Here is a 72,089-nt window from a genome sequence, read left to right on the forward strand (position 1 = left end):
GAAAGCGTCAGCCAGAACACTCCTGTGCACTCCAGGGAGGCATGGGAAGGAAGAGGTTGACCACAGGAGGAAGAAAGTACTGGCCCGGCAGCCTATGTTGAGTGAAAGGTGAGGAGGCTGTACAGTTCCATTTAGAGGAACTATCCATGAGAGATGGCTCAGTGCAGGCAGAACAAAGATTGGTGGTCAAGCGGGGCTGGAAGCAGCCTCCAGATTCCTCCGGGATGAGAATTTGGAACTGGAAAAGCTTACAGCACTGTGAGAGCAACAAGTGCCACTGAACTGTTCAATCTGAGTGAATCTGACTTCTATTGTTTTTTTTTTTAATCATCTGAATAAATCTGCACGGAGCGGCAGGGCCTTCAGGGTGGTGGGCATGTAGTCACCATGGCACTCTTCACACTGGGGCCACAAAGGGGAGCTGGGCGAGTGTGAACTTACACTCACCCGAATACTTCCTGTCTGGGCAATCTTATCTAAGGCACAGATGCCCGCTCTAACATGCATTCATAAGGCCCCCATCACACTCTGGAGGGATCAGCTGTACTGGCATAGTTGGTATGCCATTGTCATCCCACCGACAGTGGGATAATTGGGTCTCAAGAAACCACAGATCTGGCCAAAGTCATCTCCTCTGATTGCTTTCCATTTTCCTGCTTACCCCCTTATGCTAAAAACTCTCCTCCATGGCCTGGCATGGGGGTGCACACCTTTAATCCCAGCACTCAGGAGGCAGAAACAGGAGGATCTCTGTGAGTTCAAGGCTAACCTGGTCTACATAGTGAGGTTAGGGACAGACAGGGCTATGAGGAGCGTAACTCTTTTGGGGGTTGAATGCCCTTTTAACAGGGTTACCCGCCTAAGACCACTGGAAAACACAGATGATTCATACATTATAGTTCATAACAGAGGCAAAATTATAGTTATAAAGTAGCAACAAAAATCACTTTATGATTGGGAGTTACCACAACACAAGGAACTATATTAAAGGGTCACAGCACTAGGAAGGTTGAGAACCACTGATGGAGACTAGCCCTGTTTCAAAAATAATAATAAAAAAAAAAACTTCAACTATTAAAGGTACTGTTCGTATTATTTAAAATTGCATACATAATAGGGACTGGGTGTGGTGGCACATGCTTTTAATCCCAGCACTTGAGAGATAAGAGTTCTAGGCCAACCAGGACTACATAGTGAGACTGTCTCAAAATCGTATCAAACCGTATGCAGGAAACAAGCTGGGGGAGAGTGGAGTTTCTCATCTTCCCTGGGCTCTCAACCGTTGTTCTGACTAATCGCATAGTTCTCCACCCTTCTGGTTTTGATAGTGAGGAGGAAACTTCCGGAAGGCATTGCCAGGACTCGCATGAACGCTCACCATGGTTCCCCTGCAGATCCACAGGACGCGTTTGCCTTCCATCCGCAGAAGGCTGTGCCTGGGATTTGCTTTCTTCACTAGACAGGCTGGAGGCTAGCTGGGGAGGACGGCCTCATTCAGGCCTGTGATCTGACTCAAGAGCTTCAAGCATCAAACCACCGATTCGCTGATGCTGTGGATCTGACGTAGAGTTGATTTTTGTACCTTGTCCTTCCACTCTAACGCTGACTGTAGGACAGTAAGAGAAAATCCGCTCATGTCAAATGCCTGCTAGAGCCCTCCAGTGACCTCAGAACACAGCCCCACAGCCGGTGTCATATGAGGCCCTCGGCTTCCAGCTTCCTCTGTCTCCTTCTCCAGCCCCAAATCCTGGTCTCCATCACTGTAGCAAACTTACCTTTCCAACACCCCAGCCCTTTGCATGGCGCATCTCACACGTGCTGTTGACTCGTCTTCCTTTCGCATTAGACTAAAGGCAAAGACTGTCAGGAACAGAGGAGATGCTCCAGTGCTTTTCAAAGCAACACAATTATTAATTCTTTATTCTCTAAGAGATTTGTTGAACCTTTATTTTACGCCACCAGACCCTGTGCTTGGTGTCTCAGATTGAAGGTCCAGCAATCACTCTATAAGGTAAAGTCTCTGCCCTCTTGGAGCTTATAAAAGAGCAAGAAAAGGGAAAGGCAATGATCCTGTGTATGTGTGTGTGTTTTCAAGTGGTACTAAAGGATGCAAAGAAAATAAAAGCAAATTAATGAATGAATGAACTCAGCTCAAAATCAAGTAGCTCAGCCCACGCTGCCGGAGAGGCCCGCTGAGCTACAAAGTCACACACTTAAAAGTGTGTGAAAGCTGAGCCTGGGGACTCAGGTCCGTGATCCCAGATACTCAAAAGGCCGAAGCAGGAAAATTATGGGTTCAAGGCTTGCTAGGGCTAAAAAGTAAATGCAAGTTCCTCCTGGGAAACGTAGTAAGACTGGGTCTCAAAATTAAAAATAGGCCAAGGGTTGTGGGTGTAGTTCAGTGGTAGTGTGCTTGCTTAGTGTCCACCAAGTCCTGGATTCAGTCCTTGGCACACGCACACATACTGCACGAATTTACTTGTAACACATAATCCATATAAGGGTTTATAGACCCTTATCAAGTGCTTCTAGTGCCAGCTAGTATTGCATGTCTGGGACACAGCAAGGTCAGAAAAGGAAATCCATCCTTATGGAGTGTGCCTGCCAGTGTTAGCACGGGAATATATATATACTATGGACAATAGGCAGCCTGTGAGAAAATAAAACAAGAGAGGGGAGAGAAACTCTTGCATATATGTGAAAAGCAGGAAGTTAGTTATTCATGCTATAGCTACTCAGGAAGGAATTAGTAAATAAAAGGACCATTCTCCCACCTCCCTGGCCATTCCCAGAAGACGCTGATTTCCTCCACCAGCGCAACAAGATGAAGCTCCCTGAGAAGGTTGGTCTAGAAGACCATGTGGTCATCATATAAGATTTTAGGAGCTGATTTCAACTCATCTTTCAGGGGAGTGGAATGCTGAGCATCCTAGAGAACCGCTGTAGTGTTCTGGCCAAGGAACCGAAGTCAGCTCTGAAGGATGAGCAGGAACAAGCATTTCACGAATGGCCCCGCTCACATACATATCCTTGCATGCCCCAAGGCACCTGCCCTAAAAGATATCTTTCTCTTTAGCCAGGACTGGTTCAATCAATAAGTGAACAGGATTGGAAAGTAAGAAGCAAGTAAATACCTGAGCAGGGAGGTAAAAGAGGTGAAGGGGGAGATGAGTACACAGCAAACAGCCCTGAGGATGCAGGAGGAAGCTCCTGAGGCAGGCTGGACTTCTGATGCGGAAACCCACTCCCAGGATGCAGCAGCACATCTGATCAAAAACAGGGCTGTGCTATGCTGTGGCTGAGAGAACGGAGAAACAGGAATCCTAGTCCAGCCTGCTTGAGTTGAACAGTAGCTTTTTCCAGAACCAAGGCAGATAGCTTCTTAGTTCTCAAGTGCTATGCACTCTGCATTTTCTTTTAAAGTATATTTCTGGCTAGGCGTGGTGACACGGATCTGCAATCCCAGCACTCAGGAGGCAGAGGCCTGCAAAACTGTGAGTTCAAGGCCAACCTGGTCTACTGAGCTCTAGGTCAGCCAGAATTATGTAACGAGAGTCTGTCTGAAAATAAAGTGTATTTCTATTCATTCATCTCTCCCTGGTCCTAGAAGGATATGAGGGAGTAGTCCAGGACTATCAATTCCAGCACCCATGGGACAGCTCACAACTGTCTATACTTTCAGTTCCGGGGACTTGGTGCCCCCTCTGGCCTCTGAGGTTACAATCAGACACTCATGTGGTGCAGAGACATACACACAGGCAAAATACCCATACACATAAAATAAAGTTTAAGAGAAGAAACGAGCCTTTGAGTACCCGATGGCCAACATAAAGTCAAGATCTGCCATCACTGTCCATAACACAAAGTTCATCGGGTTGAAAGGAACCAGCTGCTCAAGACAAACCCAACTGCTGTGCACCCTGAGGATCAGAAGAGCATTTTCCCCTGAAAGCAAAGTGGCAGCCTGTAGCAGGATGAGCAATGCCAGCCATGTCTTCATCAGGTGAGATGGCGGAAGACCCTGGAGCCAAACTGCCTCCACACCTTACACAACCCGTCTGCCCTCAGTTTCTTCTTCCGTGCATGGGAAATGCGCAACCCTAGAGGGTTTTATGAGACAATGGAGGACCTTCCTCACGGCGTCTGGCCTGCAGGAGGACGCTGCACACACAGGTGCGGATGCTGTCGCTGGCCTGCTTCTCAGCATGCCAGGCACCTCCTGTCTCAGGGCTCTGTCTACCATCCCCTCTCCGCCTGATATGCTTTCTCCATAACCTGGCTGATCCCCTCTCCTTTCTCACAGCACCATGGTTTTCCTACAGGACATTTAAAACCCAAATGCTTTGGGGGTGGGATGATGGGTCAGTACTAGAGTCCTTATCTAGCATATACGAAGCTCTCAGTTCAATCCTTAGTACTAGCAAAAAGATCTAAGTACAGTTGCTTTTCCTACTTACCTGTCCAAACGGGCAGCCAACCTCCCCGCCCTGACTCACCTTTCTCTATAGCACTTCTCGTACACCAAGCACCAATTGCTCTATTTTCTTTGTAACAAGGCCAGACCTGAGTAGGCCCCCAGAACTTAGGGCAACCAAGACTCCATGATGCAAGTACCATTCAGGCCATAAAACTCAGCACACAGACAGCACCATGTGCCAAGAGAAAACAAAGACCTAGTCTATCAAAGTCCACAGTTAGGGGAAAATCTCTAAATGTACTAACCTTTCTTTTTTGGCTTCTATAGTTCCACTTCTGGCTAACTGTTCTTGTTAACTGAAGCATGTCAACCCATGGGGTAGGTTTTGTGCATAAAAGTTCACCCTGAGAAAGGCTCAGAGCTACACGGAGATCCTAAACACCCAATGTAGAAGCAGCCTAGCTAATAAAGACTTTCTATTGGCTTACACCCATGTCCGAGTGGCCTTCTCTGGTGACTACCCCACACTATATTTCTGTCTTACCTACTACTCTATTTCTCACAGCTAAAACACCAGGACAGAGCAGAAGCGTCACGGATGAGTGAATGAATGAGGTAGTCAATCAACAAACTTGCAACTCTAGCTGATTACAGGGTCCCTTCACATACTTACAGGAACCAGTCACTCAAAAGATGATCCAGCCAATTTCTAGACCTTTCCGTCCTGTAGGAACAACTCCAAGACTTTGGGGGACTCAGAGAATGTGCTGGTGACCAAAGAAATTATGTCAATATCTGGTGGCAAAGACCATTTTACCGTCTTCTGGCGAGCTGAAAATTAGTGATTAACTGTCACTTCCTGCAAGGGCACACGGCTAGAATTACTCGGAATGCAGATGAAACATTATCAGAATCAAACCACTGCTATCAATTATGCCAACTAATATTTTTAAATTTAAATTTTTGGCTGTGTTTGTACTTGTGTGTGTCTCTGGCTTTCTGGAACTCACTATATAGACCAGGCTGGCCTCCAACTCACAGAGATCCAGTTGTCTGAAACTTCTGAGTATTGGGGTTAAAGGTATATGCCACCATGTATCATTTTGGTTTTTAAATAAACACAGAAAAGCAAGAAGATTGTGTTTTCACGAAGAGCTGCCAATTCTCTAAGCAGCTGGTCTGAGTAGATCACAGCCTTGGTTTGCAGCTGTCACGACACCAGACAAAAGGCAGGGCAGCAGGTCCCCGGCACCGTATGTACTATGCACCTTGGAGACACTCAGAACGCCAGGTTCCCTAGTGTGAGATGCAGGCACTCGGAAAGGAGCGTGTTCCAGAGAGGTCTTCGGAGAGGTAGGGCTCCTGTTTATTAACCAGAGGTACATGCCCGCACAGGCCACTGCTGAGAGGTCGTCTTTTCAGCCAGCGAGAGGCAATCTAGCAGAACAGAAAACAGGTTCCAGAAAGGGCATCAAAGGCAGCAGAGTGAGTCAGACTGCAGGTGGAGCTGAGAAACTCACCCAGTCAGTCCCAAGGCCAACCTGTGGGATGAAACGTGCACCTCTCGGATGGGGCAGCCATTTGTGCCACCCCTCCCTCGCCAAAGAGCAGAGTCTGAGGAGCTGTGCACTTTCCCACATGCAAGTATTCAAGCCTGGAATATTTCCCCAAGAAATACAATAAACACAATTTCCAAGATGTTCAGGAGAAAATGTAATTATGAAGCTGCATTCAACTAAATAGTCTATCACTGTCACCTCTGTGAACTGTGGCCAGAACCCAGGGGTCACTGCGGTTTTTGTGTACTATGCATCGCTGGCTGAGATTCTGCAGGGATCTTTGAACTCTGCTGCTGCAGAGCCCACAAGGCCTGCACACCCTTTTAGCTCCCACTGACTCAACCCTTCCCCACAGAAGCCGCCATTCTAGTCTTCTAGCTCCTAATTAAATTCAAGTTCACCCTGCTCTGCTCTTTTAAAAATTGTGATTTCCCTCTCAGAGCTAGGCTAAGGGTTTTGGTTCTACTGTTTGTTTGTGGGGAGCTAGTATCCACAGAAATGGACACCAGTGTCTTTAATCAGCTCAACAACTCAAGAGCTCTGAGATGGGCATGATGGCATGGCATACATTCCAGCACACAGGAATCTGAGGCAGGAGGATTACCAGTTAGAAGCTAGTGTGCACTCCACAGTAAGACCCTTTGTCAGTCTAGATCCCACCATCCCTCATGTGTGTCTGCCTCCCTTCTCTCTCTGTTCCTCTCCCTCAAGTCTATCCAAGCTTCGGCTCCATACAACTATAAACTCTACCCCCATCTGAGCTTTGGAAACTGCCCAGCATCTCCCCACCGGATTAGAAATAACCATAGCTTTATGATCCCCCTTCACCCTTGGTCTATCCACCCTGGGCACTTACTCCAGATCCAGCCTGTACCCCAGTACCCAAGCTAACATTAGGTAGGTACGCAAGGCCACTGCTGGGCTCATCACAGTTCCAAGCCATCAGGGAGAGCTAGACATACTATGTCGTGTTGAGTGTCAGCAGCGGGCGCTGGAGCTCTCTGCTGGAGCCCAGCAACAGCACCTGGCAGACAAGGACGGATGAAGGGTCCAGCTCAGCTCACTATCACCTGAGGTGACATTCTGTTTGATCAGGGACAGTGAGATGCACTGGAAATAGAAAAGTGGAGAGGGCTGTAAGTCCCTAAAGGTCAGACTTCAGGCACACTAGTGTCTTCACAGGTGGCCCTTGAAATGCTTGTTGAAAAAGTGACCTCTGAGGGAAGGTAAATGAATAAGCTCATTATTCTAGAATGGAAAGCTTGCAAACATGGGGACAGGTGGACAGGGTACACGGGGACTGAGGAGAGAGTTCAGCCCATAAAGCACTTGCCACTCAAGCACAAGCACCTGCGTTCCATCCACAGAACCAAAAATTTAAAAAGCCAGGCATGGGGACACTTGCTTGTAATCCCAGTGCTAGATATAGGCAGACAGAGCCCCGGGGCTTGCTGGCCGGCCAGTTTAGCCTACTTGGCAGGCTCCTGGTCAATGAGAGACCCTGTCTCAAAAAACAAGATGGTACCTGAGAAAAGACACTAAAAGCTGTCCCCTCCCCGACCACACACACACTCAGATGAGAAAAGCAGCTTTTACTCTTGGTAAGCATACATATCGTTTGAGCACATAGTCATGCATGCTTTAGATGCTTGTGGGTTGTTTGATCAGCAATATGGACAAAAGCTATGACACACAGACAACATAGAGTAATTTATTCTATTGAGAACCTACAGAAAAAACGTGATAGTTGAGCTGGGACTTGAAACAGGCAATATTTCAAACTGACCTCATTACCAGGACTGAGGGCCAGCCCTAGATTCAGCAAGAGAGCCTAGATTCAGCTCAGTATGATACAATTGCTCACCACAGTCTTCTATCAAAAAAGGTCCAAGATCCTCCAGAGAAAAGCCCCAGCAGAAGCCAAGGGAAGGTGATGGGGAGCAAGTAGCCCAGGGTCCACAGATGACACATAGCTCAGCCGAAATTTACCCCCTTATTCTCAGGGCTCTTCTGGGGATTTCCACACTGTTGAGTGAACCCGGGGGACCTAGTCTGGCTTTGTGATTTAGAATCCTGAGGAGTCTGGAACCTCAGGGACGGCCCAGAATTCCCTGAGGCTCTTGAGTGACAAGAGTCTCCTGCAGCATTTCCCAGTTCTTTAGGTGACCAGAGAACAAAGGTTCTATGGATACCCAGGCTGGTCTGCACACACGGGTGGTAGACATAAACCAGGGGATTGATTCTCTGACCTGCAGAGAATCTAAGCAATCTACAAACTAACATACTGAGACAATGTCCATATGAGAATCCACGCATGACCAGGAAGATGTTATGGGGACACCAGAAAGTCAGAAGAAGGCCAACTTGTAAAAAAAAGGTATCCACTTCCTTAAACAGTGTATTAGTTATGCAAAGCTGAAGAGGAAGGAGCTAGGTGCATTGCAAGTTTGGGGCAGCCAGGGCTATACAGTAAGACAATGTGAGAGGGGAGAGGGAAAAGAGGACGAGGAAGAGAGGAGGGCAAAAGGCCATGCTTGTCAGCGTGTCCACCAGTCCCCAGCTATTCTAAGCACTCATACTCTATGCCGAGACAGCACGTGCCACCTTTCCACCAGGTGCTTCAGCTGGAGCTCTGCTTTGTTCAAACCCCACCTACTCTCCACTAGTCCACCTACAATAGGAAAGAATAGTAGAGACTATTCTTTAGTCCAACTTTGAAAATGCGGGTAAGCCCCCATGTTGATGGGTAGTACAGCCAAAGAAAAATAAAAACCCAGCAAATAGCTTAACAAAACTTGGCAGCATTCATCAAATAAAAATGTTCTATTAGGAAACAAATTTAGCTAGGGGAGAATTCTCTAGACTTTTAAATATAGCAGCTCCCAGATGTACCAAAGCATCCTTGCAATAAGCTGCTGCTTTTTCACACCTTAATTACTACCCCGAAAAAAAATCAAATAAACTACATCAGCATAACTTCCAAAAGAAGCACCAACAGTTTAGTTAGATCATCTCATCTGCATTATCACCGTGAAGGAGACAGCTACAAATGTAAGCTAAGAAACACGACCATGCTCTATCAGCCACTCAAATGCCAGCAGCAGTGCTGACGGCAGTGAGCAATTTTGGGTAAAGATCCAAGCAAACTAAAAGTCTTTACTTGATTTACATAATCATTGTATTCCTAAGATACTCAGTGTCTATATAAAATCTCAATTACTCCATATTTAAATGTAAACAGACTTAGACAGCAATCTTAATTATATACTGCCTCAAGACTTGTCGAGATGAGCTAAAATCCAATGGGGTGGGGTGGGGAACAACAGTTGTTTTTATGAGCCTCTTATGGGGATTATATGCCACCCAGCATCTACCTGTGGTTTCCAGGCCAAACACTGTGACAACTCCCATAAAAATGCTCCTCAGGGAGCAGCGCTAGTCCCAGCTACTGCTTAGGGCTTCAGAGTGCCTTTAATATGATAATGTAGGCTGAACAGAGGCAAAGACAAAACTACCTTTTCTTTCTTTAAGCCCAATTCAAATCAGCTTCTTGGAGGACTACTGCTTCACTGGCCACACTTGGAAAATGTGAGGATAATTTTTGAAAGTGCAGTCAACAATGAATTATACAGAGTACCAACTGCAGGCAAGCAGCAACCAGAAGAATCTGGAGATTTATTTCCCATGAGTGCCTGTCTCAGTGCACTGGTAATAAAGAAGACAAACTAGTTAGGAGGGTGTGGGAGTTGGTGGGAAACCTTTCTAGGGCAATCACACAGACAGCCAGGCTCCAAGGCATTTTGACTATTATTTGGCATCCAGGAGGTTGAAGGTTATGATCCTTGAACATTTTTCATAATGAACTTATCTTTTCAAGACACGTCTTTATGATCCTTTCCCATGATGAAAGGGGCCTTATAGGTCAGTCTAGTAAATAAGGTAAGCAATACTGATCATCATCAATTCAACATATGAAATTAAGTAATAAAAGGTGTATTTCTAATTTTTCTGTGAACCTGTAGGATTTATGCACATTCAAACACAAAGTTAAATGGGAAAACCTACACATTAAATTTATTCTTCCAAGCCTAGCTTTAAATCATAACCCATAAGTCACCAAGAAAAAAAAAACAATCTAAGCCGGGTGGTGGTGGCGCACGCCTTTAATCCCAGCACTCGGGAGGCAGAGACAGGCGGATCTCTGTGAGTTCGAGACCAGCCTGGTCTACAAGAGCTAGTTCCAGGACAGGCTCCAAAGCCACAGAGAAACCCTGTCTCGAAAAACCAAAAAAAAAAAAAAAAAAAAATCTAAAACGCCTCACCGTTCAAAGCTCAGCCTAGAGAACTGAATATGTCCTGATCCCCACCTCAGAGAGACACCAGTGAGTGCTGTTACCACAGCAAAGTCTCCACCCAACCTCCTGAGCCTCAGCTGGTGTTTCATGAAGACTGGGCTCAGGCCTTTCAGTATTAGTCAGGCATTAGTGCCACCTGGTGGACATTTGAACTAACCCTACAACTACTGCCTAATCACTTAAAACATCACTTAAAAACAAAAGGTAGGAAAACATTTCCATTGTTTGGGAACATACTTTATTATCGTAGCTTCAGACACTTAGTTTCAGAAGACCAAAACCCATGCCAATTGCTCACTCAAACGCTATCCCTCATTTTAAGCCAGACTGTAAATGGTCCAAATTACATTCATACACCACTGGGCAGTGGCATGGAAAATTCAGAAAAGACAGGGCATGTTCAGGGTGGTATGTCTGCACATGAAAATCAAACGGCAAATTAATTGACCACTGCAAATCATTCAACAAGTTTTTTATTATTCATATTTGTATGATCAGAGTTCTTTCCAACATGTGGGTCCCAGGAATCGAATTCAGGACATTAAGCCTTACTCACTGAGATATCACACTGAGACAGGGTCTTAGTATGCAGCCCTAACTGGCCTGAACTAGCTATAGACTGTAGACTATCGTGGGACTCATGGAGACTTGCCTGCCTCTGCCTCCCAGGGTGGAATTAAAGCATGCACCACATTGCACCTTGCTTCTCAATAACTTTTACTTTTTATATGTATGGGTGTTTAGCCTGCACATACTTTTGTGTGCCTCATGTGTGTCTGGTGCCTTCAGTGGCCAGAAGAGGGCAGAAGACGCCCTGTAAATGACTTTACAGGGTTGTGAACTGGAAATATAGTCAATTCTAATCACAGAACCATCTTTCCAGCCACAGTCTCAACTTTAATACAAATTTCAGATGTCAGTTGTCATGCCTAATATAAGAGACAAATCTTAAAACAAAATGAATGTCTGACTGTAACTACATCATAGTGAAACTTGTTTGGCAAAGGACAGCAAAACTCACAAACATCAGGGCATTTTCAAAGTCCAAAACCATCAAGAGCCACTTTTGTAAGAAATGTCTTCAAATCAACAAGACAGAAAAATAGATAGGAATAATCAGAAATGGAATTTCAAGTACCTAATTAAGTAATATGAAAGGCTATTCAACGTGTAATCAATTAAATGTAATTAAAATGAATACCACGATTATCACCTACCAGGGTGAGAGGAGAAAGTCTAGTATTACACCACATGTGTGGGAAAGTCAGGGAAGAGAAAATGGTAAAAAAGACCTCTGTGGACCTCAAGGGTACATGTAAGTACCTATTGCTACCCAGCAGATGATGCACACACACACATAGATCTAATGATTAAAAACACTTGACTGTGGGTCAGATGCCCAGACATGTCTTGCTTGAGTGCCTTCAAGTCTAAAGACTGCGCTGATGGCCGGCTGAGGTTGCAATCTTATGAAGAGTCAAGTGCTATGCAGAGTCTCAGCAATCAAGTTAGCCAGATATAACCCTTTTATATCAGGATGTAAATAGACTAAGACTGAACAGTATGTCTAGGTGTGACTGTTAAGGGTTGGAGCAATCTGTCCCATTGTTTAGAACGGAGTGTGTAATACAATGCAGATAGGGGGCCCTAGGTTGCTAACAGGATGTGAGGTGAATTGTGTGTGTGTGTTTGTGTGTGTGTGTGTGTGTGTGTGTGTGTGTGTGTGTGTAGTATATACAGATAACAGTCTTAGGATGGCAGGTGTGTTATTACAAGAGAGGTGTGTGCACAGTCCAAGCCAAGTGGATTCTTGTAGTAAGTATACCTATTGCCTAGATGATGGTTTACTGAACTATTTTCCAATCAGTAGAAAAAGATCTGTGAAAAATGGCCAACTCAAGAGAGGAAAATACACAAGCTGAGCATAGGCATTTTGTAATTCCAAAATGGAAAAAAAATGCTCAGTACAAATATCATAATAAGATAAAACAGTAAAAGATACAATACAAAGCATACAATAAATACCCATGAATCTACACTGAATTAAGTGACTGAAGAGTAAAACACAGGACAAATTTCCCATGCAGATTAATTTTAAATAGTTTCTGTACCTCACCCTCAGGGTTGAGTAGAAAAATTCACTACCACTTAACTATGGGCTGTACACATGATTTTCTTCTGGAGGAACGGGGGGGGGGGGAAGAGTCACTTTACAGGACAAATAATAAGAAATTCATCTAGCATGCTTGAGGACCTAGGTTCTACACTCCAGCAAAACACACACACACACACACACACACACACACACACACACAGGAACCAGATACAAAGTATATGGTACTAAGTCGAAGGTAAAGTGATAACAAACTGTTTTTCTTTTTTTTTTTTTCTTATGGTAGTGGGTACTGAACCAGGGCCTCACCACTGAACCTACCCCCATGCCCCAAATATGCCATTATTTCTCTACCTGCATCACCAGGTCTGCTTAGAATTGTTTATTTGGCACTTCATGAACTAGTGCTAATGCATGTTATCTCAAAATCCTTCACAAGAATGCTATGAAGTAGGTTATAAGTACCAACTTACATGAAATTGACAGAGGCAATGTCTGAGAATTGTAACTACAGTGCTAATCCCTGCGGATCAAATTAAAGCAGCATTGCCAAAGGAAGATGTGGTTAGCTAAACCACTCCTGAGAATAGGCATCAAGAATGAAGACTGTCCTCCAAGAAATAGGCAGTTCATTCAAAGAAAATGTCATTGTAAGAATTCAAAGAATTAAAGCTGAGTTATTTCATCATATTCCTCTGGAGTAAGAAGAGATACCTAGACAAATCTCTTGCCTTCAAGGCCTACCTTCTTGGAACTGGTCAAGTTATTTGGACATGTGACAGCAGGCATCACAGTAAACACCTTTAATCCCAGCACTTGGGAGGTTTGCACATGTGGACTAGAATTTGAGGCCAGCCTGGTCTATGTAATAAGCACTAGTTCATTCCATGTTATACAGCTAAGATCCTGACACAAACATACAGAAAACTCAATGTGACACAATGAGCAGCTGCGAAGGATCAACCCTTACATAGTTTTATGAAAAGTCCTTCATGATTCCTTAGAACCGCAGGCCCAAGGGAGAGCTGTCCTCTCTAACAGCACAGCCTCAGGAGGCAGACTAAGGCAATGACATAATGCAGAGCCTGATCAAAGGAAATCCAAGAGTACCCCACTCTGAACAACAATTTATGTAGCAAAAAGGTATGTCAAAGACAGAATCTGAAGAGACATCCATCAGCTGTTGGGTTCTGGTATCTCAGTATTAACTATAAAAATTAACTGCTCACAAATAAGAGCAACAAACCTGCTATGGGCTGAATATATGTTCCCCAAATTTACATGATAAAATCTAATCCTAATGTTAATGATTACGTGAGGCCTTAGGGAAGTAATTAGATAGTGATAGTAGCAGCCTTACCAAGGGATTAGTGAAGGAGGTGACCCAGAGAGGGTTGCTCTGTACCTGTGAGGACTCAGGGTTTTTGCAAAACTAAAAGGACTTCCCCAGAGCCTGACCATAATGGAACCCTAAATTTGACTTTCTAGCCTCCAGAAGCATCAAAGTTATAGAGTTGATGTAGCCCAGTCTATAATATTCTTCATAGTACTTTTCACTAAGGTAAGAAAACAGTTTTTAAAAAAAGACAAAAGGAACTACAGGCAACTGAGTAAAACTGGGAGCCGGAGACATAGTATTCCCCAGGGAAAACACACCAAGCCACCCTAAAAACACACATAGAAGTAACATTATATGGACAGAGCCGGCTGTACTTAGGAATATATGTGTATATAAATACACATATATGTATACAATAACAATTAGCAAAAAACGAAGTTATGTATTTGAAGGAGAAGGGAGAGTATATGAGAAGGTTTGAAGAGAGGAAAGGCAAGGGAGAAATGTTCTATCTCAAAAAAAGAAAGAAGAAAAGAAAGGCTGCAAAGATTTGAAATAGCCATTTAATCCAGGAAGACACACAAATTAACTAGCACATGAAAAGATACTATAAAAATGCCTATAAAAATCACAAAAAGAGGGCTGGAGATACAGCTCAATGCTGGACTACTTGCCTAAAGTACACAGGCCTGAATCAGATATACATTAAAAAAAAAGAGTCACAAAAGATACCACCATCACCTGCCATGTTAAAAACACTGACAAGAGCCGGGCGGTGGTGGCGCACGCCTTTAATCCCAGCACTCGGGAGGCAGAGGCAGGCGGATCTCTGAGTTCGAGGCCAGCCTGGTCTACAAGAGCTAGTTCCAGGACAGGCTCTAGGAACTACAGGGAAACCCTGTCTCGAAAAACCAAAAAAAAAAAAAAAAAAAAAAATAAAAACACTGACAAGGACCAGGGTAATGAAGTTCTCATCCACTGCTGGTCTGAGAACTCAATGGTGCAGCCACTTTGGTAAAGCTTGGCAGACTTTTATAAAATTAAACACACACTCACTATACACTGTAACAATCCCATTCTTATTTGCTATTGTTTTTGTTTTTGTCCTAGTGCTGGGAATCAAAGCCAGGTCCTCACACATGCTAAGCAAGTATTCTACCACTGAACGATAACCAAATTCCCCTTACTCCCAATTCCTAGTTCTTTATTAAGGCAAAATGAAAAAATCAACAACAACAACAACAACAAACCCTGAAATGTTCACAGCATTTAAACTTAAGAATCTAAAGCTAAAACCAAATGTGCCTCGACAAAGGAATAGATAAAGATACATCCATACAGTGCAATAGTAGAAATAAAAGGAAACTCTGGACATAAATAACTTGAGAAACTAAAATAAATATATATACATACAGACACACACACACTGTGTGATGTCACCCATTTACTTTAACAGAAGCAAACTAAGTTCAGAGTTCAGATTAGATTATCGAGGGAATACAGGTACGGTTTAAAAACAGAGTGAGGGGATTTTTAGAGCGTGTGTGTGTGTGTGTGTGTATGCATGTATATGCCGACCTGTACTTTGACTGTGATTACATAATATACACATACCCTGGGACTCACAGAAATAGTGGACTTAGAAAGCTATTTGACTCTGCAAGCTCTTGGATACCTTTATTCAAGGAAGACTAAGATTAGAGGGAAACTAAATTTTTTAAGTGGGAAAATCACATTAAGCATATAACAACTTCACTTTAGAAAAGGGCATGAATACTGCCTTAAAATCTTGATAAACCAACCAGTGGTAAAACAAATGAGAACTTGCTATGGTCATGCTCAAACTGCCGTCCCCATCAGTGTGCCACCAGGACAGACATGCTTTTTAGATGAATACACATACAGAAATGAAGGACTGGAGGATGTTTGGGCCTTTACTCCTAACTTCAAAAGCCAGGGTGTCGGGTCTTAAAAAACAGTGTGGCACTGAGCACATGGTTTCATCTGCATTCTTAATGGTAAGTAAAGAACATTCAGTAAGGTGCATTTACCAAATCTTGCTTATAGGAACAAGGTTATAAAAATTCATTTTCGAAATGCTTAAACCCGAGCCAACACTCTTCTTTCGGAATATGGAAGGCATTACTTTTGGTTTAATATAACATTTTCCTATTCCATCATCTACAACCATTCTTGCTGACGGTGGTGCATTATGTTCAATGGCAGAAGTGGACAGAAAAAATAGTCTTTATTCTCAACTTGAAACCCCAAATTTAAAAATTATATCCTTGATACAAGGGGCAGACATTTTTATAATAAAAGCAAGCTATCACCCTAAGCTGCTGTCCAAAGTAGAATACAAATCAAATTGTTATTTAACCTGTAAAACTAATCGGTGCTCCCTACAAACCTACACACATTTAAATACATTTCAGTCTACTGAAATAAAAATTAAAATAACCCTCAGTTAAGTTTTTTTTTTTTTTATAGAGCTAAAGTTATAGCTTAATGACTGGACAGCAACTTTGCAAGTACAAGCCTTGAGTTTAAACCGAGGAAGGGAGAAAAGGGGTAAGGATACTAATTCTATGTAGAAATAAAACGATTAACTTCCCAGTTGTCCTGTGATAAACTGAATTTTCATTTCCCTGCCCCAAAGATATGAAAGTGATTTAAAGTGGGCCAAAGCAGTTAACATAGAACAATGTAAGAGGTTGGCTTGTATTCTAATACTTGGTTAATATCCAAAGGATCCTAACTTGGTCTTTGACTCCAGCACTGAAGTAGTAAAACTGCTACGGCTCCTCTGAAAGACAAACTGCATAAGATGCCTCCGTGTCAGTAACAACTACATTCCATCTCAGCACTTTTTCTAACCATCAAACTACGAAACCTTTCAATACTGTAAGTGAACAATAAAAATAATCATATATTCAACTTTAAAACCAAATTCTCCTCCCAAAATACAAAGGAATGCATGTACTATATAATGATGTTCATCTTGCTGACTTCTGAGGTCACAGACACACAAACAGCATATACCATGGCTCATCATGACATCATTGATGCACCTTCTTCACCAGTGGCATCTTGGGAAATATGAAGGTCTTCAATCATCTCAGCCAGACTAATTCGTGGGGCTCCTTCATCGTCCGTGTCACTCTCCACGGGGATGGTGGAGTCTAAGGAAGGAGGGGATATTTCACATGTACAGGTATGGATACGCACAAACCACTATCCCTACCATCATCAGCACTAACTAAGGCTCTCATCTTATCTACAGCAGGCTTTCAAATACTAAATAAATGAGGAAACTAAATATGCAAGAGCTAGCAACTTAAGGAATCAGGCTCAGATAACAATTGCTTCATTATGTATACAACAAACAATATTTAGGAAATTATACTGTTCCTTAATTATCTGTAGGTAAAAGCCCGACTACAGCAGTTTATAAGACAAATAAAAGTCACTTATAAAAAGTAAGTTTAAAACATCCTCAACAAGCCGGGCGGTGGTGGCGCATGCCTTTAATCCCAGCACTCGGGAGGCAGAGGCAGGCGGATCTCTGAGTTCGAGGCCAGCCTGGTCTACAAGAGCTAGTTCCAGGACAGGCTCTAGAAACTACAGGGAAACCCTGTCTCGAAAAACCAAAAAAAAAAAAAAAAATCCTCACAGATCTATCTACAACATGACTTCAATACACCTAAAACACTAACCTCTGTAAATGTTGACATTTTTTCTAATTGCCTCATCTTCTTCAAGATCTTCAAGGAAATCTTGATATTGCCTGCAAGAAAAAGAAACTCTGAGCACTGTCTCAAAATTATAGTATTTGCAAAGTTGAAATACGGCTGCTAATTAAGTAGGTAGGCTGGGAAACAAATTTCCTTACAATATTATATAACTGCTGAATATTAAAGTGATGTTAAGTTTAAGACAATGAAAAGATACCTCTCACCTCCATTCTACCACACAAATCAATTCCCAGGGACAAGTGACTACAGTTAATTTGAGGTGTTCTGTTTTGTGATTTAATGATTTATTTTTATTTATGCGTGCATGTGCATGTATGTGTGTGTATGCCAGAAGTGTGAGGGTCCCCGTAGAGCACTGGATGCTATGGAGCCACAGCCACCCCAGTGGGTGCTGGGCACTGCACCTGAGCTGACAGAGCAGGACGCACTCTTCCCACTGCAGTCGTCTTTCCTGCCCTTCAGTTTCTATGTTGGCTCCAGGGGCTTGAGTCTTTAGCTGCTGAGTCATATCACCAGGCTAAGACCACAGCTGAAACAGTCAAGTGTGTACTACTAAACAGTATAACATGCTAAACATGTATTTTTAAATTACATAATGAAATGTTATTGATTCCCAGTAATATAAATTCTTCTTTTTTTTTTCAATGTTTTTATCATCATCAAGAATTAAGGTCACAGGTTAGAGAGACAGCTCAGCAGTTAAGGGCACTGACTGTTCCTCCAGGGGACCCAGGTTCACAACCATCTATAACTCTATAGTCCTAAGGGATCTGACATCTTCTGGCCTCCAGGGGGACTATATGCACATGAAACAGATATAAATTCAGGCAAACACTAATCCACATAAAGATAAATAAAAATATCAAAAAAAGAAAAAAGAATTAAGGTCACATTTTAATGTATTCAATAAACATTTTTAGAAAACATTATTTTCATGTCTGTTTACGTTATCTGAGTAATATCTAATGTCAATGAACTATTATGTTAAGCTTAAGATATAAGCAACCATCTATTTCTGATATCCACGTGGTAATTATTCATTACACTGTGTGTGTGTGTGTGTGTGTGTGTGTGTGTGTGTGTGTGTGTGTTTGAGACAGGCTTTCTCTGTGTAGCTTTGATGCCTGTCCTGGAACTAGCTCTTCTAGACCAGGTTGGCCTCAAACTCACAGAGATCCACCTGCCTCTGCCTCTTGATTGCTGTAATTAAAGGTGTGCGCCACCACCGCCAGGCTTATACTTGAACTTTTTAAACTAAATTATTTTCATTAACACTGCAATATAAAAGACAATGACCCAGGAAATGATTATTGAGGTTGTATAATGTCATTTTATTCCTTTATAGATTCTCCTAAGTAGATTCCATTCATAACTTTCTCTTCCTAAGTTAATTTGAGTACGAAAATCTATTGGCCTAAAACTGAAAATCTTCTGTAAAGCAAAGGACATGGTCAACAAGACAAAATGACAGCCTACAGAATAGGAAAAGATCTTCACTAACCCCACATCAGACAGAGGTCTGATCTCCAAAATATACAAAGAACTCAAGAAACTGGACACCAAAAGAACACATAATCCAATAAAAAGATGACGTACAGACCTAAACAGAGAACTTTCAACAGGAATCTAAAATGCCCCTCAACCAAAGAATGGATAAGGAAAATGTGGTACATTTACAGAATGGAGTACTGCATAGCAGAAAAAAATAATGACATCTTGAATTTTGCAGGAAAATGGAACTAGAAAACATTATTTTGAGTGAGGTAACCCAGACACAGAAAGACAATTATCACATGTACTCACTCATAGGTGGATTTTAAACATAAAGCAAAGAAAACCAGCCTACAAATCACAATCCCAGAGACCTTAGACAACAATGCGAACACTAAGAGAGACTTACATAGATCTAATCTACATGGGAAGTAGAAAAAGACAAGATCTCCTGAGTAAATTGGGAGCATGGGGACCTTGGGGGAGGGTTGAAGGGGAGTAAGGAGAGGCAGGGAGGGGAGCAAAGAAAAATGTAGAGCTCAATAAATATCAATAAAAAAAGAAAAAGGAAAGAAAAATCTATTGGGTAATAGCAATTTCTTTACAACATAAGCCTACCTCCTAAGGGTTTCCCTTGAAACAACTCCAAGCGTAAGGAAAGCAGTACCTTTCATCATCTGTGTCCATGTCTTCTCTGTCTCTCGCAAGCTCTTTCAGCTTCCAGTTTCTACGGCGCTGGCGTTTGGTACGGTCATAGCTCTTCTTAATTAACACCTGGAACAGAAATATCTGCAGTTACAGCAAAGAGACACAGCAGGAACATTCAAAACTTAGGGATGCCAGGGAGTCCAACTGTGGGCCGTTGTTTCACTTCAGGAGAAAGGTGTCAAGAGGATGTCTAAAACTTTTACTATGTATTCATGAGGATGCATTTGAGCATTATTTATCTAACTGTGAAAATTTCAAATGACTAAATGCTAAATTTTTAATGCCAAAAACTTGCATTGCTATTATTATATTTTTTCAGTCACCATTCATATAGCACATTTTGAAACATTACACTCCATTTTTTCACAGTAATAAGCACTTAAAAAATTTACATGAATTTTATAACATTTAATAATTACATAGTGAAAATTTTAGAAAACAGAAAAATTTTGAGATGACTAGTGATCTCCTCGTGAGCCCATTTAATAAATACCCATCCTGCAGCTGGAGAGATGGCTGAGTAGTTAAGAGCACTGGCGGCACTTGAGGAAGACCTGGATTCAGTTCCCAGCATCCACATGGTGGCTCACAACCATGTGTAACTCCAGTTCCAGGGCATCTGACACCCTCACTGACATCCACCTGCACTGTTCACACATGGTGGACACACACATGCCAACAAGACACTCATACACGTCACACCAAATAATAAATCTAAACAATGAATACCCACTTGACCCATACCCAATTCTTTTCTGTCACCAACTGAAGAAGAGCCAGATGAGATAGGAACCTCCTATCACCAGGACTCCATTTTTGCTCAGAGTTAAAGAAATTCATTTTTATTCTGAAAAGACTAACCAAGTGGAGCAGGGTCCTATCCTTCATCTACTGCTGTTTATGAACTTTAAACTCACCACTACACAACTCTACAGACTTTTCCAAAGTAAAAGTCTGTCTCCAAAAGTTGACACTATTAAGATTATTTTCATTTTTAATTTGTATTTAATAGTTAATAATGGACTTAATTCTAAATGTCCTGTGAAGCTGAGAAAATACACAAAATACGCTGAAGCTAACATAATAGTGAGCCTGAATAAAATTGAGAGGTCTCCATTTCCAGGTGCAAACTCACGTTCCCTCTATCAGCAGTACTGGTGGACTAAAGCCAGGACATTCTGCATGACAGGCAAGCACTTTGTCACCGAGTAATGTCCCCAGTTCATTTCTGTTCTATTGAGACAGGGTCTCATTACGTTTCCCAATCCAATCTTAAATTCACTCAGACTCACTCTCTAGCCCAGACAGGTCTTGAACTTGTGATCCTCTCAGATCAGCCTCCTGCACACCTGAGATTGTAAGCCTGTACCACCAGGTCAGGCAGGATCAAGTGTTTTGCTAAGAAAATGAAAATCTGATTATTGGAGGTAGGGGTACCCTGAATAAATCCTCAGAAGTATAACAATCCTCTTTAACACAGGAAAAACAACAACAACAAAAAAAAAAAAAAAAAAAAAAAAAAAAAGGAAAAGAAGGAAAAAGAACAAAAAACCAAACAACAACAACAAAAAACCCCACAAAACCCTAAAGCCTTACCACATCTGGAACTCTATCTGACTTCATTTTGTTGACATGCTCATCGTTTAAGTTACAGTTGGCCAAATCAAATCTGAAATGTAAACAGTGAAGAGTTTAATAAGTATCCTTGTGGATAATTCTGTTTTATATACATCATCTCTCTATATGGACACACACACACACCCCAATCTTTCTAAGTAGAAGATTCTGAATGCTCCTCATTTTAAGTTTTGAAATTTGGGGCTGGAGTGATGGCTCAGTGGTTAAGAGCACTGGCTGCTCTTTCAGAAGACTTAGGTTCAATTCGCAGCACCACATGGCAGCTTACACCCATTTTAACTCCAGTTCCAGGGGATCCAACATCCTCTCCCAACCTGTAGGCACCAGGCACCTACACTCATACAAGAAAAAGATACACATAAAATTTAAAATTATTAAATAATCAATAACAGTTCTGAAATATGCCATGTGGTGAACATGCTTCTCTGCAAACAGGTACACTAAGTCTGTCACTGTCCCTTGTGTCCTCCTTCCATATTCTTGTGAAGGACAAGACGGAGTGACACAGCAGCCTTAATTTCAGGATGCAACTGAGTCTGCAAGTTTATAAAACAAGCAACAACCTCTCACTTTCTTGTAAACGGAGCTCAAACTGCTGGAACAAAGCCCATGTCTAGAGGACACTGATGAACTCAGATGCAAACACAGCTACTTACTTTTATGGTGCTGTCTGACATAAAGGACTGCTGTTTTATTAATTTATTTATTATGTGTATGTGCCTGCATGCATTTATGTACGCTATATACATGCAAGTGCCTAGAAGTCAGAAGCATCAGCTCCCTTAAAATTGGAGCTACTAATAGTTGTGACAGGAGGACTGTGAATTGAACCTGGGTCCTCTGTAAGAGCAGTACACACAACTCTGAGCCATCTCTTCAGCCCTGGTTATTTCCAAAAAGTGAAGCATTTTCACAGTCAGCCCTGGTTATTTCCAAAAAGTGAAGCATTTTCACAGTCACCTAAACAACCCACTACCATTAAAAAGCTATAAATATTCTAACTATATAAATCCAGTATTTAATTACCAAAATATTTGAATAACTGACTCAGATGATGGCCCAAATGGAACTACTATTGGCTTTTGTCCAATACATGGTTTTATAGTTATCAATAATAAAATAAGCTAGAAGGCTCTTAAGACCTCTTCAATCTTTTTTGAAATTAACAAGTTTAGTATTTTATTATCTTATGAAGAACACTTGCAGTGCTACCTGGCAAGTTAAAACACGACAAAATAAAACAAACCCCAGCACCAGGTCTCCAGGATTTAAAAGATGTCCCAAGTGAGTCCGACAAAAATACTGTTTATCTGTGTCCATTTCAGATGTTTTCTGGATCCAGACCTCCCCAAGGGTGTGCTTAGCAGAAAAGAAAAGAGAGTCAGTAACAGAACAATTCAAGACTCATTTCATGAAAAAATTAAAAATTGACTTTTTTCTCATTCAATATGCACTTAGAACTGCCTTCTAACTTTCCAGAATTCTAAAACCCTGTATTATAAAATGTCTTCAAAGGAAACCATAAAAACAACCCAGAACTTGTATACAACATTAACACTAATACTGAGCCCCCCTCCCGCCCCCCAGACACACACTGGGCTGGAGAGATAGTTCAGTGACAACAATGATCGCCATCAAGTCTAATGATAATGAGTCTGATCCTCAGATGCAGCTCCTTCAAGTTGTCCTGACTTCTACAGGTATACATGTGCACATGAACAGCCTCCCTCCTCCCCAAATACAATCTAAAAGTACACTCATCTCTGAAACAGTCCCATAAAAACATGTTTGTCAAAACGCAGGTGCTCTTCTAATTTAGAGAAAGACAATAAAATCAAGTTATATTGGCGCTATAATCAAACAGGAATAGAGACCCAGAAGGTAGTATATTCTACAAGGTATATGCTCTTTCTGTTGGTATCATAGTAAGACAGGAAGCCTTATCGCTGAAGAAAAGATTTAAGAATTACAATATTCACGTAGTTTAATGTGTGCTCCCCACCTAGATGCTAGTCTGAGCAAACTTCTGAGACAGAGGAAGGAATCTGAATGTGGACCAAATGTCCTTCTCATAGTGATAAACTGATTGCCTCAAAGAAGTTCTATGTTGTATAAAAAAGTTTGAATGATTTCATATTGAGTATCGATTCAGAAATTTAATTGTCCACTTGGTTCTCTCCCACCAAAATAAATGTGAATAATGATTTTTTTAAAAAATAAAAACAGAAAAAAAGCCTTTTTCCCAATACAAAAAGAAGAAAATTGACTTAGACTATAGTTCAGCAACCTTCACAATGAATTCAATTTCATTTTTTGTGAGACAGTGTGTCAGCATGTGTCTCAGTATGTAGCCCTGGTAACTGACATACAAACCAGGCTGGCTCAAACTCAGAGATCCGAATTCTTCCGCCTTCTGAGTGCTGGGATTAAAGGGATGCTCTACCAGACCCAGTGATGACAACTCCGTTTTAAGTAATTGTATTTCTTATTTGTGTGTCTGTGTGTATAAGACAGGGTGCTGGCATATGCCACAGCACCTGGAGATCAGAGGAAAACTCTGTAAAGTGGATTCCAGGGACCCGACTCGGGTCATGAGACTTCACTTTTACCTGCTGAGTGATGCCTCTGGCCCTCAGGGTGTATTTCTTTATCTGGATTTCACATTTTATAATCACTAACAATCGAAAACCAAAAACGTTTAAGAATAAGAATGGGCAGATGCTGCTTACTTTTTTTGATAAGACTCCAGCCCCGGCACTTCGTTTCAGATCTCGGACTATGCTGCATTCCATCACAATAAACTCTTCGAGCTGTTTAGGGTGGCATAAACTATTGAAAGGGTGATTCCAGAATGTGTTTCCATCAATATCGGCAACTAAGAACAAGCATAAAAACAAGATTACTGACAAATATCTAAGTCATCAAACATGTTAACCAGAAGGATGTTTATAACAACAGGAAGAACCAGGCCAATAGGAACAGAAGTCAAACCGCTATAAGTCACTGCTCACTTCCATATATGAGCTCCAAACCTCCCACGGCACAAGCGAAATATCAGCTGTCAAAAGATATTTATATCATATGCCTGTTCTAATGGGAGCTCACCAAAGCCAGTTGGACCGGGACTGAATGAGCATGTGATAAACTGGACTCTCTGAATGTGGCTGACAATGGGGGCTAACAGAGAAGCCATTGATAATGGCACTGGGACTTGTTTCCACTGCGCGTACTGGCTTTTTGGGAGCCTAGTCTATTTGGATGCATTGCTTCCTAGGCCTGAATGTAGGGGGAGGGCCTTGGACTTCCCACAGGGCAGGGTTCCCTTAAGTAGGGAGGGGGAGGGAGGAGGGTGAGTGGGGAAACGGGAGGGAAATGGAAGGAGGGGAGGAAGTGTAAATTTTTGAATGGAAAAAATTTTTAAAAAAAGATATTTACATCTTAGTTATGTAAGCAGAATGCCACACAACAAATTCAATCAGTTTTATGGTGACTTCATGTGCTGACATTTCATTATAGAAACCTACTGGTCATCATAGCTGTTCAAGTTATAAGCCATAAAGCCTACTTTTATGTGACAGGGAAGAATGCCCACCCTACCCTATTACTGCAAACAGACCTTAGCTGATAATATAATCAATGAGTTTCTGAAAAGTATCAAAATACAGAAAGCTTATAAGAAACTTAAGAACAAGATTGAGGAGACAAATATCAAGACTATCACTATGCAGTCTTCCTTTCTTTAAAAAATGATTTCTATAAAGATTAACTAAAAATGACCCATAATAATGGCAAAAAGTTAAAATTCCTACTTAAACTAGGTACCTCAGTGGATCACAGCCCAAATATCCCAAAATTTAAAATACTTGTTCAAAAACTAAAACTTGCAGGCTAGACATATAGTTTAGCAGCAGAAGCTCTGCCTAACAGGCACAAATGTGTGAGCATACACACATGTGGCAAAAAAGACTTAGTCACCAAAATTATATGAGTCAGAAAATTTTCAGAAAATAAAACGGAACTATCTACAAGTTCACAGTAAAGTTTCTTTAAAACAGAAAGAGAATAACAAAAAGCTTTATAATTCCTGTATTGTTTTGTTTTATTTTTGTGAGACAAGGTTTCTCTGTGTAGCTTTGGAGCCTGTCCTGGCACTCACTCTGTAGACCAGGCTGGACTCAAACTCACAGAGATCAACTTGCCTCTGACCCCCCCCCCCAGAGTGCTGAGATTAAAAGTGTGCACTCCATCACCCAGCTAACTGCAGTATTTAAAAGTACTAAACTATTAGCCTTCCAAAATAATATTATCAAGAGTAACATTTGGGACTGGGAATGTAGCTCACTTAGCAGATGCTTGGCTGGCATTCACCAGGCCTCGGGCTCAACTCCAGTAGCACGCAACCTGGTTTCAGGGCACACCCTGTGATCCTAGTGCTGGGGAGGTGGAGGGAGGAGGCTCAGGCACTGAAGGCCATCTTTGAAAACATGTAGCGTTTAAGGCCAGTCTAGGCTACATGAGACCTTGTCTCAAAAAAAAAAAAAAAAAAAAAAATGAGTATGGGGGAATAATCAATATAAAGGCCGTGAGTGATTACTGTTACCACAGAGGACAAAGCTAGTTCCAAAGCTTACCTTGTAGGGTGTTCGGGTCTATGAGATGGATGGCACTAGTTACTCGAATACAAATACATATCTGGCTCATATTTCCAAGACTCTGCGCCAGTTTTGGTGATAGGCAGACAACATTATCCTAGACAAAAAGAAGTAACATCTAAAACAAGGCAATTCTAAGTTAGCTGCCTTTGATAAACACTTATTAATAAACCTGACAAAACTGTCTGTCTGAATCTGTGGATGGGCCAGTCAAGAATTATCGAGTCTGATTCTGCCTAGAGGACACTACCACGCCTGGCTCCACAACATTATTTTTCATCTTGGGCCAATAAAGGACCTGCAGATAAAAGTTACACCTTACAGAAATAGAAACACTCTGTACATTCTGAAAATGAGCCCACTTGTCACTATGTAGACTAGCCACCTTAAATTCATAGAGATCTGCTTGCCTTTGCCTCCAAATACAGAGATTAAAGGCAAGCGCCACCATACCAAGCTATTTGTTGGATTTTACTCATTTATTTTTTTAAAAGTGTTTTATCTTAGTACATTTAAATGAAATGATAATGTATGTTTTAAATGTTTTATTGAAATGTTCACAAGACGATTCTATGATCTCATTTCCATTAATACTGTAGTCAAAATACTGTTGGCCAGGCTAGAAAGACAGCAGAAGCCGAATACAGATTCTCAGCACTCAGGTAAAAAAAAAAGTTGCAAGTCGAGAAGTGGAGAAGTAGAGACACGCAGATGCCAGGGGCTCATTAGCCAGCTAATCCAGATTAATTAGTCGGCTCCAGGTACACTGAGGAATTATCTCAAGAAATTTATGGAGACACCTAAAACTGACTTCTGGCCTCCATATGTACACATCTATGTATACAAACACTAACATGTATATACAAAACTCTTACCCACATATATTCCAAAGTGGCTCACTGATCTTTTTAACTACCGTTTCTTATAGATGAAAGTTTCATGAAATTATTGTATGTCCACTGAGATTCCCTTTTTATTTTTTTGAAATAGTATTTCTCTGTGTAGCTTTGGAGCCTGTCCTGGAACTAGCTCTTGTAGAACAGGCTGGCCTCGAACTCACAGAGATCCGCCTGTCTCTGCCTCCCAAGTGCCGGGATTAAAGGAGTGCACCACCACTGCCCAGCCCAAGATTCCAACTTTTAATAAAACTGGATTATAAAATTTTATAATCAATTTGCTAAAATGTTGTTATTTATGTGTATGTGTGTGTGTGTGTGTGTGTGTGTGTATGTATGCGTGCACGCACACACACATATTCAACTATACGTGCTGACATCAGAGGACAACTATGTGGAACTGGTTCTCTTTACTTGGGCTCCAGGGATCCAACTCAAGTCATCAAGTTTGCACGGCAAGCACTTTAAAAAGGATGAGCCATCTCCCCAGACCAATCTTTTCACCATAATACACCAAAATGAAGAGCATTCCAACCCATAGTTATAAAGACAGTTTTTGGATTTTTTTTAAACAAAGCTGAGCATGTCAAAAATCATTGAAGGATGCTATTCTTAATTTTTAGCCAGTAGGAAACCAGGGGCAATAAATTATATATAACCAATTAATTACTATTCTCTTACAGACATGAATTAATTACATAAAAAGAGGTACCTTGCATATTGGAACAATTTCAACAGAAAAAGTGCTCTTGTAATTGTACGTATTACTATGGATATCTTGGGAGATCAATCTTTGTGATGCTTTGTATCTATTAAGAAAAAAATAGTATTAATAGAAAGGGACAGATCCATCCTTGTATGGAGTCAGGAACATCAATTTTTATCAAATCAAAGTCCAATGCCTTCACACGGCTTTCTAATGGTGTGGATGGCTTTAACTGTCAACCTAATATAACCTAGAATCAAGTACAGAGAAGGACTGGGCTGGTCTATGAACATGCCTGTGGGGAACTATCTTTATTGAGTAAATTGATATGAGAAGACCCGGCCCCACAGTAGCACATTCCCTAGACCAGCAGGTCTCAGTCTGTGGGTCCTGCATATCAGATATTTACATTATAATTCATAACAACAACAAAATTACAGTTAAAAAGTAACAGTGAAGTAACTTTATGGTTGGGGTCACCACAGCATGAGGGACTATATTAAAGTCACAGCACTGGGAATATTGAGAACCACTGTCTAAGGCAGAAGGTCCTGAACTGTTTGAGCACAGAGAAATCTAGCTGAGAAGAAATAATCAAGCAAGTGGACAGGCATGTTCACATCCATTTCTCTGCTCTTGGATGAGATATGATTCACTGATTTGATTTATCCATGATATGAACTGTAACAACTGGAAGCTTAATAAACCCTTTCTCCTAAGCTGCTTTCTGTCAGGGAGTTTATCACAGCCACAGACATGAAACTAGAGCACAGGGCAAAGCCTAATTTTATCCACTACATCTCAAACTTTCATCAGAATGACTACACTCTAAGCCACACTAATGTTCCTGCTAATCTCATTTTTTCAATATAAATTCAGCTTGTGAAAATTCCCCTCATCTTGAAGTTATAGCTCTTCTCTCTGTCTTCTATAGCCCAGCCTTACAGTGCTCATTATTATGGAGTTAGGTTTAGCCACCAAATGATTCTTCACTCTTTGGCTAATATAAAATGGATAACTCAATGTTTCATGACTGTTTAAATAGTCATGCAAAATTTTAATTTTAACAAAGTAAGTTATCTAAGCCTGAGGAAAAGATTGACTTATATATGTCCTATTCCCTGATCCAGGGACATTTAAGTTCACAACATACCTGCAGGGAACCGCACCCTGAAGAAACTCCACCATCTTCTGAGCATGTTGTTTTGAAGAATAGTAGAAATCCAGACCATCTAAAAATATAATAAAAATGGTTCTGCAAAACAAGGTCTTCCTCTAACATGACCACATCACAAATTAAACCCATAAGTAAAATATACTATTAGAAAATTGTATAGCCAAAACATGTTGAGAATATTAAGAAGAACTATTTGACAAAAAGGCAGACAAAAATCAGATAAGCAGCTAAAAAATGAAAACAAGATTCACATTAATTCACAAGAACAAAATTCAAGACCAAGAGACAAAAAGAAAAGAATATTTTACGTAATGGAACAGTCTACCAATATGATGACAAGCGTCCTAGCTAACACATGAGAAAAGTGAACAAAGTAGCCCCAGACAGCATTATCTACGCCAGCAAAGTGTCACTGTACACTACCAACAAAGGGACCGCCAAAAGGAAGTCTACTGCTAAGGAATATTTATGAGATACTGAAATAAGAATTAAATTTACCCATAATACCCAAGACAAAATTGAGGGAAAAGAGCAAATTCACAGGACTTATATGAAATTAAGACAGCATGGGGCTATTATAAAATGAAAAGTCCATGCAAACTTGAGATTGCAGAAAAAGGTTATTTAATCAAAAGACCTTAAAAGAGGATCAATGGCATTTAACTGATAAATGATGAATTTAGACACTTTGCATCAATTAAAGAGTTAAGACCCAACTATGAATTAAAATTATAAAGCATAAACTGGGTGGTGGTGGTGCACGCCTTTAATCCCAACATTACGGAAGCAGAGGCAGGCGGATCTCTGTGAGTTCGAGATCAGCCTGGTCTATGAAGCGAGTTCCAGAACAGCCGGAGCTGTTACACAGAGAAGCCCTGTCTCGAAAACCCTCTTCCCTGCAAAAGCATATAAAAAAATGGGATATTTTTGTGACCTTAATTAAACTGACTAACAGTCCTCAAGTATAAAAAACACGTGACTGAGAAATGAAAGAATTTGATTAGATGGTGTTGCATATAGTTTCCCAAGATTGAAACATTCCATCCTGCAGGGTTGCGTAGTAAGCAGGAAGGTAAACAACTCAAAATAGCTTCACCCCTAAAACTAGCCACGTTCACTAGCACCCTGTCTGCCACAGTAGGCAGAGCTAAGCTACAAATAAGACTCTGAGATCAGACCAGCTGCCTGGAAGAGGCTTAGACCAAATGAGTAACTTAAGAAGGATACTCTCCAAGCAGCTGAGCTGCCCGCAGGCTGTGCGTAGCATGTTCCTGGCTCCCAGCTTTGCGAGCTGTTGCCCAAACAGGCTGAGGTAGGCTTTGGTGACACAGCTTTGAGCCATTCCTGTTCCTGTTAAGTAACCTCTCACCCATATTCCTGTAAAATAACCCCATTCATCAAGTTGGATTTTGGTGGTGTCCTTACGTATGGTCTGTAGTGGGATTCCTATCAGGGGTGAGTAGACACGTGCTGCAACCCACCCACCCCTAAACCCAAGGAAAACTTCCACCACCCAATATCTGGACTTCACCAAACTTTAAAAGTTGGAATTGAAGAGATGTCTAAGCAATTCAGAGGTCCTTTTAGAGGACTTGGGTTCAGTTCTAGCACCAACATGGCAGCTCACAACCCTCTGCAACTCCAGTTCTGGGAGGGGGGTGTCTAATGTCTTCTTTTGGTCTCTGTGGGTACTGCACACATATGGTGTACTTATATACATGCAGGCAAGACATTCATACATATAAAATAAATTTTTTTTGACGCAGGGCTTCTCTGTGTAGCTTTGAAGCCTGTCCTAGAACTCACCCTTTCGATCAGGCTGGCCTCAAACTTAAAGATCTGCCTGCCTCTGCCTCTAGGGTGTTGGGATTAAAGGCATGTGCCACCACCACCCAGCTAAAATAAATAAATTTTTAAAAGTTAAAAAAAATCAATGTTGCCGGGCGGTGGTGATGCAAGCCTTTGATTCCAGCACTCGAGAGGCAGAGGCAGGTGGATCTCTGTGAGTTAGAGACCAACCTGGTCTACAGAACAAGTTCCAGGAATGGCTCCATAGCTACTGAGAAACCCTGTCTTGAAGAACCAATAATAATAATAATAATAATAATAATAATAATGATGATGATAATGATGTTTGCAATAGAAAGAACAACATTAAGAAAAGGAAGACAGACTATATATAGCCCAGGAAAAAACACTGCAAATCATACAGGCAATGAGAGACTTATACGTAGAACACGCCTCCTACCATTTGCCTTTAGTAAAATGGAAAGTAATGCCACAGTAAGACACCACTATAGACTTCCCTCTACAAAGATGGCCAGCAACTAACGTAAAGAATCCGGAACCTTTCAACACTTCTGTCAGAAAGGTAAAGACCACAGCCTGTTTATGTTTCTCAAACATAAACCCAACATAAATTCCCCATGAAACTCGGCACTTCTGTATAAGTACAGACTTGGAGACAGAGCTCAAGAGATGGCTAAAGATGATAAATGCTCCCTAACTTCCACACGTGGCATACCATATGCCCCAGCAAGACTACATACATAATGTAATGAAAATGGTTCACGAGGAGAACTAGCTGAAGGACATCAATGTCTTAAAGGGAAATGAAATTAGCTATGCCAGGAGATACCTCACTAAATGGCTTAATGGACAAGTTCTTCAAAAGCCCAGAGTTAATAAACACTGAAGACACCGAGGGCAAACTTTGTAGCTTTCTCCAGTGCTAATACAAACTCCTGGCCTCCAGCTGCTCTTCCCTGCTAGCGATCTTTACTTTCCTTCTGATTTGAGCTACTGAAAGCTGTGTCAAAGTTGTTTACCAGCTCTGCTTCTGGAGCACGTGTTGCCTTGCCTTGAGGATCAGAGGATAAGGTTTTCACCTGTTGGCCCACTTGACTGTTGGGTATATAAGCCTCCATGGTGCTAATTAATAAAGGGCTTCTTACCAGTGACTAGAGGTCCGTGTCTGTCTTTATGTCTGTGTGTGTTTGTGTGTTTCAACCTCCAGCCCCTTGCCCGAAGCTCGGGAACTGAATGGTAGCACATAGAGCACAGACAGGCATTGTGCGCTGCACACATTCATGTATTTATGTTCATACACACCCAGCACATGTATCCATTAGGAACCTTAACAACTGCTTACACACAAAACAAGGTACTAAAGAGACTGAGGCACTGCGAGTCCAAGGACAGCGTGGGCTACAGAGACCCTGCTGTTCAACACAAACTGCTCTCCATATTTTTTATGTGTTTAGAAGGGGATGGAGCTAGTGTTTTGTTTTGTGAGAGAGAAAAAACATGAAGTTGGAAGGCAGCATCTGAAAGGAGTTGGGGGAGGGAAGAATACAAATAAAATGTAATGTATGAAAATGTTTTAAAATTTTTAAAAATATGAGAAAAGGAAAAAAAGAAAATTGACTTCAACAAATATTATTCTTAGTGCCGGAAGATAACCAACACCCTAAAAACACATACAAAACGACGAAACAGATACATGAGTGAAGGTAACTAACAACAGGTGACTCACATTAGAAACAAAATGATTAAATGCCTAAGAAAACTTTTGCATCCCTTATTACTAATCAAGAAGTACAGATTAAAACAATGTGCCATTACGTGTGCAAAATTTAGAAAGGCCAACCCAGTTCTAACCATTACCAGCAAGTGTTAGAAAAATGAAACGCTCACTGGTGCCGGTAAAGTAGTACACTAGCACTGTTATGGGACATCAAAGTTTATATTTGGATTCTCCTGTCCAGCAATTCCAATTCTTAAATCAATTCCCAAGAAAAAACCACTACATATACACAAAGATGAACAAAAGAATAGTTATTCAGTGCTATTTTCAGCAGCAAAAAGTAAAATATAAGTCTACTAATAAATCAATTTATATATCCACTAACTAAGGACTATCAGAGAACAATTAAAAATAAATTAAATGGAAGTAAATGCACTGTTCCTGAAAGTCTTCCAAACAGTTAAAAGCATCAGTCACAGAGTACTTCACGAGAGCAACTACCGACAAGTTACACAGTACACTGCTTTAAAACTATACTATCTCTAGAGATGAGACAAATAAAGGTAAAGTGAGAGAGGGGTTCTTAATTTCTATACGATTTGAATGTTTAGAATTACTTTTAAATACACACTTTGTTTCTATTAATATGTGTATGTCTGTGTACACACGTGTGCAAGGTGCCTATATGATGAAGAGGCATTAAATTGCCTAGAGTTAGAATTGAAGGTGGATTTTGAACCAGTGAAAATGGGTGCTTGGACCAAACTCCAGTCCTCTAAAAGAACAACTAGCACTCTTCCCTGAGGAGACATCTTTCCAACTCCAACGTGGTTTAAGTTACTAATAAACAAGTTAAGGAAAACACTCATTTAAGTCAAAAATTAGTAATGAAAAAAGACTTTAGCAAGAAGGGTTGTTAAACCCGCAGCACTGGGGCTTTGGCAGTAATTTTAAAAATGAATTTAGTCTTTTGCCAATGAAGCATTCTGTGAGAATAATTTCTACTATGGTCCTTAGCTCGAATATGAATGAACTGAAGGCAAACAAGCAATCCAACAGACTCTCATGTTGCCCAGGCAGGCTTATACAGGGGACAACCTTCAAACGCTCACTCCTCCTGCCTCCAACTCCCAAGGACCGAGACAACAGACATGCAACACCACACCCAGCTTTGAGTTTCTTCATCAGGCATTACTCAGCACACTTTTCCCTAGGGATTAGCCAATCAATAAAGGAATCGTGTATACAAGTGTGGTGGTTTGGATGGAAATGGTCCCCACAGGCTCATAGGGAATGGCACTTTTAGGAGGTGTACCCTTGATGGAAAAAGTGTGTTACTGGGGGAGGTCTTTAAGATTTCAGATGCCCAAGCCAGGCCAAATGTCTCTTCCTCCTGCTGCCTGCCAATCCAAATATAGAAATCCCAGGTACCCCTCCAGTACCATGTCTGCCTGCACGCCAGTTTCCCACCATTAACAACCTCTGGACTATAAACTAGCCCCAGTTAAAGGCTTTTTAAGAGTTGCTGTGGCCATACAGTCTCTTCATAGCAACAGAAACCCCTAACTAAGACAAGGTATCAGGAAATTGTTTCACGATGCAGACAACCCTAAGCCTACCAGCAATACTCTCCACGTAGAGGCGCAGGTTATGTTTTCACATAGCTGATACTGCTTTCTCATTTAAGGACTTTGGTCATTTCTTCAAGAACAGTCACCATCAAAAATCCTGCATTTTAAAAAGTGACTTAGAAAAACAACCCTTGTCTAACAATAACACCAATCAAACCTATTAGTAGTAGGAGTCTTGCGTTTGCTTCAAAATATTTAAATTTTAAATTATTAATTTCAGAACTACGGCATCGCCATCAAATATATATATAAAAGTGTACTGCATCTACAGTGAACACTATAAGCCTACAGTGTCACTCAGGGGCAGTCACATGAAACCCAGATGGCAATCCCTGCCACCATCAAAGAAACCATGCCAAACAAAACCCAGCATATTCTGAGGCAGAACTTAGAAACTACCATGAAATTTTATGTTTCAGAACTCCATTCAGATAGTTCACTATGTATCCATCCCTCTTTATTTACTGAGTTTATACTGAATTCTATCACACAATACCTCTCAGCACATAAGATACAGAGGAAAAGTAGAAAAGAACTTAAGAGATCTTCACCAGAGCCATCTTTCCCATGTGAAACAAGTTCTTGATGAGCCTCTCATTTCTTTACCCTGCATTAATGGAGTCACTGGCTTGTTCTTCAAGATGAACAACACACAGAGGGCAAGAACTAACACAGCATTATATTCCAAGGACAAAGAATGGCATTTATCATAAACTAAATGCTTAATAAATGAACTGGGACAGAGGGACATCACCACAGACAAAAACAGTTCTAGATATATGTTACCCACAATAGCCACTAACGTGTGTTTAGTATCAGCTAACAGAAGAAAAATCAAAACTCGATTCCTAAATTAAGCAACATGCACAATGTAGATACTAAACTAAGAATTTCTTTTTACACGTGTACATATATACACATGATTTTTTTTAAAAAGAATTTACAATTACTTCAAAAGCTGAGAAAGACAACGTTATTTGGGATAACTGAAAGAAAATTTAGATAGTTTCCAATTCTTTTCAATTTGGACTCACCATGAATCTCTTTAATACGCAGTGTATTCTGATGCATTCCGTATTTCAAAATCAACTGTTCCAGATAGTAGAACGTTTTCTTGTGAAGAGTCTAAACATCCATGCATTAGACAATCAGTACATTATATGCCAAAAAACATTAATAAGTATAGTACACATATATCATCTGCAGATATAGCACATTGATTTTTCAAACAAAAACATCCTTTAAAAATTAACTAAGGGCCGGGCGGTGGTGGCGCACGCCTTTAATCCCAGCACTCGGGAGGCAGAGGCAGGCGGATCTCTGTGAGTTCGAGGCCAGCCTGGTCTACAAGAGCTAGCTCCAGGACAGGCTCTAAAGCTGCAGAGAAACCCTGTCTCGAAAAAAAAATAAATAAATAGATAAATAAAAATTAACATAAACATAAAATAGTGATGTATTTCCAAAGTTGAATGTTCCAGAAACCTAGATTCTGGTCATACATCAAGAGAACAGAGAAGGTTTTATCAACTATTTATAATGGGCAATGCTAAGCTCATGATGTAGAATTCACTCATTAACTGTTTTCAGTACCTTCTGCCTGACTTGAATCACGGCCTTCCAGAAATCCTTAGCTTCTACTCTATGGCAGTCTCCACACATCTGGGACTGAACAACATAGTCCACCACAAACACTTGCTGAAGGATGGCACCATTCATCACCTGGAAAAGAAAGCAAGTGCACTCCTTCACTCCTACAGCTCTGTCCAATAGGGACCGCTTTCTTTATTAAAGAAGAAAAATAAGTAATTTGAAACCTTTTTCTCTCAATGCATTAAGGACACCAGTAAGCTAAAGTTAAAATTATAAAATTAAGTTATACTACCTATTTTGGGAGAAGAGAGGAAACATACAAGGATTGAACATGGGGCCTTGATGCACGCTGACCAAACACTCTACCACTGAGCTACTTCCCTGATTTGGGATTCCCCTACATATGCTGGGAATGCCATTGGTTAATAAAGAAACTGTCTTGGCTTGTGATAGGGCAAAAGAGTAGAGCTAGGTGGAGAAAACTAAACTGAATGCTGAAAGAAGACGAAATCAGGGAGAAGCCATGTAGCCTCACTGGAGACAGACACCAGAACTGATAAGCCACAGTCTTCTGGGAATACAGATTAATGGAGATGGGTTAATTTAAGATATGAGTTATCCAGAAATATGCATAAGCTAATAGGCCAAGCAGTGTTGTAAATAATATTTTATAAATAGAAATTTTAAAAATATAAATATTTTATACATAATACATATAATGTGTGATTATTTCGGGTCTGGGCAGTCAGGAACAAACACACAGCCTTCCTACAACACTTACCCCAGTGGTAAGTTATACTGTTTTAAGAAAGGTACACATGAATTCCAAGTACTAGATTACCATTTTAAGTTTACCTCTAGAAAAAGTAGTTGTGAACATATTTTTTAAAAAACTTGGGGGTAGGGATGTGGTTTGATTGGGAGAGTGCTTGTCTGTCACACTTGATGCCTTGGGTTTGATTCCCACTGCCATATAAACCAGGCATGCTGGCACACACCTAAAATTTCAGCATTTGGGAAGAAGAAGCAGGATTTGTGGCTATATACTGAGTTTGCAAACTAAACCTAATTTTTTTTGTAAAAGTTATAAATATGTGGACATGCTGTGTATATATGCATGTGTGCCTATGTGTGTGACACACAAAGAATTTACTTTTAGAAGAACAGTAAGAAGGAAATTCTCCACAAACAATGAAAAGTTGCCTGGGAAGCTTTCTAAGTACAGTCTAGGAGTACACAAAGCTAAATGGTAGCGAGCTCACCTGGCACACTTGAGACCTTAGGTTTGATCTTTAGTACTTCGGGAAAATAATAATAAACAAACAAATCCAGAGATTCTGACTCTGCTACTGTGATATATGATAATAAGTCAAACTTGAGAATCAGTCTTAGCTAATGTTTTAACTTCAATCTTTTTAAAATTAATTATTTTTGCTTTTTAAAAAGTTTTAACTGTTAACTGTGTATAGATGTGCACATGAATGCAGGTAGCCATGGAGGCCGGAAATAAGTGCTGGATCCCTTGGAACTGGAATTACAGGTGGCTGAAAGGTACCCAATGTTGGTCCTCACAACCCTGGGATTATAGGCTCCCACAACATACGGCTGCTAAAAATAACTGAGGGTTGGGCATGGTGGTGCACACTGCCTTTAATGCCAGCACTCAGAGGCAAAGGCAGGAGGATTTCTACTTAGCAAGCGCTAGACCAGCAAGGGCTACCTAGTGAGAGCCTATCTTAAAACAAAAACAAAACCTTTAATGAGACTACTGAATCCACTAATTGAGCAATGGTAGCTATTAGTGACCCAATTATAAGTCAGATGATTAAAAGATAACAAAAGACTAAGATTTAAATTATACTCTTCCTTTTAAAGCATTTAGTCCATAAAATAATTTAACATTAGTCCCTCATTCTCACGACTTCTATTTTAACCATATTAAAGGAAAAATGAATAGCTTACCTCTTTCTGAATTGTCAATTTAACTTTAAGCCTCTTGGAATGGGGTTCAGTCCAAACAAAGCATGCATCGACAAGGCGAACCTTCATAAAATATTGAAGAAAAGAAAGGAAAGAGAGACGGAAAGATGAATGAATACCTCATAAACAACTCAGATCTTTGAAGGAACATGGGGTTAACATCATTACAACACTCACTACAAACAAATAAAAGGTCTATCACTAAAGCCATGGCAACAAAAGCAGCACGTGAAAGGGCAACCCAACGGCTGCACAGTGTGCCAAGAAAGAACTATTAAAAAAAAGCTACTGACCTTAAAATATACAAATATAAAATTTTTTAAATAACAAACTGATGACTTCATTATGCAAAAAAACCCACAATTATTCTGTAAATAAAAGCGTCTATTCAAGTTAATATCTTTCTATGTTGGACTATAGATTTCCCTCCTTCCCCTTTTAATGGGCATTTGCTGGAGAGATAGTGGTTGAGAGCACTGGCTACTCTTCCAGAGGACCCAGGTTCAATTCCCAGCACCCATATGGCAGCTCACGCCTGTCTATAACCCCAGTTCTGGGGCTTTGACACCCTCACACATATATACATGTAGGCAAAACACCAAGGTACATAAAATAAGTTAAGAAAGAAAGAATGGACATTCATTTGAGAAGTATTCATGTACTGACTCTGTAACTATAACACTCACTGACAGATAAGGAACTAAAAATAGTTTGCTAATCTTGATGAACTGAATATAAAACAGGCTAGAATGAGAACTTTGAACAAAAAGACTGAGAGAACAAGATGGAGCCTTTGTAATAATCTGAGTAGAAACCTGAACTAAGAGGAACCAGAAATAAGAGAAGCAAGAGCAGCTACTTAGGAGATAAGTCTATAGATTTAGTATCTATAGATTAGAAAGAAGAGAACATACACTAGCACAAAGTCCAAGTATCCAGCTTAGGCAGCTAGATAATACAATTTTTTGACACAAATAAGCAACAGGTTTAATAGAGAAAGATCGCTTCATAGCATCTATGACACACAAGTGGACAGTATGATACCGGTCTGGAGGTACAGGGAGAAATCTGTTAAACAACAGACTGAAAAGCGTGAGCAAGCAGATTAAAACTGTTATCAAATATTGACTGGTGAGAACAAGACTAGCCACAGCAGATGCAGTACTAAAGCGGAAAACCCACCCAGTATGATTGAGGAGGCTACAGCAAATCCCAGTAGTCAAGAAACCAAGTCAGACAGAAGATGAGCATCTTCCCAACCAACGCCCCCCCATCTCATAGTCCTTCCACCGCAGCCACCCCCATCTCTCTGCGGAAGTTAAGAGGAGGAAATGTACACAGCACTAAATAGTCTGTGTCCTCTGTCTAAAGGCTCTAACCTCCATCTGCAGAATGGGGAGACCCTGACATCCACTTCAGAATTCAGAAGGCTCACCACACTTCTCCTTAGACAGGCAATTGCCAATGGTATCGAGTCCTTTGTTCTTTACCCTAACTGTCTCAGTCACCTTTCCATTTCCTTCAATTAATTTCCATATGGTTCTTCAGTCTCTTCTGCCCCCATCTAACCAACCCTAAAATCATTTTTACTATGTTCTCTATTCACAACAAAACCAAAAAAAAAAAAAAATTCAATGGCGGATCTCTTTCCTTTCCCTTCTAGTTGTCATAACTACATTGTTTCCCTCCAGACAATTAAAAAAAAACCCTAGACAAATAAATCAAGAGCTTAAAAGATTCCAGACCTTGTAAGTATTATTGCTAGAGCTGGAGCAATGGCTCAGTGGTTAAGAGTACTCGGTGCTTTCCAGAGGACCTGAGTTCAATTCCCAGCTCCCACAAATCAGCTCACAAACATCTGGAACTCCAGTTCCAGAGGATCCCAACAATGTCTTCTGGCTTCCAAAAGCACTGCACACACACAATGCACAGACATACATGCGGGCAAAACACCCATATACATAAAATAAAAACAAATAAGTCCCCAAATTTTTCTAATAAATAAAACTATTACTGCTGAATAAAGGGCAATATAAAAATTAAGTTTGTGTGATCAAAACATGTGTAATGGGACTAGCAAAATGACTCAGTGGTAGAGTACCTGGCAAATATGGGCAAAGTCCTTGGTTTAATCTCCAGTACCAAAAATCAGATGAAAGGAAAAGAAAAATAGGAGCAAAACAAGAACAGCAAACCAAAACAAAGCCAATTCCACACAGAAGGATTTTCTGAAAATGAGTGTTTTGACCATCCCACCTACCTTACTTAGAGGTGCTTTAATTTTTTTCAAGCACAAAGCAAGAAGCTCCCTGGATTCTAAAGCACACTGTATCCACGATGCTGGCGGCTGAAAATATCTGAAAGAAGATAACACACTAAGTCTGCCATTCATTTCCATAGGCCCTGCATAACTTATATGATTATTAACCAGAAACAATACTCAAAGCTACTCTGAAACCTTAATCCAAAAAGATTAAAAACCTCATGAGACCACTGTCTTTAGCTCAAAACTAAAATTCTGAGAAAGCCAATATGAGATATCTACTATATGTTTTATCACCTCAATTCGTAAAATCCCAGTTAAGAGGCACTGAAGATAGCTCAGGGATCAAAGCACATGCTGCCAGGCCTGACAATCTGAGTTCACACAGTGGAAGAAGAGAACCAAGTCCAAGCTGTCCTCTGACCTCCATATGCACAGCATGGCAAAGTGCACATACATACAAAACAAATCCACAAATGTTAAAGAAAATTAAAACAAAACAGAATTTCAGTGAGGAGAGCTGGAGAGATGGCTCCGTAGTTAAGAAGACTCATGTTGGGTTTCTAGCACTCACTACTGGCCGCTCACAAATGCCTGGAAGTCTAGCTCTAAGGGGATTCAACGCCCCTGGCCTTCAGGGCATTGCACTCATACGCACATGCCCACACATACACCAATAAAATAAAAATAAAATTTTTACAAGTTCCAATAAGGATGGCAAAATGCCCAAAATTTCCTAGAAGCTATACTGACAAACACATAAAAATCATCACAAAACTATACTAAAATTGTTTATTTTTTACTTCTAAAATGTTTAAGAAATGTTAATTTCTCACAGACAAAAAAATGGAAATAGTACAACATAGCACTGTGTATCAACAACAGTTCAACACCAAATTCTATTTCAATTTTTAAGCTGAAAAACAAATTTTCATAATAAGCCTTAGTTAGACAAGCTTGGGGGCACACATTTCAAGGTCCAATAAAAACCATGTTTATAATACTTTCAAATATTCCCTATCATCTACTAAAATCCCTTCATTCTCATGAGAAAGTTCAGACTCAGAGAAACTATATCTAAGCCGTATAGAAAACTAGTTGGTAAGAAATCTGAGATAAACTAGGTGTCCCAATTCTTTGTCTAATACTAAACATTTATAAGAGATCAACAGCCTCATACCAGGCTTAAACACTGTAAACTGCCTGAAATATTACACTGAGTACATGGACTTATATATGTGCACACAGAGATCCTATTCTGGGGAGACACATTTTGAATTCTTGGGAAGGTCCAGACAATCTCCATATAAACAAAGCCAAGTGCTATTTGGGAAAATAACAAGCATATAATTTTCATATTCAACAACAAGTTTTGTGTCTCTCAATGGACCACCAGATGTAAATAGCTTATGCCAACAACTAAGAGAATGAAACTAAAGACGAATGAAATATCAACTCTCAGAAGTCATCTTCTACTGTCAAATTCAAAATACTATTTATACAGATACTTTTATCATCTTTACCAGTTGAGTAGGACTGTAGAACACACACTATAAAATTACAAATTATTAAATCCTTAGTACCATCAACCTAAGTAAAAGTTAAATCCCAACTGCACTTGCTTCCCTCTGTGTTCTTTGGTGTATTCTCAGCACACCACAGGGGCTTGCTCTCTGCATGAATAACAACTTAAGAAAGCTAAACAACTAATGTACTGTACTGTACCTTTGGCACTGTTTGCAGAAGGAAATGGAGACCTGCTTCGGAACACCTTGGCTGATGTCGACTTTACTTCGTAAGCAGGCCACACAAACATTGGCAGGATTTGGACTAATTGGAACGCCACACTCACAGCACAAGCTTGAGAAAATAAAGCAAAAAAGTTTCCAATTAGATCTTATAAATTCACCAGTAAAATAAAATTATATATATATACACATATATATGTATATGTATGTATGTATGTATGTATAAAATCCTACCAAACCAGAGACCCAAGATTGATTTCTAGCACCCAAGTGGTAGTTCACAACCATCTGTAACTCCAGCTCCAGGAGATTCAACCCCTCTTCTGATATCTGTGGGCTCCTGCATGCACGTGCTACACACACATATACACACTCATGCACACACACATTAACGCAACTTAAAAAACAAACAAACAAAAAAAGACAAGCTGAGCATGGTGGGAACCCCCTTTAATCTTAACAATCAAGAAGCAGGGAACACTGATCTGTGAGTCTCAGGCCAGTCAGAACTCTATACTGAGGCGCTGTTTCAAATGGGGGTGGGGCATGGAGGGCTGGCACCCTAAGGCAGAAATAAAGCAACCTTAAAGACAGAGTGAAGAAGAAGAGCTCTGGACAGAGGAGAGCTACAATTCTGAGAATGCTGAAAGCACGGCACTGCGTCATAGAACGTCATGCAGTGATAGAAATGCTGTTCTTCATCATCCCTTCTTTAAAACCGGAAAAGAATAAAAAAGATTAACAATGCAAATAGCATAACATCAGCGACAAACACTGAAGCACATTCCATGTGAACAATGTAAGACAGCCCAGTGTGGTGGCGCACACCTTAGTCCCAGCACCTAGAAGGCAGAAACAGGCAGATCTCAGAGTTCCAGGACAGCCAGGACTTAACGTGGTGACAGTCTCAACAGCAAACAAACAAGACAGAGCACAGAAGAGCAGTTTCTCTTTAATCTTGTAAACACTGACCAGTTTAGGACACATCTGACTACACAGATGTTTTTATTCTGAGCACGATCTCCACATTAGGAACAGTTTAGTTACTGGGACTCACAGTAAAGGAAAATGTACATATAACATGAAAACAGAAAGGAGATTATTACAGGAACGGAGGGGATGGGGGGGTGAAGTACAGTGGTAAGGGAAATATGAGCCCTGACCAATGTTAAATATATGTGTACTCATATACACATACTATACATCAAAATGTCATAATGAAACCATTACTTTTTATGTTAAAAATTAATTTAAAAAAAAACTACACTAAACTACAGGACAGGAAGAGCACCTACGTCTACTGAAGCTCTAGACAGGAGTATAACTCTAGTGTACTGGACACAGAAAAATTTTGTAAACTGGGCTCGATGTGATTTCAGCACTTGGGAGGCTAAGGCCAGAGGGACAGGTCCTCAAAGTCAGTCCTGGCTACAGAGCGAATTTCCTGCCAACTGGAGCTACACAGTAGGGCTCTATCTGAAGCAATTAAAAATTTAAAAAAAAAAAAAAAGGTTGTTAACCACTGACATTGTTGCCCAAAAGAAAAATATAATTAACTTCCAGGGGTAAAATATATTTTAAAAAATATAATAAACTTCCATATGTGAGCACTTAGTGTGTGGCTCGTATGGAGGAGGATCCCAGTTATAAATGAAAATATCCACATGGGGAGAATGACTACGCAGTGCACTCTGTCTCTCCAGCAGGACGTCTAGTAAAAACCCTTCCCGAAGCATGCATTCTCTAGATCGAACTTAAAATGAACCGAATAACTTAATTAGATTTCTTAAGGGATTAAAACTTTTTTTTTTTTTTCCAATTGAGAAAAGGGCTCCTGCCACTGAAAGTTTCCCCAGGAAGTTTTCCGGGGCTCGCAACTCACATGTGTCCCGGGCTGCGGTCAGCGGGTTCTGTCATATACTCCATCGCTCCGGATCTATCAAAGGAAGGGGAGGACCGGTGAGCTTTGCACCCCGGGGCGTCTCCCGAGCGGGGCAGCTCCGGGGACCACAGTCCTCCCGGCACCCACGACCCCAGGCCGCCCTCTGCGGCCCCGCGTGGGTCCGGCCTCCGCCCCTCCCCGCGCCCCGGCACCCACGCGGTCCGCACGCGGCCGGCCGGCACAGCCCGGCCCGCTCCCTCCTCTGCCCACGGCCGGAGCCAGGAGCCGCACCGCGACCCCAGAACGTACGGGCTCCTGCCTGACAAGCCGAGGGACAACCACAGCCGGCAGCTCCGCCCGCCCCGGGATCCCTCCCAGTCGCCTCAGACGTCCACGCCACTGGGAAGATGTCGCGAGAGGAGGACCGGAAATCCCGTGTGCTGAAGGACGCCGGTGAAAGGGGCGAGTGGGCGGGTCAAAAATACACGTGGAGCAAAGGGCGGGGCCTGTGGAGGGGGAGATTGTGGGAGGCGGGGCGAGCTGGCAGGAAATGGTGCTGCAGGGATTGTAACGTCCCTGCGGCTTTCACCACGTGGCTACCCTTAAAATGCTTCATCTAGGGCCTGGAGGAGTGGCTCACAGTTTAAAAGCAGCTGTTCTTCCAGAGGCCTGGGTTCAGTTTCCAGCACCCACGGCTCAGCCATCTACGGTTCCAGTTCTGTAGGATCTGAGAAGAGACTCAAAGTTATGTCCTTCTGAAGATGTTACTAAAGGAAATAAACTAAGAAAAGGGAAAACAGAAACAGTTTCCAGGAATTATCAGTAGAGTTCAACAAAAGCAGATCACCAGTCCATTTGTAGCCGTCCATAGGCTCTGAGACAAAGAAACAAAAATTGACATCTGTAATGTTTTGGAACGGCTTCAGAAGGAGATAGATAAGCAGCTGGCAAAGTTTTGTACTGATGAGGGAAATCTATAATGAATCTACACATATAAATTCAACAACTTGGATGCAATAGACCATTTCCTTAAATCCACCAACCAGCAATACTCTCTTAATGTAAAAGTACGTGAGTCACTCATTCACTACGAAGGACCTGGAATGTGAAACTTGAAGAATCTTCCCATTCCCACCCCCAAACCACCAGGTCCAAATCATTTCACTTGAGAACAATACCACATGCTTAAAAAACAGCAGGCACAGATTCTGTGCACTCTCTGCCAGGAGAGAGCAGAGAAAGGCAAATGGCGTTATTGTTTACATGGGAAATCCCAAGAAAAGTTCCTAGAACTAGTAAGTGAACTCAGCAAGATATTAAGATATAAGAGAAACATACAAAAGTTGCTGAGATGTATTTGTATGTGTAGGTATGTGCGTCTGTGTGTGTATTCTATGTATAAGAAAGAAGAAGCCAGAAGAAAGTGTCAGATCCCCTGGAGCTAGAGTTACAGGTGGCTTTAAGCTGCCCAACATGGAAGCCAAAAACCAAACTCTGGTCCTCTGAAAGAATAGCAAATGATCTTAACGGCTGAGCCATTTCTTCAGCTCCATAAGTTATGTATGTTTTATATACTCATAATAAATATTGAAATTTATTGCAATATAAATTATAGTTACTTTTTAAAAGATATGCTTAATTTTTATTAAAACAGACAAGAGTGTCCATTTTCTCCATTCTCAGTATAGTTTTAAAAGTTTTAGCTAGAATGGTTAAAAACAAGAGACATAATATAAGGAATATAAAGAAGAAAGAAAGAAATCCAAACATTCTAATTTGCAATGATAAGATCCTATACATAACAGACCTAAGGACTCCAACTTGCAACTGGAGGCAGGGGAGATGACTGAGTCAGAAAGGGGCATGAGGACCTGAGTTTGGATCCCAGAAACCAAATAAAAGCTGGGTGTGGGCTGGAGAGATTGTTCAACATACTCTTCTTGCAGAGGACCAGAGTTCAGTTCCCAATACCTACGTTGACAACTGACAATGGCTTATAACTCCAGCTCTAAGGAGATCTGATACCAGTAGCTTCTGTGGGATCCTGCACTCATGTGCATATACCCACACTCTGACCACCCCCATTAATAAAAAATAAACATATTTTTAAAGGCTTGGCATAGTGGGGTATATCTGTAATCCCATAGTTGGGTAAGAAGAGACACGCTAGTCTCTTCTTACAAGTAGTACAGGGGTCCTACTAGCCAGCCAATATAAACAAATCGGTGAGCTCCAGGTTCAGTGAGAGAGCCCATCTCAAACAATAAGGTTGTCAGTGATCAAGGAAGACACCTGAAAACAACCTCTGACCTCCACAAGTGTGTGTGCACCTACACACACATGCATATACATGAACAGGTACACACACCAGCAAAGGGAAGGGGAATCACTTAGAACTGTCATGTACTTTCACCAAAGTGATGGTACAAAACAAACACATCTAACACAAAATTCAATGAACTTCCTGTATACCAATAGCAAGCATGCTGGAGAGGAAACCAAGAAAATTTACCTAAAGGCATGAAAGGCCTCTACAATGAAAACTTTAAAATAGTCAAGAAAGAAATTGATGGAGAGACACCTCCGTTTCATAGATTGAAAGAATCAATATTTGTGGGAGCCCACATGTGACTTGGTTTCCATCTGGAGTAATTTCTGACTTAAAGAGGTTTGAGTTCAAGCTTGTCTGGTCTGCTTCTCCCAGTAACCTTGAGGGCTATGAGTAACGCCTGTGTTAGCTCACAGAAAGAGCATTTTTGCCCAGTTGAAAGAGCACATTTTTCTATTAGGATTTGGGCTGGTGTATGCCAGCCAGAGGCACTCCTCCTTAGAGATTAGAAGCTGTTTAGCTGAATAAGATAATGCACCTGCTTGAACTTTCTCCCAAGGACAGTGCAGAGAGGTGGTTAGCGGACTAAACTGCTCTTTGTTCTGCCTTTTGCCTGAACTTAGTATATCTGCTGGCTGAGAAATAAACTCGGGGCTGTCTGGTATTAACAGTCAGTCCTCCTGGTCTAGCCTATGTTTCTGTCTTCATTTCTGTTAATTTAACATTTCCTCAGTCTCAGTGCCCCCTCCCAGGGTACCCCCAGCTGATTTCTGCAGGAGCGGGCTCCAACAAATATTGTGAAAATAACTATCATATATAAAGCGATCCATAGATTCAGTAAAATCCCCCATCAAAACTCTGGTGTTATTTTTTTCCCCAGAGATAGAAAAAAGATTCTTAAAATTCACTGGGAAGCACAAAAAGACCTCAGACAGCCAAAACAATCCTGAGCAAAAAGAATCATGCAGGAGGTATCACTGTTCCGGACTTCAAGTCATGTTACAGAGATGTAATAACAAAAGAAGTATGAGCCTGGCACAAAAACAGACATGCAGATCAATGGAACAAAATAAAGACGAAGGAGATTTGCTGAACTGATGTCACGTCAGGGCAACGCACTCGCCAGACATCCATTGAAAACAGAAATAGTTCAGTTAGTAACATTTCTGTGTTCATGGCCTCCTTGACCACGATCTCTCATGTACCCCAAGATTTGTAAGTTTATGGGTGCCCAATGTGGAGCTTGAAGAATGTCAAACTGCTTTCAGTAAATACATCCGAAACTGAAATGGAAGTAAGTAGTCAACTCGGAGGCAGGAGAAACTGTCAGCATTAGCAGCAAAGAAGTGGGAAAATCCCTGTCAATCGAAGAGCAATATATACAATTGCTCAAAGTCTTACTTAAGGGGGGCTGGGTACATGTGCAAAATGAAACTTTTCTACAACTGTATAAACAAATTAAGAAGCATTGTTATTGGTTCCACGCTAGTAGAAAGACATTTCTTAAATATAAAACATGGAACCAGGTTTTGAACGCCTTTAAACGAGCTCAAAAACAGAAGGCATTTCCATATCTGTATGACCTCTTTGTTTGCTTATAACTCGGGCTTTTAGGCCATTACAAACTGTACCAGAAGAAATGGATACTAGAAATAATCAGACAGATACTGAAATGGTTAGAGCAAGAGAAAGGGAATAATAATGGTTATATGTCTGCTGACGGTGCCTTACCTCAGTCTTTACCCTCCTCTCCAACAATGCTAAAAGCCTCTTGTAAACAAGAAAACCCAGGAAAAGATACCGTGTGCTTTATAACACTTAAAAAGTAAACTACTGTCAACAGAAATTACTGTCCCTTCTCTCATACTCCTTTTCTTGTTTTTAACTTTCTAAGACTTTTGCTAAAATATAAACTTACCCCAAGATCTGTAAGTTTATTGGCTATGGGAAAACAAACCTTGTAAACTCTATAACAAAAGTTGGTGCAGAACTTCTTAGTTCTCCTGAGTCCCCGCTTATCATTGTATCTACTTTTGAGACTAAGGAGGCAACATGAGGATCTTTGAAAAATTAACAGAAATTGGTAAATAGCTCTAAGTGGTTACACAGGAAAAATGAATAATCAATCTCCAAAAAACAAGCGTAACATGTTATTATTGATTCTATTACTAAGGATGAACCTCTTGCTCAAACACTAGCTTTATAGATGATGCTAATGAATTTGAAATTGCTTGATATTCTGGTGGAAAAGGTATTTCCTTACTTATCTATCCAAAAGGCCAAATTGGCAGCTCTTATTATGGTCTTGTCAGATTTTCCGCAGCCTTTTAACATTGTTACCATCTCACAAGGTGCAGTATCTACTGCTCAACATATTTTCACTGTTGTTCTTTATCCTGATGATACAGAATTATTTCTTTCATTCTCACAGTTGCAACAGCTATTAATTCATCACATTAATCCATGTTTTATTATGAATCAGAGCACACACCAGGCCCCTATGGCCAATAATCAATTCACAGATCCTTTAATCAATCCATATTAATTATATCCTTGTACCTTTTTACCTAAAACTATTAAATTTCTTGCAGATACATCTGCTAACAGTAGAGCCTTAAAAAGCAAATTTCCTTTAACTAAAAGAATGGAAAATTAATAGCTTCACATTCTGAAACTTGCCCAATTTTTTTTATCGGCCTCAGTTGCCTTCTGGTAAAAACCCCAATGGTACTATAGCAAATAAAATATGGCAAATTAATGTAACATGCATTTAAATTTTTGGTAAGCTGCAATGTGTACCTCATTCTGTTGATACATTTGCAACATTTCAAAGGAACACTGCACTACGTAATCAATAAGTTTCATCAGCTGTATTGCATTTAAAGGAAGCTTTTAATGTCATGTGTATTCCTCAAAAAATTAACACCTTTTAATAATGCTCCAGTTTATATGTCACAAAAATTTAAAGAGGTTTTACATCATTAAAACATTAAACATATTACTGGTATCCTTTATAATCCGTAAGGACAGGCCGTCATTGAAAGGCCTAACTGTAGGATAAAAGTTCTGAGCCCACATCCAGGTTTGAAAATCTACCAAAACCCACCATTCCCTTAAAATCCACCAATCCATGACCACCACCCCCAACCCATCAAATCTGAGCTTTAAACCTCACCAATCCCTGGGTTTACTCAAAGCTCAGGACTTGAAATCCCACCAATTCCTGGGTTTGGCTTGAAGTCCCACCAATCCTCACCCCATATACCTCCACCCTGAAAACCTTTGCCCCCAAGAAACCCTATATAAAGTCCGCCTCCTGCTCAGTTCCCTGATGCCTCTCACCTGAGCAGAGTCAGCCACCCTCTTACGCCTTTCCCAATAAGCCTCTTGTGTGGGGTTTGTTGTGTGGTATGACTTTGTAATATTCCTTGCCTCCTGATTACCAGGATACATTTCCCTTCAGAGCTGTAACACATATATTAGTAAAACCTTCTCCCTCAGAGCAGTTTCTGATAGGAAACCTTTCCCATTAGAGCTGAAACACTTATAAAACCTTAAAAAAATACTAATTAGACAAAAAGTGGAAAAGACAACCCTTAAGTCTAGGAACATTATATTAGGCTCCTTATTTACTTAAATTTCTTTTGAAATTGTGAAGACAATGATCTTATGCCAGCTAAAACTCATTGGCAATCTAATATTGGAGAAAGTGTTGAGGGTAATTGATGTGGGACTCCCCTCTCTGTGCTGTGATTACCATTAATCAATAAAGGAACTGCCTTGACCTGTTGATAGGACAAAACTTAGGTAGGCGGGGAAGGTGGAACTGAATTCTGGGAAGAAGAAGAAGGGTGGAGTCAGGGAGAAGCCATGAATCTCCGCCTGAGATGGACACCCATTAGAATCTTGACAGTATGCCACAGCCACATGGCAATACACAGATTAATGGAGATGGGTTAAATTAAAATGTAAGAGTTAGCCAATAAGAAGTTAGAGCTAATGGTCCAAACAGTGATTTAATTAATATAGTTTCTGTGTGGCTATTTAAGTTCTAGGTGGCCAGGACGAACAAGCAGCTCCCTGCAACAGGTAATATATTGCAACTATTTGGTATAGAGTGGAAGACTCTTTGCAATGGAGAAAGGAAATGTTATGAAGTGGGGCAAAGGGCATGTTTATGTTTCCACTGATACAGGTGATGATTGATTTCCAGAACGGCAACCAAAAGATGAGCAAGTGACCATGGTTTGACCCTAATTTGTCTACTGAATAAATGGCTCATCTGACTTTGGGTCAGACATTCAAAACAAGTGTGAAAGCATTACCTTCCACAGTGAATTGTTCCTTTCCTACCTGGGGTCAGCTGAAAATATTAGCCAACAAAGGAGAAGAGATAGTTCTTCATCTGGGGCAAAATGAAGCACCTGAAACCTTGTTCTTGGCTATGTTAGTAAACACCACTGTTCAAGTAAGCGAAGCAAGGTGTTTTTCTTACCGGGCTTATATTCCTTACCTTCCCTTAAGCAAGTGGTGCACTTGGGGATTCCATTATTCCATTTTATACTAAAGACTCTAGCTGGATTACAGGACCCCATGACAGTTCCCCAAAGAAGATGGTTTAAACTTTGTTAATAGTAGTAGAAGTACTTGTATTGGGCATAAAGTTCATTGTTTAAAAGTTGTATTTGGTGGACAGTTATTCATAATGGAACCAAAAATGAAGGGGGAAAGAACCTGTTCATTTTAATAGCTAAGGGGGTCGAAGGAAATATTACAAATGAGCCTTTCATTCCACTTCATTTCCCCCTTGCCACTCCGTTGTCTCAGAGTTGAGTGGAAGGGTATGTTGGGGAAAATGTAGAGGAGCAGAGGTGCAAGTTCTTATTAATTCTCCAAAGGTAGGGTCATCAATGAGAGTTCTGTAGGTTCTGCATGCACCAAATGAAAGGCAAAGAACTAAGACAGTTCTGTAATTACAGGGTCATCACTCTTAATAATGAGTCTGAGGGGTTAGCAGTACATAGGGGTGGGATGGATGTCCTCTCCAGCTGAAGCATTTGTATTAGTGAGTCATCAGTAAAAATGCAGGAGTCAGATATTGGGTTCCCACAGAGCAACCGAGAAACAATCAGCAGACCCTGCCTCTCCGTCTTCCCAGATTGAAAAGGCTTTTGAATCTAAGCCCCTCCGTATTCGTTCCTGTGTCTTTAATTTTTTTTTACTCTGTTTTTGTGGCAAAATTTCCATTCTAAGATATCTTTTCTCTGCATAAGATTTCCTGTGGGAGAATGCATAGAAGGTCAAATAACTTGAATACAAACAAGCTCTGGATCCAAGCGGTCCACATGGGCATCCTGTAGTTACGATTCTACCAAAGCCAATTCTTGCTCAGCCACAACTGATAATCTTCTTGGACTATTTAAGATCTTATCACCTTGTAAGGTTTGAAATGAATTACTTAGCTCGTGAGTTGTTAATCTAATTGTGGGTTGTAGCCAGTTAATGTCTCCCAGCAATTTTTGAAAATAATTAAGAGTCTGTAATTGATCTCTCTTGATTTTTTGCCTTCTGCGGTTGAATTTTTTTGTAAATCTATCTTATACCCTAGGTAATTAATAGAATTTCCTCTTTGTATTTTTTTCAGGAGCACTTTGGTGTGATCTAATAATGCCAAGTGTTGAGTGCCAGATGCAGCATTTGTATTAATTATTCTTTTATCACTAAGAACTTGGGAGTGAGATATTGGGGTGGAAACCTGACAGATCCACCTAGTGATGGGGGAACGATCAGCTGACTCTGCCCCTCCACCTTCCCAGATCAAAAAGGCCTGAAAATCTTTCTAAGCTCCTTCTTATTCCTCCCGGTGTCTCCCCATTCAAATATGGATCCATCCGAAACTCTGTGGTTTATTCCGGCCAGCTGAACATGGACTCCACCTTCTTATTCAAGATTTCACTTGATTGCCAGTCTTGGAGTGACAGTGCTAACAAACACCCCGCAACAGCCATCTCCTCTCGTCACCATTGGGTAGTATTTGTGCCTGGAAAGGGACTATATAGAAAAATACTTCTAATAATGAGACTATGTTCTGTTTTTATATAATAAGTATCTCAGAATATTATGGTATGTGTTTATCTTCCTTATTTCTTTATGATTGGAAAAACTACTTGGAATCAATCTGAAGGATATGTATCTTGTTCCAATTGTTCTTCATGCCTGTTCATTTGAACTCTCAGAGCATTGATGTACTTTGAGCCCAAATTGGTGTTTTGATGCCTAGACAGATGGATCGAGCATGGAAAGGATCTCCTTCCATGTCTATGTTCTCTCATATATATTGGACTAATTATTGCCACTGTGTTGGGAAACATTGCCATTACTGCCGCTGCTGCAAGTCCTTCATCAAAACATTCAACATGTACATAATATTTAAAAATGGAATTCTGATTCAGAAAAATCATGGAACACTCAAAGATATAGGCTGCATGTTGGAATCACAAATTTAGAATCAGCTGTGGTTATGTTAGGTGATCAAGTTGTTATCTTACAGTTATCATTAAAATGTAATTAGAATGTGACTCAGCTCAGCACATTTGAATCAGACCTTGTTCCCTTGGGATAAGGTTGGAAAACAATTATTAAATCAAGGTAATAGGACCAAGAAACATTGAAATTACTCTCTGATAGTAGTCATATGTTTGCAGGACAATTGCATGGACTATGTCGTGACAGATTATTGGAAGGTATCGCTGATGGCTTGGGGAAGTTCAGTTCATTTAATCAAGCTAAGATGGCAGGCTTCTCCTATGCTGTACTGTTGACACTGATTGTTTGTATGGTTTTGCTATTTTTAATGGTCTGGGGAAGAAAGCCTCCGAACATCAAGAAAAGACTCAACATTGAGCAGCTGTATTCCACATTGTGTTACAAAATATGACTAAACAAAAACGGGGAGATGAAGGAGATTTGTTGAACTGAAGTCAGGCCAGGATAATGCACTTGCCAGGCATCCCTGGAAAACAAGAGGATGCTCGCAGAGTTTTGGCAGTATACTGCCTTTACACTCCAGCAAGTATTTCCTTGGCCAGGCCTCATGTTCTTCACATTTATCTTCTGGGAAAAAAGGATTCAGTTAGTAACATATAAAAAGCTGCTCTTTGTCCAGTAAGAAAAAAGCCCACATAACAGATTGGTTTCTTATGCACTCAGCATTTTGTAACCAGACCTGCAAACGTACAATATGGCTAAGAACAAAGGCTCTGCACTCTGAGTTCCAAATAAGCTGAGTCCTTTGCTGTCCCTCATTTTCAGTGTCCGTGGTCTCAAACCCCGACCTTTCACAAGAAGATCCAGATGGAAGCCTACACAAATGCAGCCCAAATCTTTTTACAGAGATGCCCAGAATACCCACTCATAAAAAGACAAACTCTTTGACCATGGTGCTAGAGAAAATTGATTATCACATGTAGAAAAAAATAAAGCGAGTTTCCCATTTTGCATCCAGCACAAAAATCAATTCCAAGCGGTTCAAAGCCCTTAATGTAAAATGTGAAACAGAGGGAAACATAGCAAACACATGAGGAGATATAGGCATGGGGAAAGAGTTTAGGAGTAAGAGTCCAACTGCTCAGAATTTAAGGCGAGCAGTCAACGAATGGGAAGGCCCCAAAATTTTCAAGTTTCCATAATCAAAGAAGACAGTTGATCATGTGAACACGCAGCCTACAGAATAGGAGAAAATCTTTGCCAGCTATGAATCTGACAGAAGATTAATAGCTAGAACACACAAGAAATAAAAATAAAAAACAGAAACCCAAGAAAATAGTCTAAGAACAAATAGTTCACAAAAGATGAGATACAAATGGCCAATGCAAAAAAAACAGTTCAATCTCACTAGCAATCAGAGAACGGTGAATCAAAACTACACTAAGATTCCATCTCATCCTAGTCAGAATGTCAGTCATTAAGAAAACAGACAACAAATGCTGGCTAGGACCCGGACAAAAGGGGTCCTAGGTACACTGCTGGGGAGCACTCGAACCCTTCCAGCGTCTACGCTACGCAGTGTTCTAAACTAACTAGATCTGTCACGTGACTGAACTATCGCTTGGAGTCGATACACCACGCCGCGTAGCATACCGCTGTTTCCTGCAGGTCCAGCCGCAGTAGTGAAGCTACGGAATCGATCCAAATGTCTAACAGCAGAGAAGGGCATAACGAAAAGGTCATTTATGGGTACAATGGAGACGCTTTTCAGCCATAAAGAATGAAGCTGTTCGTAACAAAATGGATGCACCTAAGGCAATTGCATTAAACTCACTGAGCCAGTGATAGAAAGACAAATCTGAGATGCTTTTTCTCATCGAGACATGGTGATCAGCAGATAACGGCTAGAGGAAAATCATCGTGCCGGTCTCCAGGGTAGCTTCAACAGTCTCATTAAAAAGGCTTAGAATCGCTGAGTTTTGCCTAGACTGCTCCATGTCCTTCTGGCTCTTTTGAAATCTGAAATACAGATGTGATGTCCAGAGGAAGGGCAGCCAGGAGACGTGGGTAAGGCAAGAAGTAGTGAGGGTGAGCGCCTGCATGCTAAGGCATGCAACCAGCAACTCTAGCCAAAATCATGCAGCTAGCCGACTCACCACACCCAGCACGCAATGATACTATGTGTGGTGGGTTGAATGGTTACAGCCCCATGGACTCATGTGTTTGAATGCTTGGCCCATAGAGAGTGGAACTATTAGGAGGTGTGGCCTTGTTGGAGTAAGTGTAACCTTGTTGGAGGAAGTGAGCCACTGTGGGGGTAGGCTTTGAGGTCTCATATGCTCAAGCTGTGCCCAGTGTGGGACACGTCTCTTCTGCTACTTGCAGATCAAGATGTAGAACTCTCAGTTCCTTCTCCAGCACCACAGGCCTGAATGCTGCCATGGTGCGCCAGATGTTCATGGTCTAAACCTTGGAAACTGTAAGCGAGCCCCAGTTGCAGTGTTCCTGATGTCCCTTCACAACAACAGAACCCCTATGCTTGCGTAATACATGGGTGATCGGGCTTCCTATGGAAAACAGCCAGTTCTGCAACCCGCTCATTTCCCAAACCGCTCAGCTATTTAGCTATTCCACGGTTCTCTGCAGCCTCTGCTTCTTTGAGTCATTTTTCCCCTAGTTCAGGGGAAGCAAATCTATTCTGCCGAGAAGAGACTATCTGAGTAGAGGAAGGATGTTAGCCGGAAGAGGGAAAGCTGAGTCACCAGTTCCTACTCGCCTGCCTTTTCTTCCTGTCCTTTTCTTGTTGATTTTTAAATAACTCCTACTACTCTGGCAATTCTTCCCCTTTCAGGTTTGGAGTTCCTAAGCAAGCATAGTAATTGGCACATTCACAGCCAAAATTAACACAGTCGGAAGCACTAAGTTAAGAAGTCTAATAGCCGGCTGTTCTTGGTAAATATTTATTAGTCTGCTTTTTAGATCCTGGTAATGTGTCTAATAAATATTTATGACTTTAAAATAGAGAACCCTAAATGACCATGACTACACTCATCAAATGTTTCTTTAAAATTCAAAATTAGCTCCTGAATAGAGTCTGCGACTGCCTTGAGAAAGCCAATTAAAACCTTAATCCCTCGTGTGCAGTGATTTTCCTCCCCTGCTTTATGATGAGGCCTCGGTGTTTGCCGGTCCATGGGCTACACTGCCAACTGTGACCCTCTCCCATAACCCATAATCCATGCAGCAGTGAGCAATCAAACAGCTCAGGGAAAATCGACTCCGTTCAACCCATTCTCGGATAAACTCATTAATTTTCTCCGAAAGCTTCTAAGAGGATAAGCGGCAGGCTAGAATTTGAGGTGTATTTGTCAGTGGCTTGGCATGCAGTCATAGCTTTGATTTCACATACAAAGAAATGCTTTTAGCAGCAAGAATTGTTTTTCTCTATTCATGGCAGAACGGGCTTGACCTATTCTGGAATCTTAGCAATTCATTTATCACCAAGATTCGGTGTTCTGTTTCTTTTAAAATATGACCCATTCCTTTGGATGGGAGGATTGCAGATCATAAATAATTTTCGCCCATACTATATTCCAAAAGATTAAATCTTCCAAATTTATACTCTGTTGATGTTTATTGAACATTAACATACTTTAGACACTGAGACCACAAATCTGTTTTCTCTGTGAAGGCCCATCCACTCTGAGCTTTGCCTTCCTCATCAATAAAATGGGATTGAATAGTGACAGCACAGTTAACACTGGTAACATTGGTAATGGCAGGTAAGAAAATAAATGTAGCTGTAACAGCTGAGATAATGTAACAGTGCTTAAAACAGCTCACTGTCCAATCAGTAACAACTCCACTTAAATGTGGCAGCCTTTGTCTTTTGGAATACAGCATGGAGAACGGTTGTCTTGTTACTATAATGGGTAAACAGTGACTAGGGAAGATGTTTTCATCCTGTCTACATAAACTCCTTGCCAGCTTAAGGATAAAGGGATTCAGGTTAATTAGTGCGCTGTCATCTTGAGTTACCACGGCCGCATATCAGTCTCTGGGGAAACCTTGTTCTGTTTCCCCCTATATAGGGACCCCATCACACTAGACAGATGAAAAAGCCCTTCCAGTGGTACAGAGCTGTATAAACAGACTTTCATCATCAGCTTTGGTAATTTTACCTTCGTCCTTGATGTTAGCTTGAGATCAACCAGGAGGCTTAGATGAAACCATTATATAATAGCTTTCTCCTTCTGACTCGAGTTGTGGTAATCCAGATGTTTTACAACTGTCAAGACCCCTCTCCCCCAGTAAATTGCACTGTGGCATATTGGATCCTGCTTTTCCTTCCCTTTCCTTTTTTCTCTTTTCTTTTTCTTTTCCTTCCTCCCTACCTTTCTTTCTTTCTTTCTTTCTTTCTTTCTTTCTTTCTTTCTTTCTTTCTTTCTTTCTCTTTCTTCTTGGTCTTTAATTATAGTCTCATATGAGGACTGGATTATTCCCAAACTATAGAGAATTAAATTTACAGCTGTCCCAAGGGTGACCTCCAGAGCTAATGGATCCTTGCTCTAGTTCCACAACATGAAATTCAAGATGATGTCTGGTCCAAGCTCTGTTAGCTTCGAGTGGTTAAGAGTAAGAAACAAAGGACCACCTCTGTTGGTAAAGACACTTGTCACTAGCCTGGTACCCTGTGTTCAGTCCCCAGGGCCTGCATGACAGAAAGAAAGAGCTGATTCTTACAGGTTTCCTCTGACCTCCTCCACACCCACACCACAGAACACACATGCCATAGATATACATACATACAAGCATACATACATTATACATGCATGTGTATAATAAAAACTTCAAAAGAGTGATTAACCAATGGGTGAGAAGCTGGCTCTGTCTGTAAAGTAATCGATGTCCAAGCATGAAGACCCGAGATCCATCCCCAACGCCCATGTAAAAGCTGGATAGATACACGCACTCCTGTTGTTCTGTTCAGGAGGGTCATCGAAGCTTCCTAACCAATCAGTCTAGCCTAATTTGTGAGCTGACTGAGTGAGTGACTCTGTCTCAGAAAATGAAGTGGAGTGACTGACAAAGACACCTGATGCTGACTGCTAGTCTCCATACATGCATAGGCACACACACACGTGCACCCACAACACATGTACATACATGAACACAGGGAGTCGTGTACCAGCTGGCATGGGTGTTAGGAATTGAACTCAGTCTTAACTGCAGAGCCATCTCTTCAGCCCCATTTCCACACATTCTTTGAGTCCTGTGAAGCAGCTCACAGGCAAGGAAAGTCTAGGACAAAACAGGCATTAAAATTTATGAAATGTGCAATGTGCTGGAGGAATAAAGCTTTGGGGAAGGGGGGCTCACGATGTACCCATAACATCTAATGTCCTTTGGATGAAGTAGTTTAATATGCTGTATGTGGAGAAGGAATCCCTTTGAAACAACTACTGCCATGCTAATTTGAAGGCGTGGGAATAGATGCATGGGAATTAATAATCCCTGCGAAACATTTTTATCTGCGGCACATAATGTCCAATTAACGTTTACTCAGCAGAACGCTGGCCTTTCTGTCCAGTGGACACATGCACGGCTGATGGATCCCCCCACTCTTTCAGCTACTTGCTCCTCCATTTATCCAGACCTTTCTACTGAGACACTCTCCTTTCCTCTCCATTTGATTAGCTTGCAACTGATTGCACCTTTCTCTAGGTCAAAAGATCAAAGTGGACAAGGTTGTTTTGTCTTTGGAAACTTTTAAAATTTTTTATCCTATTTTCATTTAACATACATGAGTGCATTACCTATATGTAAGTGCACTGCATGTGTGCACTTGGAGGTCAATAGTGGCTTCCAGATACCCTGAATTCAAATCACAGGTGATGGTAAGTCACCGTGTGGGTGCTGGAAACTAAACAGGTCCTCCGTAAGAGCAGCAGGTGACCTTCACCTCTGTCCCTGTCCCTTCCCTCTATCCCCTCTCCATTTAAAACTTTTAAAAGGGCCTCTTCTTTCCTCCTTAGTCATATGGGGACAATATAGAATTCTATTTGGACCTAACCCTATTGACATAATTTAGTTTTGTGAAAGATTCAGCTTCTTCAGACTGATACAGGTATTTGGTAAGGTTTTCCTTTCAACTCTGCTGATTTATGTAGCCCCAAAGCACTGCTGCTTTGTAGTAGAAATGACTGACTCACAAAAGGAGTAAAAGTCCTTACAGAAGATCCTGTGGTTGAGGTAATGGGCCTGTACTACCCAACCTATTGGCTTCTATGTTCCGGCCCCTTCAGAAACAATTAAAGAAACGAATGTGTTATTAGTTTAGCATCATCATCTGGTCAATTTGCTTTTAAAAATCTAAGGAGTGAGTGCTGTAAATTATTAAAATTCAACACCCACCAAAGAGCGCACAGATCTTGTGAACTTTGATGAATTTTCTCTAAGTGGAACACCACAAGCCCCGATCAAGCAATAAAGACGTAAGCATGTGGCCAAGATTCTAGATTCCCCCATTGTCCCGACCTCAGGAGGTCACCACTTCTGTGACTTTTACATTAAAGATCATTTTTGCCTGCTTTGACTTTTATGTAAGTGTAAAACTACAGTTGTAAACTCAAGGATCTGGCTTCTTTTGTTCCACATTTCAATGATGAGATTGATCTATGTGGGTAAGTATAATGAGAGTTTGATCATCCTTGCTGAATCTGTCATGGTTTGTTTTCTTTTATTATTGATGAATTTCACACTTCCTCCCATGTTGGGGCTGTTATGAACAGTGCCACTGTGCACACTCACGTGAGGTCGTTGGTGAATATATGCGTGCATTTCTGTGACGCGAGATCTAGGAAAGGAAACATCAGTTCATGGGATCTTCTTCACTATTAGTTTCTTTTTCTCCTGGTATACTCAGCTGGAATTTTGTCATGGCATCTCTCAAGAATTTTGAAAGTTGGTCATTGAACACAGCCATTTTTTAAAAAAAATAAAGATAAGCCACATAAACTTAAAGACACTACATGAAAACAGAGGCAATAAATAGTGAAGTACACATTGCCTCCTTGCAACATCCACCCACTCTCTGTGTTCTTACCTGGGTGATAGAAATGCTGTGTAACATTGGATCACTTCAGGTGTAACAACGCATCTCTTCAGGTGCACCATGTAGATAATATAAGATGGTTACAGAGCATATGTATTCATGGGAACTGGGAAATGCTACTGATCGGGGCTCTGCTTGCTGCTTTGTTGGGTTACGTGGTCACCAAGCGATGGAGAAAATAACACACGTTAAACTCAAACAGCATGCCGTGTCGGGAGCCAACTTTGTCAATGACATAGAGACTTATTCCTAATTAGGATAGCTTGGCCTTTTAGCTTAGGTTTGTCTCAACTAGTTCTTATAATTTAAATTAACTTATTTATATTTATCTATATTCTCCTATGTGGTATTACCTCTCTTCCTTCTTGTACCAGTTTCCACTCTGTCTCATGGGCAAATCTGCCTTTCTTCCTCCCAGAGTCCTTTCTGTCCCCAGAAGTCCCACCTAACCTCTTTCTGCCTAGCTACTGGCCATTCAGCTCTTTATTGCACCAATCACAGTGATATATCTTCACAGGGTGTACAAATATCCCTCAACATGGGACTACTATGTGGCTCCCAGAAATTAAACTCAGGTCCTCAATTTTGGCAGCAAATGCTGTTACTCACTGAGCCATTTTGCTACCCCACAAATACCTTTTGAATAGAGAAAGCCACCGATCTGGGTAACATGACAGCTTATAAGATATTCTTTTTATAGGGTAATGCACCTTGAAGCAATTCAAATCAATACAGTCCTTTAAGAACAGATAATATGGGGACCTGGAGAGTTGGTTCAGCAGGTGAGAGCTCTTGTTACCTTTGCAGATAACTGAGATTCATACCCAGTACCCATATTGAGGCTCATAACCTCTGTAACTCCAGTACCAGTGGATTCTAACACCCATTTTTGATCTCCTCAGTACCAGGGACACATGTGGAGCACCTGCATACATGCAACCAAAACACCTATACACATAAAATAATAAAACAATCAATATGTCTAAAATGATATTTCGAGAATAATCTAATTCTAATTCTGTTGTTGATTCCGTTGCTCACAGCAAGGGCGACAGCTTCACATCCCAGTCGCACATGTATTAAACAAGGAACAGCAGGTTCTTTGTCTTTAAATTCAATTAGAAAGAGAACCTAACTGTCCACAAGGGGGCATCTTTACACCATTTGGTCACCAGGATAAACAGTTTTTTTCTTTAACGTTATTTTACCTTTTAACTACACCTAGATGGAACTCAGAAATATAGGCAGTGACGTAACCCAGGCTCAGAAAAACAAATATCACATATTCTCTCGCACGTGCGCATCCTGGTTTCGTGTGTGTGTGTGTGTGTGTGTGTTTGTGCGTGTGTATGTGTGTGCATGTGTGTGTGCGTGCATGTGTGTGCATGTGTGTATGTGTATGCATGTGTGTATTGTGTGTGCGTGTGTGTGCATGTGTGCGTGTTTATTGGGAAGACGTGAGGTCATGAAACAAGAAAGGGGCCCATGAGAGGAAAGGAAAGAGTTTTAAGGTGTAAAACAGGAGGGTAGCAGAATGCATATGACATTAAAGTGTGGGGGGAATGCTGGAGGGAGTAGGACTTAAAACAGGTACCAAAGGCAGAGAGATGGAGTGGGGTCAAACAAAACAAGGATATATGAAAATTCCACTAGAAAGCCTATTACTAGATACTCTAATTAGAAACAAACAAACAACAAAACCCTAGCAACCACAGTGTGAGCAGTCCAGACATCACCTTGACCATGGGAACACAATCAGAGTGACAAATGAGGAACAGGTGGCACACAGGTTGCATGCCTCTGGCTGAGATTCTGTAGGGCTACAACATTCTGCATGGACTGTCCTGGTCAGGATGAATGATCTGAAAGCAATATTGAGAAGATATCAGACAAAGACAAAATAAGGGCTGTTCTAACTTTGTTAAAAAAAAAAAAAGGTTAATTTCTCAAAAATGTATGTCATGGAAGCCAATAAAAGTCAAGGAAAATGTTCATATTCAGACAAAAAAGACATGATAACTAAAGATGATATATTACTTGATCATAGTGGGGATCTTATTCTGGAAAGAGTAAAACTATAGAATACATCATTGGACTAATTCACCAAGTTGGAAAATGGATGGTAGAGGAGAAAAAAAAGAAGAGGATCAATGGGACGTCTACTAATGTTGACCAGCACAGTGTTTGTGTGAAAGACTCACCCCTGTTCTTAATAAAACTAGAATTATTAGGAATAAATATGGTAGGGATAGGAAACAGTTCACGAAATACATGTGTGTTCTCCAGGTATATAAAGAGTCTAGATATACCCACAGACCATGTCCTGTCTTATCTGATCTTGAAAACTAAGCAGAGTTGCGTCTGAATTAAAGGTGTATGAGATCATGAGATGAGAGGGGGGGAGAGAGAGAGGAGAGAGAGGAGAGAGGAGGAGGGGGGAGGAGGAAGAGGAAAGGAGGGAATGAAGAGGGGAGGGACGGAGGGGGAGAGAGAAGCAGCAAAAGAAACGGACAGTAACAGGGGCTCAGAGAATGATGCCTGAGAGTATAATTGCTTGTCATGACCTTCTCCTCTCCTGACCACATCTCTTGCCTCTTTTCCTTTCACCAAGCACTAGAAGGTGCTTTCTCTGATGTCCCCCCAGCTACTTAAATGTTGTATCTCCTACAAGATTAATTTACAAGGAGACAGGAGTTGACAACTCACCACCTGGAACCTTGGTGAACTTGGTCTAAGATAATTACCTATTCTTCAGTTCCACTTACCGCCTTTAAAAACCAGCCCTTCTCCCTAGTTGCCTTCAAAGCTCACCTCTCTCTTCCCTGTATATTTAAGCTTCAACTGGCTGGGCCAGCTTTGAGTTTCACACTGTTCAACTATTGTACAATTGCACAGGAAGAAATCTGTGTGCCTTTTCCCCTGGGAAGCAGTGTGTTGTGCTCTTTTTTTATAGGCTCAAGTCACTAGAACTTCAGGGACTGGGATACTTTAAACTGCAAGCTCTGAGTTACAGAGATGCAGAAGGAAATCGAATCTGACCCTCAGCTGACTGCAACTAGCTAAGTCACTAAAGCCAAATGTCCCTTGATACAGCTTCCTTTCAACTTCCTTGAAGGGTGTTTTCCCGATTTCTTCAGGGAAGCACAAATTCAGTGGCTGTAGACCTCTAGGGGAGTCTCCAAACAGGTTGGGAAACCACACATCTGAATCACTCTACAAGAACCCATTAGAACTTGCCAGACTTGCCTACTGAAGCCCTGTAAATGTCAGTCTTGCTCCCAACTGTCGCTGCTCATTTCCAGGCATATAAATAAATCCTTGTCTTTACTTCTATTAACTATCTGTCAGCTCTACCCCAGGCTGAATCACTTAGGTTAAGCTGAGTGTATTATAGGTGGAGAAATGACTACAATTCTCCTTTTCTTCTCTGGCCCCAAACATATAATAAAGTAGGTTATTTCATCATCATTGTGTAAGCTGCAGGCTGTACTTATCTGATTAAGATGGCTACATTGTTAGGTGATTAAATCTTAATGGGACCACTGTTAGACACACAGTGTTAGTACAATGTGGACTGAACCATCATTATGGCGATGCATAACTAGACTCACAGCCCAACGTAGAAGATGTTTGGGGTATTCTAAGGAAAACAATTGAAGAAGAAAATGGGTCTTACCTAGCCTCTGGTGAGATTCACTTAGATCCCAAGAACCTAGAGCAAGGAGTCAGCTCTTCTGCATCCAAAGGAGACTTAAAGGGTTTTTCAGAAGGAAAGGGACAGACATTTGGTAGCAGCTGAGGACTTCATCTTAGGTGTGGTGCCAGCCCTGTGACCAACCTGAGAGGGCTAAGACGATACCAGGAATTCCAGAAATGCAAAAGATCTGAATGTTCTCTCCCATCTTCAGAAGTACACTTAACGCAAAAATAAATTGTGGCTTTGCCTTTAAGAGTGGCCCTTGCTTTTTTTAGCTGGGCTTCAGTTCCAAACTGGACCCTGGGAACTGAGGACAGTAGCAGATAAAAATAAAAGTCACGACATGATAGAGTTTCAGCTGTCTCTTGGTGTTTTCTATCTCTGCAACAATCTTGCTCTGTTGGCAGTTTGTGCCCCAACTTTCCTGGCTTTAGGGGTGATGTACATGAAGCAGGGGTGGGGACTACCCAATAATATTACCTGGCAAACAACCAAAGCCTGTGCTTTCAATAACCTCGCTGCCAAAGTCCAGCTGTGACTCATGGGATGCATTTCCCACAGGACACCACTCTCCGCTCAGGCTCCGTCCTCTGCTATGGTTTCTGACTTCAGACTCCCCACTCTTCCTCCGGTGAACTCCTTACTGTTCAGGGCAGTTTCGATCCCCAGGCTCTGGGGCAGACGACACAGTGCCATCCCTCGGCACTTTCAGAGCTGTTCTAGAGATTCGGGCCTGATTCCAAATCCCACTCTTTTTCCAAAAAGAAAAAAATGGGCAGAGGCTTCGGAATCGGAGTCCCAAATGTCCCCTCTCTCTTCCCAGCACTGTATGTGGAGAGGGAAGAGAGACACAGCCATGTCACTAATGGGAATTGTACCTTCCTTCCTTCTGCACCCTCCCTTTAGGAAGCTGAACCGGGTGCAGTCAGTGTGGGGATTATCTTGGAATTTTTCTTCTCCTTTCTTAAACCTTTTCCTCAGAAAAGTTTTTTTTGTTTCTATTTTACCTAAAAACTGGAATATGAGTAAGTAGTGAGAACACTGTTTCACTAGACGTTGCCGTGGGACTGAGCACTATGTAGCCAGAGGAATTAAAGATGCCCCATCTGTAGCTAGCTGCATTTTAAAATGGGTATTGATAAGCACATTCAAGATTAAGTTTTAACCTGAACGTGGGGTTCTAATTTTCTTATTATCACCAAAAATTATGTACCCAAGGACCGCAGAGATAGAGTTGCAGAAAGCCCATGTGTACTTCATGAAGTAAATATTAGTCCCTGCAAGTGTAAGCACATATATAAAGCTGTCTCTCTTGTTGTCGTTATGACAGGTACAAAATGAATGCCTGTCACCTACCAGAAAATGCTGCCAAAATACTACAGAATTATCAGATTTTTCCCCCTCTCTGTAAAAATAGATTACAGAATTTTTAAGGCCAGGAGAGGTTGCTTCTGACTCACTCATGGCTCATGGAACCCTGCCACTGCACGCTGACCATTCATCTGCCACAGGCTTCTTCTTGATTTTAAGAGAAGCCTTTCATCTTCTTGCAAAATGGAATTTTGTTCAGGAATGCAATAAAACCCACAGGATAAGAAATAAGAAACAGAATTATTTCCTTGATAAGCTGTCTGCAGCTACCTGTTTGCAGGCCATTGTTGTTTCGTTGTTGCTGGAGCAAATTATCTGAGGTTGGGTGCTTAATAAAGAAATAAGATTTATTTAGTTCCTATTTCCCAAGGTTTAAGAAAATAATGTCCAGTCGGGCGGTGGTGGCGCACGTCTTTAATCCCAGCACTCGGGAGGCAGAGGCAGGCGGATCTCTGAGTTCGAGGCCAGCCTGGTCTACAAGAGCTAGTTCCAGGACAGGCTCTAGAAACTACAGGGAAACCCTGTCTTGAAAAACCAAAAAAAAAAATAAAATAAAATAAAATAAAATAATGTCTTCCTACTGGTGAGGGTCCCCTGGCTGCATCACAGCACGGCAAAGTAGGAAGGGCCTAGGCCGCACGCACATGCAGCCAGACTCATGGGGTAGACTCGCTTATTCCTGAGGAAACCAGGGAGCTATGTCTCTGCATGCTGCCACCCACCTAAGAGACTGCACACCTAGAAGCCGTGTCTGGTTCCATGTCTGTGTGTCTGTAACTTTTCTTTGTAAATTTTCTCAGGTCCTATGTGAAATATGTCCCCTGACATTGGAAGCCGTATGTAACTAAACTTTCTCTGTCTCACCAGCCAGTTCCCAAATAATGACACAGAGAGACTTCGTATTAATTATAAAAGCTCAGCCTTGGTATAGACTTGCATTTAACTACCTCCTATAGCTTAAACTAGCCCATTTCTATTAATCCGTGTGTTGCCACGTGGCTGTTTAGCTTTTTTTTTTTTAATTAAAGCTATCACAGTGACATATCTTTACACAGTGTAATCAAATAGCTGTCAACATTTCCCACAAAGTACACCGTCAGTTTAGACACAGGGCTTCTTTCTTCTGTTGGAAGCTGAAAGATGATTATAATCCACACACATAGTTTATTTGCTCTATAATGTTTTATTTTTAAAGACTGAAGCAGACGGAGTGTAGCCTGGTTGGAAGAGTGTTTGTCTAGTGCTCCTGAATCCCAGAGTTGGATTTCTTTTTTTTTTTTTTTTTTGGTTTTTCGAGACAGGGTTTCTCTGTAGCTTTGGAGCCTGTCCTGGAACTAGCTCTTGTAGACCAGGCTGGTCTCGAACTCACAGAGATCCGCCTGCCTCTGCCTCCCGAGTGCTGGGATTAAAGGCGTGCGCCACCACCGCCCGGCTCAGAGTTGGATTTCTACAAACCAGCAGAGATCAGCATCATAGACCTCTATCCCAACACAGCACTCAGGAGGACCAGAAGCTCACAGTCTCACACAAGCAGAAAATACTGTGGAGGCTTAGTAAAGCCAGGTCAGAGCAGAGGTTAAGGCTAACCTGGTATACATGAGATCCTGTCTCCAAACAAATCAAAATATGAAAAGTTCACTCAAATTTCAAAACATATGAACAAAAGTCTACATTTCTAGCCTTCTCTTAAAAAAATTGAAGATATGGGACTGGAGATTTGGCTCAGGGGTTAAAAGCACTGGCTGCTCTTCCAGAGGACCCAGGTTCAATTCCCCACACCCACACGGCAGCTCACTCCAGTTCCAGGGGATCTGGCTGTCTCACATATACATACAGGCAAAACAATGCACATACAATAAAAAAAAACCGTTAAAATTTGAAGATTCTGTCAACCCGGGATTCAAATTCCTGTATGATAATGCTGGGTTGGGCAGAGTGTATAATTAAGGATCTGGCTTCTGTACAGCTGGGTCCGTTCATTTCCCCCACCTGCCCTGCCCTAGAGTTGTTAGTGTGAGGCACACAAGCTACTGGAGCTTTATTCACCAGATACATGTAAAGGTAAAGTTACCATAGAATGAAGAGGTGGCCATGAGCTTGGGCTCACACACAAGGGATTGTAAGAGCAACAAGTCTATAATCAAACCCTTACCAAGAATACACAGGCTTCTGCTAAAGTAACTTTTTATCTTATCCATCGCAAACCTTTATTATCTTGTATTCATCTTTCCTTTACGGTGTAGTTTTATACTTTCAAGACATTTTATTTTTACTATATTTTTGCTATAGTATTTAGAAATGTATTGCGTTTCTTGATGATGCTTCTGTCATGAATTGAAAGTTGAAATGCAAACTCTCAAGTGAGGAATAATGGGGAAAATTAGAGCAAAAAAACAAGAGCTGAAAATTATCAAAACATCAGTAATGCAGTAATGCAGTAATGCAGTAACAGAGTAATTTATATACTTTTTGGCTGCAATTGTGGTAGACAAAAGCTCATGAAGCTTTTATCTAGCTGTCATTCGCTCTCATTTAATCACCAAGCAATCCTGTGCGTGGATTATATTTTAGTTATCTTTATTTCATAGGGAGTTACCCCAAGTTTAACAGCACAAAGCAAGGAGCCTCGTGTCAGGTTAGCTGTAAGTAAGACGCGGGGAATGTGGCAATACAATATTATGAAAATTATCTCTTATATTCTAAGAGACTGGAACTTTGGCTGGACCTCACAATCAAAGTTAATAATACACCTTGAGGTCACTTAAGACTGCTATCCTACTGTGTACTCAGACTGTTTGTCTAACCTGCCTTTCAGGGAACAACGCAACAGTCAACTGTAGTCGCCTTAGATATCCCATCCACATTTACAGCCTAAGCTTATGCATAGCTATAATCTTAAATTATGTATTCTTGGATGCCACTGACCCAGAAAATGGCATTTGTATCATTTACTGAAAGCAGCGCATACCGAGGTTAAAAAGCAATCTTGTAAAATGAACATCCCTTTATGGATATTGGTTGATCAACAATGATGTTTGGAGTGCTGTTTGTTGTCTAGGTCAGTTGGAGTCAGTGACTTAATCCACTGTAAAACTCTGTTAAAGATTTCTACAAAGGGATGTACCATTCCTTCCCTGTACTCTCTATGCTATTCAATAAAGGCAGAAAGAAGCCTTTGTGAGGGCCGCGCACACACACACACAGTCACATAACACATGAAGACATACAAGAACAGGGCAGACACGGGGCAAGCATCTCCAGACAGCCTTCAAACAGGCACAGATTCAGACTCACATAATGGACAGAGAGAGGAGAGAAGACATGGAGCGCACGAAGCAGAGAACTCAAGTCTGGACTCACACTTGGTTAAAGGTCTCCAAGGGGAAGAGTTTTGATTTCCTTCCTTCATATGACACCCATGCACTCTTGGCAACGTGGAGTTCGTCACTAATGTGTTCAATCAACGCAGAGTCCATCTCTGTGATGACCGTCCCACTAGGATTGCACAAGGGGTTTAGTGTGTGTGCTTCCCATGCAAATGTGGTTCCTGGTGAGACGCCTAGGAAATTGTATGTTTATAGCTAGAAGGGAAGAAGACCTTAAACGGTTGGTAACTGTGCTGGGATTCTTGCTTCTTGTTTGATTAAAGATTTCAACTAGATTTTCAGGGTGGGAGGCTTGGTGTTCTCACGCCTCCACAATTTTCCCATCATGCCTGCCTTAGGGTTAACTCTTGCTGTGATCAAGCACAATAACTAAAAGCAAGTTGGGGAGGAAAGGGTTTATTTGGTGTACACCTCTGCAATCACAGTCCATCTCTGAAGGAAGTCAGGACAGGAACTCAAACAAGACAGGAACCTGGAGGAGGGAGTTTATGCAGAGGCCATTTAGAGCGCTGCTTACAGGCTTGTTTCCCCTGGTTTGTTCAGTCTGCTTTCTTATAGAACCCAGGAGGACCAGCCCAAGGGTGTCACCTCCCACAACAGACTGGGTCCTCCCACATCAATAACTAAGAAAATGCCCCCACAGGCTTGCCTACAGCCCAATCTTACGGAGACATTTTCTAATTAAAGTTCCCTCCTCTCAGATGACTTTAGCTCCCATTGAGTTGACATGAAATTATCCAGTACACTGCCTCCATTACAAAATTAAAATACATATATTTTATAATATATGTATGTCCTCCCATTTATCCAAATCTTCTGCAAAAACCATATGAATATATGCATTAAAATGTAATATATATAATATATATATGGTATAAATAACATTATGGTAGAAAAAAGTAATGTTTTCTGTGTGAACCAATTTTCCTGTGAGTCACAATCTTTTCTCACAATGGGTCTTGTTCTTTGGCACGCCGAGAGCTTCATTGCTCCGTTACTTCCCTCTTCTCTTTACTTCCCTTTTTTCTTTCCCTCAATCCCTCTTCAGGAAAAAAAAAAAGCTCTATTTAAAAATAATGCTTCAATTTTATGAGCTCAATCATGTTCTTGGAAAATAAAATGCATTCAATTTTTATGCTAACATTTTGGAGAAAATTAAGACCACAATAGAGCAAAACATAAATTGCTATGATAGGCTCTTCCATATTACAAATTAAATAGTTGGCTCTAGTACGCCTAAAACATCTGCTAGTTCAAATGGAAACGAATGAGAAATTCAAGTAGAATTGCTTTTTCCATTCAATCATATAGAGGACGAAACATGCATATTACGAAGGAAACATGAGGAGTATTTTCAAGGCATTGCCTATCAGAGAGCTTGGTTCAATAAATTGAAACAATAACTAAATCAGTGTCCTGGGGATTTGAAGGAGTCGATGATTGTAGTTGCCTTGGTGCTTAATTAACAGCTGGATAAAGCCACCAGACAACACTAATCCAATTAAGCAACAAAAGGTGCAGAGCTGTTCTTAGTCTAGAGCCAATACCGAGGGAGTCCTTTGCCTTGAGTTGAACTGTGTTCGTTTTGAATACACAGAGGTTAGGATGTGGGGAAGCAGTTGGATCATGGGGGCCTTTGGTTAATCAATGTGTTATCCAGGTATGGATTCATACTTTAATGATATTGCTAGGAAGTGATAAAAAAAAAAAAAAACCAGGAGGTGGGGCCTCGTCAGAGGAATCAGCGCCACTAAGGGGTGTGACTTGAAAGGTGTATCTGGTCCCCAGTCGCTTGCTCTACTTCTAGGCGGCAGTGAGCTTATTGCTCTGCTCCTCTAACCCTGCATACTTATTTCCTTTCCATGGGGCTTGGAGCAAATACGAACTGGAACTTTCTAGATGAAATAACTCTTTCTTTCTTTTATGTTTTCATGCCATCTATTTGCCGCAGCGAGAAAAACTGCCAATAGAACGAATCTCAAATGCTGGAACATCTTCACCCTAAACCCAAAATAATACAAAAACCATCAAATTATTTCACAATTTTCACTACCAAAAATAAAAGGAATGATATATAGCAGTAGAAATTATTTTCAATTGTTTGCATGTCAATATAATTGTTTACATTGTATCAGTTAATTTCTAGATTCTGCAACAAAACACCAAATGAAAAGCAATATAAGGAAAATAGGGTTGTTGTTTTTTCTTTTTTGGTTCACAGTTCAAAAGCGTTCATCCCATCATGGGATGTCCAGGGCTATGCCATGTGTCACCCTCCAGCTTAACCAAGTCAGGTTTAAAAGCTATATTCATTGCCATCAAATCCACAATGGAATTCTATTGGGAAGAGAGACAAGAGAAACGTATTGCAGAAGGGCAACCACTACCATCTCCTAGCTTGGAAAACAGAAAGACTTGAGGTCGTCATAATGAGCGTAGAGAAGAAAGGCAGATCAATTCAAATCACTCCAAAGAACCTGGTAAAGTGAGTGACAGATGAAGATAAGTCAGCATAAATGTGGTGGCACAAAAGAAAATTCCTCCCAGAGGGAGTGGCACTATTAGGAGGTGTGGCCTTGTTGGAGGAAGGGTGTCACTGTTGGGGTGGGCTTTGAGGTTTCCTATACTCAGAATACTAACCAGTGAGTCAGTCAATCAGCTTCATGTTGCCTGCAAGATGTAGGACTTCCAGCTATTCCTCCAGCCCCATGCCTGCTGGACTGTGAGATGCCATCTTCTAGACCCCACATAGCCATGGCAATCCTGAACTCACAGCAACAACTATACCGATAGCATTGGATCCCCACATCTTAGGCCCATCCAACAGTCAGCTACGGATGGGGAAGTTGCTGAGAAGGCCCTGTCGCTCCCTGTTGATTTGTTAGCAACTAACAGATTAAGTTAGGGAGAGGCCTACTGCCTAGTTGTATACCCATTAGTGAGCACATGGCAATAGTTCCAGACCCAGAGTCACACAGATGGCCCTAGTTAAACTCTGTGGGACACAAAACAAAACAAAAAGTATGATTGTGGGAAAGAAAACTGTTAGGAAGAAGGTGAGCTGGCAGAGGTGGGAGGAGAAGGCAGGGAGAGTGGGTAATCAGAATGCTTTATAAACCCAAATGCAGCCGGGCGGTGGTGGCGCACGCCTTTAATCCCAGCACTCGGGAGGCAGAGGCAGGCGGATCTCTGAGTTCGAGGCCAGCCTGGGCTACAAGAGCTAGTTCCAGGACAGGCTCTAGAAACTACAGGGAAACCCTGTCTCGAAAAACCAATAAAATAAAATAAAATAAAATAAAAATAAACCCAAATGCAATTGCTAGAGAACAAAATTAATCACTGAGAAAATGAAAAACCAAATTCTAAAAGTGAAAGGATTCAAACCATGTGATTTGTGAAAGAGTGTTTTTCTTACCCAAAACCATAGGTTGCCTTCAGGAATTCTCTCCAAATCTAACCAGAAAAAAAAAAAAAAGAAAGAAAAAGAAAAAAAAAAGGGAATGAAGGAAGAAGGGGGGAGGCAGGAGAAAACATAAAGCGAAAACAATGTGTGTCTGACATGTGATGTGTGTGTCTTTTTGTCAGGAGGTCGCTTTCCCAGGAGCCCCTCCCAGCAGAGTTAAATTTGTACTTCATTGACCAGAGTTATGTTGTGCAGTCATGCATGGCACACAGATGGATAGGTGCCCTGAATAAGCAACATTGTTTTATGTTGAAGTGACAAATTGCATGTATGCTTCTCAGTATTGTTTCCATTTTCCTAAGAATGTACTTGTGTAACATGTTGTGAAAAGAAATCTGTGTACAGCAGATAAAGGGCCTTCCAGAGCGCAAGCAGTTCAACTGATCTAAAACCGCTAAATACATGAGTATTTAAAATATAGCTGTCCATGATATAAATTAAACCATAATTTAGCTTAATTAAAATTAATGGCTAAAATGATGTGAACTGTTCCGTTTTCTCTGTCACACGACTCTGTTTCCAAGACACAACGCTGAAATAAGCTGGAGGCTAGGTCTCAGGCAAATCTCCATGCAGGAAACAACGGGTTGGTTTTTAGTTTGGCATTTGTTCTCCTCCAGGTCAATGGGGAACAAGTTGTACAGGCTCCAGCGGGAGGGGGTGAGAACAGTACAGGGTTTGTCTTAGTTACTTTTCTACTGCAGAGATAAAACACCTTAACCAAGACAACTTACAGAAGAAAGGGCTTCTTTGGCTTAAAGTTCCAGGGGGCAGGTAAAGGTCCATGAGGGCAGAACTCCACAGCGAATCACAGGCA

At 41.1% G+C, this 72,089-nt stretch overlaps 1 protein-coding gene across 2 annotated transcripts; it reads right to left on the bottom strand.

Annotated features, from left to right (window-relative positions):
- Positions 1–14,970: 14,970 nt before the first annotated feature.
- Nmd3 (NMD3 ribosome export adaptor) lies at positions 14,971–43,875 on the bottom strand. 2 transcript variants are annotated; one of them, XM_038348003.1, is made up of 16 exons: positions 43,736–43,875; positions 43,427–43,480; positions 41,522–41,656; positions 39,794–39,890; positions 37,516–37,596; positions 35,554–35,682; positions 34,998–35,088; positions 28,783–28,861; positions 27,636–27,732; positions 26,007–26,124; positions 24,105–24,250; positions 22,622–22,734; positions 21,334–21,406; positions 19,697–19,803; positions 17,500–17,570; positions 14,971–16,965 (listed from the first exon to the last, which is right to left on the bottom strand). In XM_038348003.1, exons 2-16 carry the CDS (start codon positions 43,468–43,470, stop codon positions 16,835–16,837), a joined length of 1,512 nt encoding a protein of 503 aa, XP_038203931.1. In that variant the 5' UTR covers positions 43,471–43,480; positions 43,736–43,875; the 3' UTR covers positions 14,971–16,834. The 2 variants fall into 2 exon arrangements, with proteins under 2 accessions (XP_038203931.1, XP_038203932.1); XM_038348004.1 differs by having other exon boundaries at positions 43,643–43,753.
- Positions 43,876–72,089: the final 28,214 nt, after the last annotated feature.

The sequence above is a fragment of the Arvicola amphibius genome, chromosome 11 (genome assembly GCF_903992535.2).
Source record: "Arvicola amphibius chromosome 11, mArvAmp1.2, whole genome shotgun sequence".
Taxonomy (NCBI): Eukaryota; Metazoa; Chordata; class Mammalia; order Rodentia; family Cricetidae; genus Arvicola; species Arvicola amphibius.

Bases quoted from the DNA above. Each gene is read 5' to 3' on its own strand.
- Nmd3 (XM_038348003.1), bottom strand. From the start codon at position 43,470: ATGGAGTATATGACAGAACCCGCTGACCGCAGCCCGGGACACAT. The intron at 27,733-28,782 runs GTATGTTGTGAA...TTTTCTTAATAG, and splicing joins CAGGGTGCGGTTCCCTGCAG to ATACAAAGCATCACAAAGAT. The intron at 17,571-19,696 runs GTACTGCTTTCC...TTTTTCTTGCAG, and splicing joins ATGGACACAGATGATGAAAG to GCAATATCAAGATTTCCTTG.